Source organism: Panthera tigris, chromosome D2 (assembly GCF_018350195.1).
Source record: "Panthera tigris isolate Pti1 chromosome D2, P.tigris_Pti1_mat1.1, whole genome shotgun sequence".
Taxonomy (NCBI): domain Eukaryota; kingdom Metazoa; phylum Chordata; class Mammalia; order Carnivora; family Felidae; genus Panthera; species Panthera tigris.
In genome coordinates, this window is record NC_056670.1 from 75,983,374 (window position 1) to 76,046,564 (window position 63,191).

At 45.0% G+C, this 63,191-nt stretch overlaps 1 long non-coding RNA gene across 2 annotated transcripts; it reads right to left on the reverse strand.

The window, feature by feature from the left end:
* Positions 1 to 34,733: 34,733 nt before the first annotated feature.
* On the reverse strand, positions 34,734 to 57,489 carry LOC122231908. Of its 2 annotated transcripts, none has more exons than XR_006209198.1 (3): positions 57,147 to 57,489; positions 56,751 to 56,894; positions 34,734 to 34,834 (listed from the first exon to the last, which is right to left on the reverse strand). It is a non-coding gene; the product is annotated as an uncharacterized LOC122231908 (long non-coding RNA). The 2 variants fall into 2 exon arrangements; XR_006209199.1 differs by lacking the exon at positions 34,734 to 34,834 and adding an exon at positions 40,084 to 40,170.
* Positions 57,490 to 63,191: the final 5,702 nt, after the last annotated feature.

Sequence of the window (63,191 nt, forward strand, 5' to 3'; positions counted from 1 at the left end):
GGCAATTATATGCATCTGACTCACAAACATTAGTGAAACTGCACAGGAAGAAGAAATTTACTTCCAAAGAGGGAAAAACCTATTAAGTTGGTGTCAGAGGGCAGCATTATTCTTTTAAAAGGACGTATTTGGAACATGATTCATTCTTGGCAGTCCCATTACAAAGGGCAGTACGTATTTCCAACTGGAACCTGTTTTTTACCCGGCCGGCTGTATTTTCCACTGGGACAAACTCCCCATGTGCTGGATGATGCATTATTGGCATACATGGTGAGTGTTCAAAGGGTGTTTAGGTGTCTCTATGCAACTTCCGGTTAGGGTACCAAAACCCAGACAGGGGAAGTTATCAGCAGCGGTATTATTAAAATGTAAGGAAAACAGAAGTTTCTATCCCCCCAGATCAAAAGCACGTGTGGAGAAAACATTTGGGGGATGTCAGTACGGTCACAGATCCCTGAAAGTCATCCCTCCTCCACCCCGCCCCTTGTGACACATACGTCCACACATATGCAAACATATACAGTGTGGGCCCCCGGCAGTCATGGTCCTACAGTGACAGCCTGCTCTCCCAGCCATAGGTGGTGGCAGCAGATGTGGACCCCTGACTCAAACTGGACCATTCTGATCCTCTTTCTCTGGAAAGCCAATGAGAAAGGAGAGCTGGGCGATACGGACAACAGAGGTCCACAAGGAAAGACCACAGACTCAGGCTGGACGGGCTCCTACCTCCTCTCTCCTCTTCCTAAACTTCACTTGGCCTTTTCTTTGACCTAAGGTGCTACGACCTTAGTGTCTTCCAATAAATTCCACTCTGGGCTTAAGCTAATTTGAAGTGGACATCTGATATTTGCAACCCAAAGAATCTCAACAAAACTGTAAGAGAGCCCCAGGCAAATGGTAACACGTTCTCCTTATGCTTTTTCTCCGTGCCCATGATGTATTAAGTTAAACTAAGCACGGATTGATCCCAGGAAAGCAATTGAAAAACTAAATGATAATTTACGTAAGCAACTATCATAAACTGAAACGCTTCTAAAAAAGTGATTTCTTGGAAAGTTTGATAGCCTTTAAATATCAGGTATGAGAAAATATACTCTATGCTTTTAAGTGATGTGTGTGTGTGTGCATGTGTGTATTCAAACCATTAAGCCAAACAAAAGTTTGTATGGACCCAACACAAAAAATATGGAATAGCAGAGTGGTTACTATAAAGCAATTCATAATACATACAGTTATATGGGGCAAATGCATGCAGAAAAAGAAAGTTTATTTTGGAGAATCTATTCAGACTTATGCTCTGAAGCCAACGTAAATATGAAAAACATTCTAAACACTTCTATCATCTTTGGCAAAAATAAGGAGGAAGGAGAGAGGCCTTTAATACACTTAACGTTTCTTTGCCTGTCAGGCAGGCAGGAAGCAGCAGGAGCCATGGAAAATAAAAATTCACGCACGGCTTTGAAGTGAACGTGATCCGCATTGTTTAAAGAGGCATGGACTTATCAACAGCTCCTTAGCTGCCATGTCAATAGGCAGGTCTTTTGTGAAAATATAAAGTGTGTCCTTATCTCCTCCAAGATGTGATCGCTGTATTGTACGTGCCCGTGCAGAAAACAGCAGGAAAATTCTAGGGGCTCCTTCAATTATAAAATTGACATCTGGGAGTTATTTTTTCAATTTTCAAATTTTTAGCTTAACAAGTATTTTGTGCTCGCTAGAAACATTTGAACTTATAACAGAAAAGAATCACAAAAACTCTTCTATCGATAATCTGGATGAATGTTCTTCCATGCTTTCCTTTTAAAAAAAATTTTTTAATGTTTATTTATTTTTGAGACAGAGAGAGACAGAACATGAACGGGGGAGGGTCAGAGAGAGGGAGACACAGAATCTGAAACAGGCTCCAGGCTCCGAGCTGTCAGCACGGAGCCCGACGTGGGGCTTGAACTCACGGACCGTGAGATCATGACCTGAGCCGAAGTCGGCCGCTTAACCGACTGAGCCACCCAGGCGCCCCCCATGCTTTCCTTTTTAAAAAAATTTTTTTAATGTTTATTTACTTTTGAGAGAGAGAGTGAGAGAGAGAGAGAGAGAGAGAGAGCACATGAGCAGGGGAAGGGCAGAGAGAGAGGGAGACACAGAATCCAAAGTAGGCTCCAGGCTCCAAGCTGTCAGCACAGAGCCCAACGCGGGGCTCGAACTCACGAACCATGAGATCATGACCTGAGCCAAAGTCGGATGCTCAACCGACTGAGCCACCCAGGCGCCCCTCCATGCTTTTCTACATATCCATATACACAAATTTAAATATTTGACAAAAATGAGGTTATACTGTAGGGCCACTTACTTTATTTCACTAAACAATATATTGTCAGTATTTTATCATTGTTAAGAAATAATTCTCTGTGAGCCTTTCATGTTTCTGCATTTCTTGCGAGCAGAGGAACTTTCTGGCACTTTGCCCTACACTCTCTGTTCAAGGATATGTATGTAGCAAACAATCTTGGAGGATAAAGATAGTGTCTCCCTTTGGAACAAAGGGCAGGAATGCTGATTGTCAATTAAAAGAGATTTGGGTTCCCTAAGCTCAGAATTGCCCTCTTAAAATGCAACCAACCCATTGTTGATGGCAATGCAGGTGTCGTCGCCTGGACCTCTTTGGGTCACTTTGGGAATTGGAGCTTGGGGTATTGGCAGGAAAAAAAAAATCCTGATATTCTGGTTACTGCTATTGCTGTGAGTAATAAAGCCCTTGGTCTCTGACCCAAGAGTCTTAAATTTTCTGCCAGCATCCATGAAACTGTGGCTGACCTGCTCACTTACAAGGGGGTAGAACCCCAGAGTCTTCATGGTTCTTGACAGTCCTGTCGCTAACCATTGCTCAAGGTCATTATTTTTGGTAGTTGTATTTTAGTGCATGTACCATGGTGTCTTTATCCATTTCCCTGTTGTTGGATTCTTAAGCTTTTCCCACTGTCTTGCCCTTGAATCTAATGCTTCTACACAACATATTTTTATATCCATCCTTATATATAACTATATTTTGGATGCAAATCCTGCAAATTTTTACTTTTGAGGAAATGCAGATACAATGACACTTGAGATTCTCTGAGCATTTGATAATTGGCTTCTCTTGACTGCTCACCTCTTACTGGTCCTAAAGGTCAGGCTCACAAGAGAAGGACAGGTGAACCAACAGAGGACAGGATGGGCCCAGGTGTCAAAGTCTAGTCATTCTGGGATTTGCTATAAAAATAAGAGCAGGCAAAGGCTCATAAATCCAGAAGGAAGATGTTGTGACTCAAGAGCCTAAAAAATAAGTTCCCACCCTAGAATTTGATTCTAGTGATAGAATTCTCACCTCTATCATGCACACAAGCCAAGGCAAGCCCACGGCCTGGCCATGTTGGGTGGTAAATATACAATGAGCCACTCTTTGGTTTAGTCAGTTCATTATTGTCACAGATAGTGAAAAGAGAAATAAGCTGAAGGTCCCAGCTCCCCATGATCCTTGTCCCAAATACCCAATGGACAGCACAGAAGCAAAAGTGGTCAAATGACCAATACGGTGTGGGACACCATGTTGTAGATTGCAACTAAATAGTTTATGTTTTGTACCTCTAATTGGAGAGACGGGAAGGAGGGCAGAAATCTCCATACATCATCAGAACCCTGGGGCCACGAGGAACTGCCTCATGACAGCCCCCCAGAAACTGGGGGAGGCAAATAGAAGATGGCCTCATAGCAGCTTCTACAAGCCCCCTAGCCTCTTGTGTTCTGGAAGAAGCACCAGTGTTCTGCCCATACTCAGATGAGGTTAGGTCTAGCCCTGGGCTGCGTGGGTACATGCAGGGTCGCCAGAGCACTTACCTTTCTGTCCTCTCCTCTCGCGATGGATTCTACCCTTTGCTCATACACCAACACCTGCCATTATACATTCTTGGCTCAACCCTCATGCTCCTGCAGCCCTTCCTCAGTTGAAGGGGAACCTTTAACTATTATAAGACATCGCTCCATCTTATATCCACCTATGTAAGTCCCGACTACCTGTTAAAGCGTGGAGCTTTAACCTATTTAATAATTGCAGCAACTTGAATGTTCAGCAGGGTGTGGGGGTGGGGTAGCAGGGAGTAATATTAGACCCATTTTACAGAAAAGGAGGGTCGTTAGGGAGCGTTCTTAGGGTCCTCCAGCTTATAAGTGGTAAAGTGATCCTTCACAGAACGTAACACAAAGCCCCGCATGTAGCAAGCTGTCACGAAACGTTTGGAAATTCACACTAACTGGATGGTAGCAAGAAGGCATTGGGATGGACTGAGTCCATGATCCTGGAGAGTCAGAGCTAAGGTGGATGCCAGAACAAGTGAAGGTCAAAGGAAAGCAGGAAAGGGAGCATGATGTAGAGTCGGGGACCCTCAGCCAGTTTGGGTCTTGAATGGCAGAGCCCAGGCTGGTGAAGCTGAGACTGATGTGTGAACTCAGAGTTCATGTGTGAGGAGGGAGGATCTGGGATTGTAGGAACATCAGTAGGTCTAAGGGTTCACACATAATGCCCCCACCTCTGCCCTTTCAGGGAGGACCCCAGGCACATCGTTAGTCAGTGCTTGAAGTTATGTTCATGCCATCCTGGCAGCCTGGCCGGGACCTCCCACTCATTTTCTTCTCTAACCAGCCCGTGGGTCCATCCACTGGTCCCTGAAGCCACTGTGAGACCAGGAGGCAGACACGGGGTGACTGAGTTGAGGGCCATTGTCTCTTTGAAGTCTCAAGTTTATCTCTGCAAACACATCAGATCTTTTGGAAGAATGAAATGGCATCCGTAGTAGACTTTGAAATGATAGCCGTCATTTTACTTGGAGTTCCTCTCCTGCAGAGGGCAGCGACATTTCTCTGACTGTTGAGAGTGACGGGAGGCCCGTGGCTTCCCCCCAGCAGCATAATGGGTTGGTAGGAGTTGGGAGGAGGACAGCAAGGTGGAAATAAACTTCCCGGGTTTGCTGCTATGATGACCCTCTTCTCCTCCTACCCAGCAGCCGTGCTGAAGTACGCCCCAACTGGTTGTCTTCCACATCAAAAATTGTGCTGTTGCGGGGACAATGTGACACGGGGGGTCAACCCACAGGGGCTTTGGAGTTGGGCAGCGTGGTGAGGAGGCTCTGCTCTGCTCCACAGCAGCGGCTTTTGTAACCTTGGGCAAGTGACTTCACCTCTCGGAGCCTCTGTGTCCACATGGACAGGGGTGATAAAGGGCCCTGCCTCGTGGGATGATGGGATGGATTTAAGGCAACAGTGTACATAAAGAGGTTATTAGTGTGTGGCACGTAGCAGGAAATCATCATGGTCGCTCTTACTGCTGTTATTGAAGCTGGGGTCCCACATACACCCCACCAGTAGCATTGAATTTCAAATGAGTAGCTGGCTGTTCTGCAGTGGAGACAGCTGTTATTAAAGGGACAGGCTTCTCCCTTGGGGATCCCTGCTGGTACCCACATCTCCTCCCACCTTAAGAGGGCAATTGCCGTGATGGAGATTTTGTGCCCCAGCATCACGTTTAAAGATAGGCAAGAGCTCTTGATCTCTAACAATAAACTTTAAATTTTTTTTAAATGTTTATTTATTTTTGAAAGAGAGAGAGAGAGAGAGAGAGAGAGAGAGAGAGACAGAGCACGAGCGGGGGAGGGGCAGAGAAAGAGGGAGACCCAGAATCTGAAGCAGGCTCCAAGCTCTGAGCTGTCAGCACAGAGCCCGACGCAGGGCTCGAACTCACAGACCGCGAGATCATGACCCGAGCCGAAGTCGGACCCTCAACCGACTGAGCCACCCGGGCGCCTCTCTAGCAATAAACTTTAAAGATAAATGAGCTGAAGCTATGGACCCAGAAATGAGAACTCTGTGTTTTCAACTGTAACCTGCCCAAGGATGGTGTCCACACCCCTGGATCTAAGCCCTTAAGTGTAAACAGGGATGACTGGCTCTTGGTTAATGACCCTGGAGAGACCTTCCGAATGAAAACATTTTATAAAGTCTCTGCACAAAGCTAGTTGCTTTCGCCTGATCCTGAGGAGCTCTGCGCCCCTGTGTGGGCTGTGCCACAGGCATCATATTGATTTTGGTCCCCTCCACCTCCTTACAAACACTCAAAAACTGTAAGATTAATTGAACTGCTAAGACGAATGGAGTTATATATACCAGCTCATTTTCCGGTGGTCAGCATGACCTTTTGTGAAAGTGTCTGTTCAGCATTTGAAAGCGCGTGTTTTCTCACATCTCCCAGTGAAATACATATGAGGAAGTAGGGCTTTACAATGATTTTCTTTTGTGCTGACAAGCTGAGAAGTGTGAGGTGTTGATTTGCCCTGGAGTCGGAAAAAGCACAACCAATTTTGAAGTCTGAGAATATCAAAATTGACTCATAACAGCAAATAATCATGCCGATGTAATTCCATTTAACTGGTTACTCAGCTCTTTTTGAAAGGTGTTGATTAGCTCGTTAGTGATTCTCAAAGGGATCGGTTTTACTCAGCAAGTGAACAATTAGACCTTGGAGTATTTCAAACGATTATAGGCTGATGAGCAGGACGGCGAAGGTTCTCAAATGCATCTAAGAACTCAATTGACGGAGACAAAGATTTTCCAATTACCATGAATGGTTATTTTTCCAATGCAAGACAGTCATTATAGGTGCGCCTGGGTGGCTCGGTTGGTTAAGCGTCCTGCTTCGGCTCCGGTCACAGTCTCATGGTTCATGAGTTCCAGCCCCACGTTGGGCTCTGTGCTGACAGCTCAGAGCCTGGAACCTGCTTCGGATTCTGTATCTCCCTCTCTCTCTCTGCCCCTCTCCTGCTCATGCCCTGTCTCTCTCAAAGATAAAATAAACATTAAAAATTTTTTTTTAAAATAATGCATAAAGACAGTCAATGTATAAATACATTGTCTGTGTATATTACTTTTATAATTTATATAGTACGGAGGGGTTAAAAGAAGGAAATGACCCATTTTAAGGAATAACCACTGTTAATATCTTGCTTTAACCTTTGCAAAGGTTTATGGAGTATAATCTGGGGGGTGGGGGTAAGAGCACGGGGACCCCGCATCACAGGAGATGGACTGTCTTTCCACATCAGTGCGAACCTCTACGATTTATTGCATTTGAAAACTGTTACACACACAAAAAAGTGGAAATGAAAAAGGAAACGTCTGAAATCAATGGTAAGAATCATCGGGCTTGTAAGTGCACTATACTTGAGACAAAGATGGAAAGCAATATATATTTGATTTTGAAGAGTGTGTACAAAATGCTCTAAAAGACACGTCTAGGTAGAAACGTCACAGATTATCTCCCAGAGAATGAAGACCTCTTCCAAAACCTATTGTTTAGTTTGAACTTTCACCCATTTGGCTGATGTCCAAGAGGAAGGTCCTGCTTGCAGGCATCTCCTGACAGCTTTTGCAGGAGACCTGAGCCAAGTGCAGGGGACGAGGCCCTGATGCCGAGATTCGTTAGCACTGAATACCTAGTAACCCCCAAAGCTCTCCTCCCCCAACCACCAAAGGACTGTACCCTGAGGACTGATAGACCAGGCACACAGTGGAGGGGGGAACTGGTGTGAGATCTGGAGAAGAGACACAGACTAAGAGTTTGAGAAGGGACCCCTTGAAGCCAGTCACATGCTCTCAGACGGAAACAGCTTTTTGCCTTCATTCTGGGGTGAGGACACAGGGGAAAAAGGTTTGAGGAACGTTGCTCTACAGAAAGGAGGCAGAAATACCTGTTGTGTGTCTAGTATGCCTAGCACATATTAAGTGTCCATTGACTGTTGAATGAATTGGATGAATTCATTCATTATCCAATTCATTATTGGATGAACAAATGGACCCCTTTTGTCCAGTGAAGGAAGAGGAAGAGCACCATGTATTGGTCTGCTTGTTGTATCGTTACAAAGCTTCCCTGGCTGTTCTGTCTTTTACCTACTGTCATTTAGAGGAAAGGGGACGAAGGGAACTAACATCTGGAGGTTGGTTATGCAGGGATAATGTGAATGGCACCTCAGCATGGCACAGTGCACACCTGTGCAGCTGGACATGATGGTCCTGGCTATTGAGTGTTTCCTGTCCTTGTAGTACTCATTAGACAACATCACATAGTATTGATGTCTTCTTTTAAAGTTTATTCATTTGTTATTTCTGAGAGAAAAAGAGCGCACACGCGCGCACAAGCAGGAGAGGGGCAGAGAGAGAGAGAGGGAGACACAGAATCTGAGGCAGGCCCCAGGCTCTGAGCTGTCAGCACAGAGCCTGACGTGGGGCTTGAACTCACAAACCGTGAGATCACAGCATCATATAATATTAAACCATCCTCAAACCCTGTGAGGTGAGAATCATCCCCATTTTGCAACTAAAGAAACACTAACTCTACAAGTTGAATGTCTAAAGATGGCCCAACCAGGAAGGAAGTGGGGGTAGGGGTGGGGGGCTGGAATGGGAACTCAAGTCTGTGTCTGAATCTGCTCAACTTCCTGCTAAGCTCTTTCAATCCTCCCGGAGCATTTGGAGTTGAATCCATTTAAACACCACTGACCATCGCAAAATCACAAAACGTATGCAATACACAAAAGCCCTACGTCTCCTCACTGAGAAATGCTCTGTGAGCCTGACTTTGGCCTCCAGAGCCACACTTCCCCAAAGTTTGGGAAGAATCCTGGCTCTAGTAGGAGCCTGAGTTCTTTGATCTCGAATTTGTGCACCGAACCTCATGCCCTCATTTGAATTTGCTTCCTTGGTTAGCCCCAGAATCTTCTCCTCCCCTTTTCCTCCTTGCTGGCTTTTTTCTATCTTTGTGTGAAAGGCTGTGTCCTCCACAGAGACGGCTGAAATTCGAAAACCGAGCTGGCAGAGCTTCAAAAGAGGAAAGGAAAGGAAATCCCATGGCATCTAAGAGCAAAATACTAGTGAGATTGTCTCAGGACAACAGGTGCAGAACCGGGGGGGGCCCAGCAGAGACAGGCTGCCAGCCCCACCCTTCCCTCTGGCACAAAGACGTGCTCAGGACAGTGAAGGATGCTCATGGGTGCCATGTGTGAGGTCCAGGCCTGGGGTGGGGGCAGGGAGCACCTTCCTGCGGCCACCAGGCCTTGGAAATCTGAGGCGGGAGACTCATACCCAGAGGGCTTGAGGGGCGTGGCATTACTTCTTCACCTCCTTCAGGGACTCCTCTGCTCCCTTTGGTGGGACCCCCCTTGAGGTGTGGTCCTCGGTTGGCTGCTGCTCTGTGTGATGGCTTTAACCCCGGAACCCTCTCCAGCAGGGCATTCGCACTGTGTTTCATCCCCCCGGTGCCAGATTGCCACGGATGGTGTTTCTGGCGTCTTGATAAGGAGGTCTTGTTCTTTGCTGCCTTCCTGGTCTTCTGCCCTAACAGCAGCTTTTTCCCGGCTGAGGAACATTCTTGCCTCGTTCACAGGGAGAAGACTTATAGCACAGGGCTGGAGGCCAGGCATGGAATGGGAGACAGAACAGTCAGGGGGCAGGAGGCCCTGGGTGGGGTTGGGGAGCCCCTGGGAGTCCAAGATGCTTTAGCTGCAAAGGAGAAGGAGGAAGAGGAGGAGGAGGGGAAGGAGGAGGGAGAGGAAGAGCAGGAGGAAGGGGAGGAGGAGGAGGGGGAGGCGGAGGGGGAGGGGGAGTTGTTTCCCTTCTTGAGAACAACAAGAAAATCACAGTGATCATAATAATGGTGGTACTGGTAATTGCTACAGGTTGTTGACATTGACAGTGCTTGCAATGCACCAGGCGCTGCTCCTAACATGTTACAAATATGAACTCACACGGTCCTTGCGGCAGCCTTTGAGGCAGGTACAACACTCTCCCCATTACACTGTTGAGGAAACTGAGGCACACAGAAGATCACAAATCTTAACCCAGTTCTCTCCTTTCCTTTTTCGAGAAAGGGGTGAGTTATTTATTGAAAAATAAACAAAAAGGCAACTGAATGTTTTAACATCTCTTCCCCAACCCCCATCAGGAAAGCCCTGTGCCATGTTGCTGAGTGTCTGAAAGGCATTTACACGAGTGACCCAGGGAAGAAAAGGGCCTTTGAGTTCACCTTCAGGGAGACCCTCGAGAGAAGAGCCAGAGATTGTGCTTGACTAAGAGAAGGGGCTGCCTTCCCAGGGGTCCCTGCTCCTGTTGGAAACATGGGTCCCCCCCTTCCACCCTGCCCCCCCAGCGGCTGATGGCTGCCTGTGGTTCAGGCACCCTGGGAAGGGGGCATCGAGGTCATCCTGTGGACGCAGCTGTTGCAAAAACAGGCAACAAGGGGAAATCTCAAGAGAGAACTAAGCAAGAATGGTCTCTTCTCAGTCAGACGCCAGTGTGATGGGAAAAGTGTCTTGTGTGCAGGGTGCTGTTGGCTCCCTCTGCTGCTGTCTCATGTGGCCCCTCCTCTGCCATTCTTCTTCAAGTTCAAAACCCGAGTGCTCTTCCTGATTTTCCTCTCTGCATCCCCTACTGGTGTCCTAGGGACTGCGGTGGGCAGGGGGGAAGGGTTGGGGGGGGGCGTGTAAAGAGAAAGACAGAAAGGCAGAAAGAGGACTTGAGGTGCTGATGGGCGACTTTGAAGGCCACTCATGGGACCTTGTAACACATCAGCCTGACAACGGGGCAACCTGAAGGATTGTAACAAGGAGAGAGTGAGCAGATTTGTACTAATATTCTAGTCAGGAAATAAGTCCTTGATTCAAGGCAAGTGCTGGGGCACTGAGGTGGCTCAGTTGGTTAAGCATCTGACTTTGGCTCAGGTCATAATCTTACGGTTCATGAGTTTGAGCCCCGTGTCAGGCTCTGTGCTGACAGCTCAGAGCCTGGAGCCTGCTTCGGATTCTGTGTCTCCCTCTCTCTCTGCCCCTCCCCTACTCATTCTCTCTCTCTCTCTCTCTCTCTCTCTCTCTCTCTCTCTCTCTGTCAAAAATAAATAAACATTAAAAAAAATTTAAGCCAAGTGCCAATGAGAATACCCTTGTTCTGAGGTCAAGTTGGGCCAGGGTGGGAGGGAGCAGCAGAGACCCAAAAGTTACCCACTGAGGCCAAGGTTCCAAATGAAATGCCTCCAGGGACCAGGCTGTCACACACATGAGTAAAGCAGCTGGTGGGGTTGGTGGCAATATGGGGGCATCATGCTCTGGAGGGGCCGCCCCGGGAAAGGCTGTTATGACATTGGTGCTCAGGGTATCTTCTGTGACCTTCCAGACAGCAAGTCAGCAGAGGAACAGAGATCCAAGACGGAGTAAAAGGACTGGAGGAGGGAGTGGGTGACAGAAACCCAGATGCAGTGGGTGTCAACTACTCTTCAAGTCTGGCCCAATTTCTTAGAATTCTGAGCTCCATATTTCATCCCCGTGAGTGTCATTAATTTCCGTGGATACTTTCAATTAGTTCACAGCCTCTTCCTTCCCACCGTTCAAGGCTATTACCAGGAAGCAAAAAAGGAGCTGCTCCTTTGGGATTTTGTTTTAAGTAGGCTTCACAATGGCTGTAAAGCCCAACATGGGGCTTGAACTCACGGTCCCGAGATCAAGACCTGAGCTGAGATCAAGAGTCAGACACTTAACCAACTGAGTCGCTTAGATGTCCTGGGGCCTTTTAAAGTTTTCTGCAAGGAGGCAAAATCAGTAGAACTGCTGAGTGTATTCCAAGCCCCTCAGCCTGGAGTCTGGCCACAAAAATGTGCCCCACCTAGATCTCTGGCAGGTGTAGGGGATGAGGCTCCCATCCTGTGGTGTGAAGTCCTTCACAGACTTGCATAGGTGGGGGACCTGTGAGGCCTCCTGTATTGCTGTATGGGTGGCTGAGAACTGCAAAGAAAGATCGTCTTTCCTTCTGATGGCCCAGTTGCTGGCCCCGAATCTGGCTTCAAGTGTGTTGAAGATACACTTTATATGCCTCAGGCTGTTTCCAGCCAATGAGTATGTTGGGGACACTGAGGCAGGTCCCTTCCTGCACGATGCAGGTGTCCTGTAACACATGGCTTCAGCTGGGGAACTCCTACCTTCTTGTCGAAACTCTCTAGAAACTGCCGTCTTTAGACTAAAGACTCTGCCACCCACTTTTCTTGCTTGCCCCTCTGATTCCTAAGTGTCAGACCTACCTTGGGACCTGCCAACTCTCCCAGCACCCCCCACCCTTCACACGTGTGTCCCTAATAAACCTCTTGCACTGCTCGTCCCATCTTGCAGCTGCTTTTGGTGGAACTGAGCTGACATGGTTCAGTGGAAGTAGAGGGCTAGCCATTAGATGTTGGGGTAATGTTTCAAGAGGCACTAGGAGAATAATAGATTCAGAGTCACAGTCACAAACCGTGGACCAAGTCCCTTAGTAGCTTTACAATGGAGATGAGAACAATAATACTAATAGGTACCAATAATACAGCTGCAGTGTCATAAGCATCAAATGAAATTGTCCAGATCTATTTGTAAATTATAAAAAACAGGGGGCTCCTGGGTGGCTCATCCCTTAAGTATCCGACTCTTGATTTTGCTCAGATCATGATGTTATGGTCGTGGGATTGAGCCCCCCGATGGGCTCTGCACTGAGCATGGAGCCTGCTTGGGATCCCCTCTCTCTCTCTCTTTCTAAATAAATAAGTAAATAAATAAACTGTATGAATGCATTTATTGATAATGATACATAATAATGAAGGCAATAACGCTTTGTTGTCAGAAACCCTGAACTGTTTTTACTCACAACCCTTCTGACACCAAATGAGTGGGGTCCCCCCCCCACCTCAACCAATTCTCCAACTCTCCAGCCACCTACAATCAAATTAATGACCCACAGTTTAAGGGTCTGGTCCCACAAGACTGCCCCACCTTACCCATGGGTTGCAAATTTCAGGCCTTCTGTACTTCTGACTGACTGGCTCTAAACCCATTATTCTTACAGCGCCCTCCTAGCATCAATAAATTGCTAGAACGGCTCATAGGAGTAAGGAAAACAGTTTGCTTACTATGGCTGGTTTAGTATAAGGGATACCACTCAGGAACTGCCAAACGAAGGAGATGCATAGACCAAAGCATGGTGGGGCGTGGAGCATCCAAGCCCGCTCTGGGTGAGCCACCCTCCCAGAACTGTGATGTGTTTACCAACCTGGAAGCTCTCTCCAAATCCCAGTATTTAGTGGGTTTCACGGAAGTTCCATTGTGTAGGCATGGCTGATTAAATCATTGGCCATGGCGATTAACTGGGTCTCCAGCCCCTCTCTGTAATTAGGGGGTATATGGGTCTACAAGCTCCCACCCTCTACTCACTTGGTGGGTTCCTCTGGCAAGCAGCCCCCACCCTGAAACTTTCTAGGGGCCCCACCAAGAGTCCTTCACTAGCTTAAACTCAGGTGTGGTTGAAAGGGGCTCGTTGTGAATAACAAAAGACACTCCTCTCACTCCTAACACTCTCGGCAAGGGATAGAGACCAAACATATTCTTGTTATCATGGAAACCAAAACACACTTTGTTACCAGAAACCAGGTGGAACTAACACGGGAGCTGTGCGAATGGGTCCCATGCGTGAATTCCTTCCCTGCTGTTGTAAGATAAAATGGGGGACCTGCCATCAATTCAAGAGTTGAAGGAGAGAGCTTAGGGTATGGTACTGGCGGGTGTGCGGTAGATTTCCAGTAGGTGTGTTCTCCTTGAAACCTCAATCTATGCTTCTCTCTCTCTAATCCTCCCGCACCGACGGTTGACGGATTGCATCACCTGGTCAAGGAGGAACCACTTGGTAGCTTCTCACACTTTTAATACTGCCCAAGAGTCCTGACCAGACCCCTCTGCTCATCCCGTGGCTTCCTATTTTCTCTCAGGCCATGTCTCTTCACTAATCTATGTTCAGGGAAAATCACACGTGGCCAAGTTGGAAAAGATTTACTCTTGGAGAGCAGTTCCTCTGATCAACAACGTCCATGGGGAACTTCCCTAAGATCTGGGAGTAGACTGATAAGTGAAAGTCCTGCGGAGGTGAACAGTTTTGTCAAGACTTCTGGGGGAACGTGTGGCTTGTGGAGGTGAAGTTGGGCAAATCAGCTAATGCTCACCAGCTCCTTTTGGCCCCAGTGGACATTCTGGATCAGCCTCTAGAGTCTTTAGCCAGAATCTTCAAGCCTCTACACACACCCCATCAGCCCAGTGCTAGCCCATCTCCTTTACATCCCCCTGTATCAGCCTTCACCCAGGGTTAACCAACAGCCCAGTGGCCCAGTTGAGCCTTACTTATAAAGCAATTGCTAGCCATATATGTTCTCCTACTATCATCACAACCCCTTCTTATTCATCGCTAATAACATTTACTTACTACCACCGCCACCCCCCCAAATGTATTTACCAACCACCTACTACGTTCCTGGCATTGGGAATACAAGGATAGAGGAGTGAATGAAATCAGCTCATTGGCCCAGCTTCCACAGACCTGTTGACTGGTTCTGGAAAGAAAACTGGACGCATGAGAACAGAAAGACAGCTGGATGCTATTTTAGGGGAAGTTCGTACAAAGAACTATGAGGTTGTACAGCAGTGAGAACCGTCCAAATACAGGAAGTGACACCCGGAGGAAAGGCGAAGCGATTTGCTTAAGGTCCTGTATTAGTTTTCCAGGGCAGCAGTAACAAATGAGCACACACCAGGTGGCTGAAGCCAACAGAACTTTATTCCCTCACAGTTGAGGAGGCCAGAAGTCTGAAGTCAAGGTGTCGGTAGGGCCATACTGCCTGTGGAGGCTCCAAGGGAGATTCCTTCCTCACCTCTTCCTGGCTTTGGGGGTCTCCACCACCCAAACCCTGCCTCCATTATCAGCTGGCCTTCTTCCTGGTGCACGTCCCTCTCTCTAAAGCTCCCTCTCCTGATAAGAACACCAGTCACTGGATTTGGAGCCCCCCCAATCTAGTACGACTTCATTTTAACTTGATTGTATCTGTAAAGACCTCATGTCCAAAAGGTCATATTCACAGGCACCGGAGGATAAGACACGAACGTGTTCAACCCACAACAGGGCACGTGGTCAACTAACAGACCCACGGCTACCATGAAAGATTCATGACTCAACCGACAAAATCAAAAAAGGACCACCGCCAACAATGTGACTTTTAAAATAAATATCAATCAATTCCCCACCGCCGCTTTTAAGGGACACCGTGGCTCTTCTAGTTTGACATCTAGTTGGAGTAAAACTTGACATGACCGTGCACTTGTAACACGGTTATACTTCGTTAACAACACGTAAGGCACTGGGTGTGGCGTATTATCTGCAACACGGATTTACAGTTGGCTGACTACCCTCCCAGAGTCCAAAAGATAGTGCAGACACATTGTTTCCCCGTCTTTCACGGAGACTGCAAACCGGCTACGTGCCCGGGTGTGACCTTCCTTCACAGGCTGCATCCCCTGCGTCACACCGCGGTCACCCGAGGGCTGTGCTCACTCTGGAGCTCCCAGCTGCACCCCAGAAGCGGATGTCAGGCCCAAGACCTGAGACTTACTCAAGGTTCCCTCTGCAGAGGACGTGGGCGGACGCTTAGGGGAAGGAAGGCCTTGGCTCCTTCTGATTTTCAAAGCTAAAGCTTTTAGAGGGCAAACACACCTCTGTGCTTAGCCCTAATGTGCTTTCCTGCCACCTGCCCCACCCTCACCACCCAAAAGTTTCCCATCTTTTCATCAGTCTCGCCAGAGACTCCCAGAAGCTCTGCCAGGGGTGATGTGGGTACCTGGAAAAGGGGCAGAGACCAAAGCAAGCCCATCTTGCCTCGTGTATAAAGTTCTAAGCGTTGGGAGATAATGAACTGTAGTCACGGGATTTACTTAGACGTTCCCCCGTCTGAGAAAGAGAGAGAGAGGGAGAGAGAGCGCGTGAGTGAGCTTCACACCCCTCCGAGTGTTCTCTGAACGACGCAGAAGGAGGCGGGAAAAAGATGTTCGGGTTTAATTCCTGCATTATAATGAACGCAGCTGTCCTGCATGTGTCGTTATTTTCCCATTATCTTAATGCCTTGCTTAATGAAGATTTTGAGAGGCCTGCTCCTGCAGCGAGGAGAGCTGAGCAGCTAGACTCTCTCCTCCCCAGTGCGGACACAGACTCAGCTTCCCTGCAGACCCTTCTCTTCCCCACGCCCGGCTCAGCGGTGCCGTCCAGGGGGCCTGCTCCTGGGAGCAGGAGGCCACTCCCGTCGCACCCCTGTGGCTCCTCCCCACGTGGCGTCTCGCTTGCAGCGGGATTGCCGAGGCAGCCCGTTTGGGGGGCACCCTCGGTGCGCACGGTGGCTGCTTGTGGACACCACGGGCATAAGGATGGGGACGGCGCGTGCATGACACGGCACACGGGGGCCACACTTCCCTCTGTGTGACAGGACATGCAGTGGTTAGACGCGTGCTTGTTTTCAGACTCCATCCTTTCCTGCATAGAAATAGCCTCGTCGGAATTACCAGCTTGGCTCTTTCTGCCCTTACCCCCGCTGCCTGATTTCTGAGAGCAGAGAGGGCAAAATCCATGCAAAGCCTCCTGAGAAGAGAGCCCAGACGGGTAGCTCCACGGGGGACGGAAAGATGTAACTGGGTCAAATGGGTCATGGTGGGAGGCAAGCAGGGACAGTTGCAGGAACAGACCCAGATGGACGGTGTCGAGGGCGCTGTGGCTTAGGAGAGTGAGAAAGCTCTGAACACCAGGGTGGGCAGAGAAGAAAACAAAGAGAAGTCACAGTTGTTGTGGGCTTTACCCTTGGAGCCCAGTGAGTGGCTGAGAGAGAGCTAACTGAAATTAAACCCCCCCACGAGGACTGTAGGTCTTCAGATGTGGAAATTCCAATGAACGGGACCACATGGGTCCCAGTTTTATGAGCCCAATATCTCGTGTGTTGACGGCTCCGGGCTCATCTACTCTCCTGGCACCGAAACTCATTAGAAGGGGTGAGAACATAAAATTCTAGGCTTTCAGAGGATGAAGGCACATTAGAGATGATCCAGTCTAACATCCCACTTAATTCAGGGAACATTCACTGTCCCCTCGCCTAGCTTCTGCTGGAAGGGGCCCAATAATGCAAACCTCAGGTCCAGTTTAGAGCCAGCCGCCTTATCCCAAAGCTCAAGACTCGTGTCAGAAGGTGTCGCTTCCAGACATTTGCGACCATTGAACCCTTGCTCCCAGAGTCTCAGGTCCCCCACCTGGAGAAAGGTTACCTCAGTACCTCTCTCAGGTCTGTAAAGGGCCTAAATGGCACGATGGATGTGGACACACTCCAGAGAGACGCTGCAGATTCTGAGTATAGCCTTGTGACCCAGCGCTCTTGAGTGGTGGGGCTGTACGTTGACCAAATACCTAGTCGGTTTTGGGGGCCGGGGGGTAGGGAAGAAGAGCGGTGTGGAAACACAAATAAAATAAGTGATCTGACAGAGCTCTGGCTTGAAAGTAAGTTCTTCTGACATGCTAATACACACTATCTTTCATTGATTTGGAGAAAGCATTTTCAAAAGCCTACCTACCAGGTGGAGAGAAGCTTAGACGTCCAACACTATTAAAATCAAAGTCATTCTTGAGGTGGCTCAATTGGTTAAGCATCTGACTCTTGATTTTCAGTTCAGGTCATGATCTCACAGTTCATGAGTTCGAGCCCTGCATTGGGTTCTGCACTGACCATGTGGAGCCTGATTGGGATTCTCTCTTCCTCTCTCTCTGCCCGTCCCCCACTCATGCATGTGCGCTCTCTCTCTCTCTCTCTCAATAAACATTAAACAAATAAAGAAAAGAAAAGGCATTCCATTTCTAGTGCTTTTAGTAGCTAATCTAGATATCCTTGTATTAGTTTGGTATCTAAGTAAGAATCTGTCCTAGGAATTGGGAGTTAGAAAACCTACCAGGAAAAATAGGAAAAAAAAAAAAAAAAGAGAAAAGATTGTAAGAAAAGCATTGCAAAATAATTACTTAAGCCCGGAGGAATTAGAGATGAGGTTAGTTTTCTTCTCTCTGCATATCAAAATTTCCTACAATCAAGTTCCAATATCTTAATAGTAACCAATAATTGTGTTGTGACGACAGTCAGGACAATTTAACTACTAGCTTTGTGTGGGCTCTTATGTCAATTATTTCACTTTCCCCTGCCTCAGATTCTCATCTTCACGGCAAAACAGTTCAAATAGGTGCCATGCAGGGCCTTTCCCAGAACAACCCTATTATTCTGGGAGGTGAAAATTTCACTTACATGCAATAGATTGTCACCCATTCAAAAAAGCTTTCGCCTCCACAGCCAGACGATTTTGCACAGAAAAATCACACATTTCATTAACAACTGTATGCATCTTGTCTCAGAAATAATAAACAAAAGAGTGATAGACAGATGTTTTGAGTCCCTGGCAATTTTTTGACTGATAGAAGAGCTAGCAAATTGTGCCCGGCCATGGGAAGATGGGTGTTATTACATGGCACATTTCCGCCTGGCTACAAGGAGAAAATTGCTTCTCTCGGATGAGTTAGCCTCCTTGGAGTCCACCCCCTTTCTGGTGTGTAAGGCTCACTGCCACTCATTGGACACACATCCCGAGTCCTTATTTGTTCCAAGGTAGCTGCCATGGCCCGAGCCTGCACGAATAGTCCAGCAGCCGTGTTGTAAACTGAGATATAGTTTCCTTGTACCGAAGTGCCTCTGTAATTTGCATAGTTCATCAATGTCAAACCACGTCTCGTATGCAAAAAATTTTAAAAAATAAATTCATGAGCGGCAGGTGTTACTGCATCTAATTTTAAAATATAATTTACATAAAATAGAACATTCACTACACACTTGAAGAATTTGAAGAAAATCTATATTAATCCTTAGAGTGTCGGATGTTTGTTGGGTGATGTGATAGGAATATGGAATTTGGAGCCAGACGGACCACCTTGCTGGCTCTGAAGCTAAGTATTTTTCCCCTTTGAGTTTCAGTCAGTTCATCTGTAAGATGGGCAGGAAGTAGCTTTCTTTCTCTTCCCTTGGATGGCCTTAGGTATTTTTAATGGGGAAGTAAGCCCTATAAAATCTTAGAAATATTTTCTATATTTTACATATCTCTGTACTCTCTTTCAAGCATTTTCTGGTACATGTCACCACTGTGGTGACTAATTTGCTGTAGTATTTCAATGAATAGCAGATCCCAGGTCCTAATCCCCTGATTCAATAAAGGGATAAAGGCATTTATATTCTACCACAGTTATTTATGCTGTGAAAACGAAGCTAATCCTTATATGCATATGTAGCCCACATTTGACACAGGTTTTTCACACGTGCACATACAGGACTGTGCTGGAGGGTTTAATACATCCTGTCTCGAGGGGGTGGGGAGAAGGAAATACACACATTTTCAAAAATGGTTTAGAGTCAATGGCGGGGGCGGGTAATAAAAACATTTGTGCTGGCACTCACCTCCTCACGAATGACAGTGTCTGTCACCAGTGTTCCTTGTTACCTCTCCAATAGCCACCCCCTCCCCCCGATATCTGCCTACTGGTGGAGCCTGCATCAATGATAGATAGAAGCTGAAAACTACAGAAACTTACTTCTCAGCCATTCATGTTCTACTGGCCACCATGGGACCTAGTGTGGTCCAGAGACCTCAGAGGAAATATGCTGAAGGTCTCCTTGGAAAGATCTCTCTTCCTGAGATACAGCATAAAGCCTCACTCTTGCTTTGGGGCTTTTGGACTCGTAAAAGAGCAGAGGCACCAAGTCAGTATCCAGATATCACTGAGTTGTTGAGCCAACCCCAGTAGGTAGGGGGACTTTTTCATATGCGGGGGATAATGGCCCATACTGGCTAAACTACTTCTAGTCTGCACCCAGGTGCTCTGCTTCTTGAAGTCAGAAGCATCCCGTAAGCACGCCCCACTACTCCTGCTCTGAGACTCCCTGCTTCTCCCCCTTGTCCTGGCGTGATCTCTGGCCCACACAATATACTGCCAAGAAAAATGATAAAAAGTTGACCTTTTCTCAATCTCTCCAGATGCCAAGCTCCCACATGAATTGCCAAGGTACAAGAGGGTCCCAAATCAAATCCCCTTAGGAGGCCACTAAGGAGAGGGGCAGTGGAAGAGTGTCCTGACCAAGTCTGTAAGTCTTTGGGGCAGAGCAAGGGGGAAAGGCAGGCATGGATGGGCTGGTGACACTCTAAAGCTCCTAGGAAGCTATGCCCAGTTCCTTCAAGGGTCTGCAGGGCACTGGAACTGCCCCTGGACCCTCAGCAGGAACGATGACAAGAGCTGTGAGCTGCAGCCCCTTTGACTACAGAGGTGGCCTCTACGCTGTCCCGTTGTCTGAGCCCTGAGTGATAATCAGCAGCTACTATTCATGGTGGCTGTTGAGAGATGATGCAAGTGGCTGCAGGGAGCCCTCCCTGCAGCGGGGACAAAGCAGCTGCTCTGCAGGCTTTGCGTCAACGAATGATGCTCTAAGGGCCCCACTGAGGCTCCATGGAGGACCAAGCCAGAAGACCAGCTGGGGGACCCTGTGGCTGGGGTTGCCAGCTGGGGGACCCTGTGGCTCAAATGTCCGTTTGATTTCTCAAATGTCCATTGCTCTCTCATGATCCGTCCTGACATCTGCACAGTAGAGAAGGAATTTCTTTCCCTGTTTTGTTCACCCCTTCGCTATGGAGAGAAGATGGCTTTCTCTCACTGGGAGATGAAGAGAGAGTAAAGGCCCCAGATCTGGAGCTTACCCAACTATAAAGGACCAAGATCCAATCCAGGCTGCAGATGCTGTGGGAGCTAAGATGTTTCCCCCTGCCTTGATCAGCAGGTGCCCACAGGTCGGGTAAATCGCCCAGTGGCTACTTTTGCCAAGAAGTGAGATTCTTCTGGCCGTGAGTATCGGAGCAGGATGCATAATTTGTACACACCGGCAATCATGTTTTCTGAAGGGCTTGGTACGGCTTTCGGGCGTTTAATAAATGACCGCTTCTCCAATTCTTTGTGCTTAAGTGTATCCACACAGCACACAATGAAGTGGAAATTTGGCAAAAGAGATCAAGTTGATCACAAGTCAGTTGCTGTCAATAACTTGTCTACCCATGTTGCTAATATCAAACCACAGCTAAGTTTCCACAGAGCAGTGCCCATGTAAGCATCACAGTATTAAGGATAACAGCCAACATCATCGAATGTGCCAGACACTGCTCATAGGCATCATTCATCGTCACCTCCCTATATAGTAGACACCTACTATCTGTGTGGCTTCCATTCAAGGTGGTGGCGACAAAGCCAGGACTCAAACATGATCTGCCTGACTCCAGGGCCTGGGTTTGAGGCCACAGTGCTGTCCTGTCACCAGTGAACCACCGTTGGGAATCCCCACCTTCCCCTACCCATCCCTGTACAGCTTTCTCCTGAAAGATCACCAGCAACGGTGCAGTATCACAGCATCCTCCAGGCATGGCTCTTCCCCAAGGCCAAGCACACACACTGCTGTTCATGCTACTCTCCTGCCTCTGTAGTGTCAATCCGACTGGAATTGTTTGCTGAGGAAAATGGGGCATTCCTAATTAAATACCCCAACAACATTTTACTCTGTGTGTGTGTGTGTGTGTGTGTGTGTGTGTGTGTCTTCAGTGATGTTATAGCATAAAGTGAGTTACAGAATGTAAATAAGAAGAAAGGGCATATCACTATTCTTATGGACAAAGCAATTATTTATGGCCATCCTATTACTGGGGAGATTTATGCTTTAAAGTATCAGCTATAGCTTTTAATTCAATAAAGCCATGTATATTAGGTTTATATCACAAAGCTTTTTTTTTTTTTTCCTGACACCAATCCTCGTGGCTGGCCATAAATTACAGCAGAATTGGGTTCTGGTTAATAGAATACTTCAAACCAAGTCCAGGAAAAAAAAATAATTAAATGTGAGGGTAAAATAATTAATGATGAATATTTTCCACAAGTAAAACGAAATACCCAGAGACCTAACATGCACCATTTTGGTCTTGGTTAGTGCTGACTTTTCAAGTCAGGAGAACATGAGACAGTTTCCAATCACCCTGGACTCAAACTTACGTTTCCAGGCTTCATAGACTCTTAACTACTTTTAAGAGGAGCTGTGTGTGTGTGTGTGTGTGTGTGTGTGTGTGTGTGAAGCTAGAGTGGATGCTCCAGGCTATCAGTGGGGAGAAAATTTTAAGATGATTTTAATTTGCTTTCATGTACTACCTCAAAGAACAGAGCCGTGTATATTAAATATTTTGAAGATCCAAGTACTTCCAAAAAAAAAAAAAACAGGAAAAAAGCTCTAAAGGGGCCTGCAAGCACAAACCTTAGTAACTCAATACTTTGACTAGAAGTTTCTATCCCTTCTGCATTTGAACACCACAGAAGCCAATATTTTATTATAAATTTTCCTAGGTTGTCAGCAATATAAATGTAGAGAAAGCCTGTTAAAAACATACACGTGCAGCCTAAAGTCTTTTTTTTTAAGTATCTTTATTTTGCCTTTCCTCTTGGTTGAATATCATCAATATGATTTCATTTTATTTAATTTCAGACAAAAGATATGAAAAATCCATTTACCAAGTGAGGGAATGATCTGTTCTAAATCGTTGGTAATTATAAAGACCACACATATTTTATTCCTTGACACTTGGCTATAAATTTGTTTTTTAGCCCATCCATTAGGGAGAAATATTGGCTGCATACATTAGCGGTTATGTTCAACAAATGATTCATATTTAAAAACCCATTTCCACTTCTCAGAGCAACCTTGGAAGTGATGGTTCTATTTATGCCGAAAGCTGTTGATGGCTTGTACCTCCTACGGATGCTTTAGATGGCCTCACTGGGCTGAACTGGCCCATGGAACCATATGTGATACGTGCTTAAAGGACTCCATGCTTTTCCCTTTAAGAACAATAAAAGCCACTGGAATGTTCCTCTGCTCTGTATTAGCAGAAGGAACTCAACTTCTACGGGCTGATTGTGTGCTCCCAAAACTCCTATGTTGAAACTCTAACACCCAGCACCTCATCGCATTACTGGATTTGAAGACAGCGTCCTTAAAGAGGCAATTCAGTTAAAATGAGGTTGTTAGAGTGGGCCCCCATCCAATCTGACTGGGGTTTTTATAAGAAGAAGATATTAGGACACGGATGTGCACACACGAAGGAGAAGGACCATGTGAGGACATGGTGAGAAGGTGGCCATCTACAAGCCCAGAATGGCCTCAGGAGGAACCCAACCTAGCAACATCCTGATCTTGAACTTCCAGCCTTCAGAAACACAGGAAAATAAATATCCATGACTTCAATCATCCAAACTGTGGCCACCCTAGCAAACTCAGATGTCAGTCTATTATCCGTTGAGTACAGATAGATCTAAAGTTGATGATTCTGAAAACATGGTAAGCCTTGAAGGACAATGTCAGTTATGCCCCCATCCCAGTATTGGAGTTCCATCCTCTGTGAGTAGTGTTCTTACCATGAGAACTTTCCTTAATATTTCGAGAGATGACATGTGACCCTGGTAATTATAGCAACCGATCAGGCCTTTGATTAATAGTGAAAGCAACAATCATCACCAGTATTTACTGGGAGTGTATCATGTCCCAGGTTCAGCACTGCATACTTTGTGTGCATTATCTGATCACCATCGCCACACTTGTGCTAGGCAGATCTTACTATTATTCCAGGTTTACAGATAAGGAGTCTATCTTGCCTTTGGTTACATAACCAGGAAGCCAGGCTTGTCCCCAGGCAACTCATCTCAGGAACTTGTACTTTTAACTTCTAACCACCGATAATGTCAGTGCCTTAAAATGTAAGGGTCTAAAAACGAAGTGACACCCCAATTTTTCCTCCAAATGAGTGACTAAGATGATGGAAGAGAAGTCCATTCTCTTCTGAGAAGGTTCTGCTCTCTCCTCTCCACTCTGCCTTCTTCAGGAAGCCTTCCAGGACCACCCCACCTCTAAGGGCTCAGTTGTGCTTCTTTACTCCTCCACTGCTTACTGATGAAACACTTCATTTTGTATTTGGTATCACCTGTCTGACATTATTGATGATATTCTCATGAGCATTTGTCATATTTTACCAACTTCTGTTTAAGACATGAGGTGTTACATTGCAGTATTCCATGGTTTTCCCTTCTTCATACACAACAGTGTAGGGCAACAAGCTAGTTTGAAAATGACCACAAGGGCTCACCTGGGGTTGCTTAAACAAGGAGCCAGGGCCCAGGGAGTCCCTGTTTCTCCAGTGGTGGGAAGAGAGATCAGAAATTTGCAAAGAGCTGGCACATAAACCCAGACTGTTTGGGACCCAACCAGTGGGTTTGTGTCCCTCATTGGCAAGGCTGCTCTCACACTTGCTCTATACAGAGGAACCCACCTTGCATGTCAGTTGGGCAAATCAATCTTCCTTCATAGGCCAACTAAATTGGCTGCCTACAATTTTGCACTGAGAAACTTCTAGGTCTAATCTAGGATCCGTGGAAAAGAGTCTCCCAAATCAAGGGAAAGCACTTTTTGAGAATAAGCGTGTTTCGACCCTCACCTCAGACTGAATCAGAAAATCTAGGGGGATGGGATTGGAATCACTATGTTTTAAAAGCTTCTCAAGTGAGTCTAACATACACACGGGAACAGGTGGGAAAACAGGAGGGAACCATTGCCCCCCCCCCTCCTTTCCCCAAAAGGTAACATGGGGGGTGAGTTGGCTGGGCTCTGTAAGGCACTGGCCACGCAGTGGGTTGTCAATAATGTTGTCCCCATCCCGCTTCTTTGTATAGCCCCCTAGGACTCTGCTAGAAGTAAGCAGGGCTCAGTAAATGCTGCTGGTTGATGGATGTGTCAGCCCAAGTAAGAGGGAAGACCTTTGCCATGAGGCGCCAGTGGAGGTCCCTGAGGAGTACAGTAACCAACATGTCCCGGTTTTAAAACTGAAAGTCCCATGTCCCCTGAACCCTGGGGAAACCAAGATAGTTGGTCACACTCCTGGAGGAACAGGTAAAATGTCTGTAGCATCTGTACCTCCTACCTGCACTGAGTTCAAAACTGGCAGCCCTTGAACTTCTCCCAGCAGACAGTCAGAGCTGAAAGGGGGCTGACTATCATCCACCCTCCTGAGTTACAGCTCACTGTGATCTTGAGCACCTACCCAAGGGCAAGACGAGCCATGCTGCTAACATTGGAAGGAGTTAGATATGCCAGCGCTGCTGTGGTGGGTTATAAGCCCAGGGGAAAACCTGGCACTGAGTCTTAAATATTAAATTTAACTTGCACAATAGACTGCAAAGCCACCGCCTGATTATATGCGTGTTTCCTATATGGCCATGAGGTTTGGTTTTGCTGTGTTTGGGGAAATGAGCTGTTGTTGGGGTCGCCCAAACTTCTGACTTGGGAACATGCCTCTAAATGTTGGTTTGCAGACATGGTCAGCTATCTTCTACCATGGGCAAGAATTTCAGAAGAGAATTTGACCAGCTATAAAAGACGTTTCTAGGACAACAGGGGAAATTTGAACATAGACGGACTATTAGATGATACTCATTTTGTTGGGTGCAGTCATGGTGACGTATAGGAAAATGTCCTAGAAATGTACTGAAATATTAAGAGTAATATATCATAGTGTCTGTGATTCGCTCTACAATAATTTGTCAAAAAAGTAAGCATAAAGACGAAAATATTCAAAGCCCTGTCAACTGGAGCATTGCATGGAGAAGAGCAACTCCCCACATCTACATGGTGAAATATGATTCTGAAAGTTTGTAATGCTAATCTCGGATCAGGAAGAAATGGTTGAAACTTGGCCTGTCATTTACTATTAAAGGATAGGAAAGTATCTGATTTTAATTTCCCAAATCTTTCCTCCAAAAGGTGGTCTAAGCAGTGAAGTTTTTACAACGTTTTGAAGCCCTAAGATACATAACGCCTGACTTACTGCACAGAGTATGTTTCAGGCTTGGGCGCTGGCGGGGAACTGGGACCCCAGCGCCGTCATTCACTAGCTGTGACTTTCAGCAGGACACAGAACCACACGGGGATTCGGGCTTCCCCGCTGTGAAATGGGGTTGATAATGTCTTCCTCACAAAGCTGTGAAGCAGGGCACATGCAGTGCTATGGAGAGGGAGGGACCTTGCCCGGGACATATTAGATAAGCAAGAAATGGCATAGCCTGCTATACGAGGAAGGAAGTTTGATATTTTTCCCCTCAGTGTACAGAGAATCCAAACAAAGAGCCCCCCCCCCCCAGTGATACCTGAGTACCAATGTTAGTACTAACCTCCCATGTGGAATAGATGTATTGACACACCGAATTAATAGCTGTGGAAACCCAAAGCTGACCTGGGAACCGTGTGTCATAGGAAATAGCTGTGTGACATTCACCCTATAAAAATGATTTTTAAAGGAAAATCAATATAAGCAAGTTTCCATTTTTATTTAGCCGAAACCATATTTATATACAAAGGAAATTAAACCTAATGTGAGTTGGGATTCATATTTCTCCCATTTCTAATCTTCAACCTAATAAAAATGACTCCATTTATTAAATGGATACTATAGGCCAAGCATCACTAGATGTAATTAATTTTCATCTTCGGCACAACCTAATGAAGTCGGTATTATTATCAACTTATCCCCCATTTAGCACAAGTGATGGGTATAAGAGGTTTCGTCTCAGGCCCGGGGGTAGTAGAGGGAAAGGAAACACAGCCTTTGCCCAGAAGCGTTGCCAGCTTGCGATGACCTCACTTGGTCCCCCTCCTGGCCCCGCTGCCTACAAGCCAAGTGTCTTCCTGGGAACATGAGAGTAATGATAGGAACAAGCCCAGTGGATCTGAGGATTAAATGAGCTAATTACATGAATATGTGCAAAGCATCTAGAATAGTTTTTGGAACATGGCCAATGTTCCGTGACATAAGGTTAGCTTATTTAACAAGTTCAACCCGGCCACCTGACCTTTGCACTGCCTCATGGTACATAAACTTAGCTGGTGGCCCTTCCCACTGCTCACCAGATGTCACTATCAAGAGAGGGCTGGAGGGGCGCCTGAGTGGCTCAGTCGGTTAAGCGTCTGAAATAGGCTCGGGTCATGATCTCACTGCTTGGGAGTTCGAGCCCCGCGTCAGGCTCTGTGCTGACAGCTCGGAGCCTGGAGCCTGCTTCACATTCTGGGTCTCCCTCTCTCTCTGCCCCTCCTCCTCTCTCTCTCTCTCTCTCTCTCTCTCTCTCTCTCTCTCTCAAACATAAAAAATATTTAAAAAAAAAAACATTAAAAGAGAGAGAGAGGCCTGGAGATGGGCTTCAGGTCCCCAAGACCATCTCTGAGCCCCACACACCCTCTGGCTGGCTCCATCACGGGCTCTCTCTGCCCACCACGGTGGTCAAGACCCCCCGGGCCCCTCTGGTTGCACCTTAGAAGGGCTGTCTATGTGCTGACTATTAGGCTGTCAAATCCCTGAAGCTCTCCAAGGCAGGCTTTCAAAAAATCTGCTGTGGGGATTAAGAGTGTTTCGTGATGTGGAGATCAGACTTTATCACACATGAAGAGGGAATTTCCGTGGCTGAGAATATCTTGGGAGTAGAAGTTGGTCAGAAACTCCTGAGGATAAACCGGGTTTGAAATATTACATTGCAGGAGCGTAAACAGCCTTCCTCTCCTCCATACGTTCCAGCCGTACCGTGATGGATGGGCGCTGGCTGGCTTAGGGTTGGTGCGCTTTGAAAAACCTTTTTGTATCTACGCACAGCACAAGGGTTTCAGGCTGGGTTTGGATACAGGGTATGAGGGCCGTTGTGCGTTGCAGTGTCACGAAGCACAGAAGAAACGAGTCAAAGAAACAAAAAGAGAATGACTCCTAAAGTAAAAAGGGGAGTTTCTTCTAACTATAGACATAAGTTCATTCATTCATCCATCCCTTCAGTCATTCATTCATTCATTCATCCACTTGCTCATCTGCTTATTCAACAAACGTTCATGGGCTTCTACAGTGTTCCAGGCTCTGAGCGCGAGGATGGATAGATGATCGAGACTGAGTCCCTGCACTCGGGTAGGGTAGTGGTGGTACAGATCCGGGATCATGCTTGACATGGAGGTGGCTGGGTGCCACCTCCATGTCCTGGACCTGCTTTCAGCCCTGGGTGACTGGAACTGGGGCCTAACACCATCTCACCCACAGGGCTGGTAGTTTTATGCCCCTTGGAACTGGCGAGGCCATTTGGGATCTTCCTGAGCGTGGAGACTGTTCCCCCGCCTACACCCCGACTCCTGATGCTCTGCAGTGCTCCTCCTCGCTGAAAAATACTCTGAGAAATTGCGAGACAGGCCACTCCTAGCAATTCACTCTGTTTCTCATTCGTATTCTCTCTCTCCTCCTCTTCTCCCTCGAAAGAATGAATTCTATGTCCCACAGGCACGCATAATTAAAGAAAGAAAATTAAATCTAATGTATCCTCCGCCCATCACGTTCATGTTTATTTACTCTGTGCTCCTTGCCTGCTATTAATACTCTTATTGACTATAGCTTATACCATGAAGGGGGTAGAAAGATTAGTTGCAGTTGATAAGGAAAAATAAGTACTCTTTTATGTAGCTTGCTGTGCAATCAGGTGATAAGCATTCATTGCGCACCTGCTATGTTCCTTGACTCGGTACTTTAAAGGACACAGATCAGAGCTAGGCATATGCTCTTACCCTGCTAGCCACGGCCTGGCCAGCAGCCCCCAGCCAGGGATAAACGAGCACACAACCTGAACATTCCCCCCCTCCCCCATCTTGCGCTCACCTTATTCACACTTTCTGTCCTGAATCAGATCCCTTGACCCATCTCACCCTTCACCCTCTCATCAGCGCCTGATCCAAAGCAGGACATTGCGACAGAGCTATGTCGACCTAGCTGTTAGTGATCCGTCAGAGTGTAAAATTAGTATTAGGCACAGCACATGTTTCCTATCTTTATTTCTTCTCTACTTCCCCTTCCTCATCCCCTTTCGTCAGGGGGACGTTTTATTCTTTTTTTTTTTTTTCCTTCCTGTATTATCTAAATTTTTGCAGCCTGCTCTTTTATTTAGTGGTGTTTTCTAAAAATCTATTAGAATGGAATTAGTCTCTGTGGACAGGTGCTCTACTTTGGAAAAGTCGTCATGAAGTGGGTGAATGCTATCAAATATAATTCACGTGTACTCCTGGGTACTGGGGGAACGACTGGACATGTATTTGAGGCTTCCCTCCCATTTGGAGAGGAGCATAAGGGCTCCCGTTGGCGAGATGGAAGGTCAGGTGGTGCGCTGGGACGGGGTGAGGGCAGAACCGGCTGGTCCTGTGTGGCCACAGGGACAGGTCAGCACAGCTTTTACAGTAGAGCCCCTTCTCTGCGGCTTAGCGCTCCGGGTTCTGTTCCCTGGGCTCAAACTCCATCTGGGAGTGGATGATCGTCCTTCTGAGAAACCATCAGAAAGTCAGCAGTAGCCTCACACTATGTCGTTCACCTCACTGCATCTCACGACATGGGCATTGTACTGGCTCACGTCATCACAAGAAAGGGGAGTGCAGTACAGCAGCAAGACATTGAGAGAGAGAGAGAGGGAGAGGGAGAGAGAGAGAGAGAGAGAGAGACCACATTCACATAACTTTTGCTAGAGTATGTAGTTACAATTGTCCTAGTTTATTACGAGTGTCAATATTGTACTGTGTGTAACTTACAAATGAAACTTTATCATAGGTGTGTACATATAGGAAAAAACATAGTATACCTAAGGTTCAGTAGTAACTGCGGGTTCAGGCATCCACTTGGGGGTCAGAGAACGGATCCTCCAGGGGTAAGGGGGACTAGGGGATGTTAGACATTCCGAATTTGTAGCAACGGCAGACATTTCTGGCACTTACTGAGGTGTGGCCTTGACCAAGTCCCTTGACTTGTCAGAGCCTTTGTTAAGCTCTCCTCTGTAAAATGGGCATGCCAACACGTGCTGAATTAAGGAGACCTCGGAAAAGGATGAACACCGAGATCTTTCGATCCTTAATGAGAAGAGCCTGAAAAGAAATTGGGTTGAACTTGGCTCAGTCTCGCCTCACCTGGGTTAACAAGTGTCCCACCTGCGGTATCATTTGAGGCTGCGTAACTTAAAAAATAAAGCATGCATAGTTGAGGGACATTGTATGGATCTCTTGGGGAGGCCAGAGGATTGGTCCACGTGCCTGCAGGTGGGGTTGGGCTTCTAGGAAATGAAAACTCGGGAGAAGGGCGTTAGACACAGCCGACAGAGGGAAGTAAAAATCAACTTTTCATCTCCATCAATCCGGGGACCATCTGGGAGCTTCCAGATGGTTGGGGGCCTTGGAATGCCCTTGTCCTAGTGTTGGAGTGGGGTTGGGGGGCTGGGGAAAGAATATTTCCCTGAGTGACTGTCCCTGGAGTGGTCGCTCTCTGCTTCTGTTCGTCATCCTGCTGATTTCCCATATTGTCTAGGCCCCACTGGAAGGGTTGCATCCTGGAAGCTCTCCTGGGCTCTGGCGGCCCCTTAGATGACTTGATCTGCAGGCGGTGGCCTCACACATACTTTCCCCTGATGTTGGAGGAGGGGCCTCCTGGACATGGGCAGTGACCGATCGTATCCGTCCCTCAGGAGCCAGGACATCAAGGGAGCAGCTCTTGATCCTTCTCCAGGCTGTCCATCCTGTCATCTGTCCCCAGGGCACCCCCTCCCCCACTCAGTCCTCAGTGGTGCAGGAGGTCGGCCACCCAGAGGGTGGCTGGGGAACGACATCAGTGTCCGCTTCTCCAAGCAGTCACAGTCTCGCCCAGGGTCTTCCTTACGGTGAGTCTACTCGGGGGGAGCAGAGAGAAGGGAGGGGCAGTTAGACCTTCTGCCTCCCACAGCCCCTCTCTTCTGGGAACCCTTGGAGAGAAGGGACACCTTCTTGTCCTGAAAAGCCACCTCCTTGTCACCTACAGGGAAACCAACTGTCCATAACTGGCTAATTTTGCTTGTTTGTTGTTATTTATTTATTTTTACTGAGATAAAGTTCACATTCCATAAAATCCATGATTTTAAAGTACAGTTTTCATTGTGCAGCCATTATTACTGTCTAGTTGGAAGACATTGTGATCACCCCCAAAGGGAGTCTGGTGCCCGTTAGCTGTCATTGCCCATCCCCCACCCCAGCCCCTGGCAAACACTAATCTGCCTTTGTCTCTGTGGGTTTGCCTATTCTGGAGATTTCCTGTAAACTTAATCATACAATGTGTGGCCTTTTGAGATGGCTTCTTTCACTTGCCACAATGTTTTCAAGGTTCATCCCTATCGTAGCGTGTATCCAGACTTCGTTCCTTTTTGGGGCTGAATAATAGTCCACTGTATGAATAAACTACATTTTACCTGCCATTCAATCAGTTGGAGACCATTTGGGGTGCTTGGTTGGTTTCTGAACTTGGATTGTGGGTCATTTGGGGTCCTTTCCAAGATAGGAAAAATACCTTTGACTCTCTTACCACCGTCCTAAAGAACTTTGGCAAAATATTGAAGATTATGTAAGAAATAAGTCTTTCAAAAACACTTCCAGGCTTCAAACTGACCCCGACACGCACTGTGGAAAGCAAGTGTAAATCTTAGGCACGAAGCAAGGGAAGTGCAGATAACACTGAATGCAGAGTGTAATCATCTCTATAATAATGACTATTATTTGGGTATTCATATTTTTCTGACTCTGTAGAGGAAAATATTAATTCAGTATGGCAATTTGAAAGATTAGGCTGGACACATTGGTGATGGATAGAGTCATTTAACAGCTAACGATTGTTTAATTTCAAGGCACCTATTGTTGAGAGTGAAATACTTTCTTTGTTCTCCGTTCTGTGTCACGTATCTCAGCTCTCATGAGAAGTGCTTCAGTGAGCATCATCAAACCGCTGTTGGCAGACGTTCTGAGATGCTGCAGGACAGGACAATGGTGTTTGTTCAAAGTCAGCAGCAAACAGTTATAATCTCATTTCATTCAAATGGTGTTATTATTGCAAGATGTAACATCAACAATCCAAACTGTCTCTGACAGTCTCATATTTCTCTGGTTTAAGGAACAGCTGTCAACAGGATCTGGGGGAGCTGAACAACAGAAAAATTATGGGGAAATGATATTTTTAACCAATCACTTGCCTGAAGACGTGAAAGCTAATATTTGGGTTTTAGTTACCCCGCCATAATGCCACTCAGAAACTCTTCCTTCATCATTAGACATCTAGTAATTTTCATGTTTTTTTTTCTTCTTAGGCTATGACAAAAAAAAAATGTCTAAAGGGGCACCCGGGTGGCTCTGTTGGTGAAGCATCTGATATCGGCTCAGGTCACGATCTCACAGTTCGTGAGTTCGAGCCCTGCGTCGGGCTCTGTGCTGACAGCTCAGAGCCTGGAGCCTGCTTTGGATTCTGTGTCTCCCTCTCTCTCTGCCCCTCCCCTGCTCACGCTCTGTCTCTCTCTCAAAAATAAATATTAAAAAAACATTTTAAATGCCTAAAAAAGGTGCACTTTAAATATAAAGACCTGGGTAGACTGAAAGAAAAAGGATGGAAAATATATAAAAGGCAAAACATAAGAAAGCTGGGGTGGCTACATTAATACCAGTCAAAATAAATTTCAAGGAAAGAACCATGAGCAGAGCTGAAGAGGAGCATTTTATGGTGATAAAGGGTCAATTCATCAGGATACGTGACAAGACAGGATGTATTTGGTCTTCAAGATCAAAACCAAATAGTTAGAGAAATTCAAAATCCCCAAAGAAAAAAATAACAGTGTTAAAGAGAGAAATAGAGACAGCTGAAGATGTGAACACTCCCTCTCTTAGTAAGTAACAGAAAACAGGCAAGAAAAAATCAGCAAGGATACGGAAGATTTGAGTAACACTGTGCACAAACTTAATGGGGATTTACTGAACAAGGTGCAGGAGGACACGTTCCCTTTTTAAGAACACGTGGCAGATTAAGAGACCACATGCTAGGCCATAAAGTATGTCTCAATGAATGTCCAAATATTGAAATCTTTAAAGGTGTGTTTCTGAATCACAGCAATGTTAAATTTGGTATTAGTAATGTTAAGATATCTGGAAAGACTCTGAATGTTTGAAAATGAAACAGCTGAATGTACAGGTCTAAGGTGAAATCGAAGCAACAAGAAAACAGGTGCACTGAAAAATTATGATGAAAACACACACATCAAAAATTCAAAGATTCCACTAAAGCATTGACTTGAGAGAAATGTATAGCTTTAAATCTCAGATCATTGATCTGAAATCTTTCTTCTTTTTGAAGTTTCCACGTGATGAAACTAGGAAAATGTGGGTGAATTAAACCAAAACTACATAGAAAAGAAGAAATAAGGATAAGAACAGAAATAGGGGTGCCTTGCTGGCTCAGCTGGTAGAGCATTCAACTGTTGATCTCAGGGTCGTGAGTTTGAACCTCACATTGGGCATGGAGCCTCCTTGCAAAAGCAGAAATAGAAGAAATGGAAAATGGCTAAATAATGGAATTAACAAGGACAATAGTCGATTATTTAAAGAAATGGCTTAACATTAATACAGAAAATGATATCAAATGATACGTCCTTCTCATTTCTTCACGGAGTAAAGTATCTCAATGTGTTAAAGCCTAAACTTATACACTAGGTCAATTAGACCATCGGGATTAACTTTGCAGAAGAATTCTTCAGGCTAGCAGAACGTGGATCACGGAAGATCGTTATTTCATCGACAAGCTCAAGGGCAGGAACAATGAAAGTTAAAATCATTAGCCACTGCACATTAAAGCGTGGAGAGAAATGGGAATAACATTACTGAGACGAAAATTAATACGCCCATCATATTTGCAAGCAGAACTGCACACAGCCTTCAGACCCATTTTTTGCCCAAAGTGGGCATCTCTGTGCACGCTCCAGCTCCTTTGTTTCCATACGATGCAGGTCCTTTGCCTTCCATAGTCAGGATTCTATTGACATTCTTCACTATGCAGAGCTCCTTGAGAATAGCAATTGTGAGAAAGGAACTCTCAAATTAGGTTTCTGCTTCCTCTGCCCTTCCAGACAGAACAGAGTCTACGGAGAATGGCTTTCCCCGAAGTATAGCAGAGCCCCATTGTAACATCGTTAGACAACCTAGCACATGCTCGAAGGCCATAATGAGAAGGGAAAACAAAGGCCTGATCAAGGTCCTACCACTCATAATTCCCACTTGCCTCTATCTCCGCTGCCAGTGAGGAAAGGCATCTGATTAACTCACCCTGGGATATGGAGGTGCCTTCGTGGAGTCTGTACCTTTTTAAAACAATACCTGGAGAAATCAGTTGCAGTAGGAATGCGTAATGGAGAGATTTCAGGCACCAGAGCGGCTGGGTTGGGAGAGATTTGGGGGCTATGGGAAGAATTTTCCGCCTCTGCTCAAATCCTTACCTTCCCCTCCAGATCTTCTTCCGTGTTCAGTGAGTCTATTGAATGCCCGCTATCTCACCGGCAGGTGGGCTCATGCTTGCCCTGACTGGAAGCTTTGATATCATTAGCTCCCTGGTCGACAGTTTGTTTTTCCATCATTTCCACCAAAGCCATTGATTCTGACCCCAGAGAGACCTGGGATGCTAGTTACCAGCCCGATCGTGTCCACTATCACATTTCACGTCTTTTGGCAGAATTTATGACACGGCGTTGTTCAAACAGAGAGTGCTAAAAAAAAAAAAAAAAAAAAAAAAAAAAAAAAAAAAAAAAAAAAAACACCTCCAGAGGGAAAAAGCTTCTCTGCAGCCATGGAGTCCTAAAGTTGTCATCCAGGGAAGAGACTCTGTCACAGGTCGGAAAATGATGTCCAAGGGGGCACCTGGAAGGAATGAAGGCTTGAATGAGTCAGATGGTTGTGCAAGCACTCTACCGCGGATGCTGCGGAAGTGGTTTGATGAGGCTTCGCTTTCTCCTAGAATTAATTACAACTTTAAAGGCTGGCAGCCTGATTTTATACTGCAACTTTCTTCAATTAAATCTGCGTGTTTTTCGTCTTGCCTCATGTCATCTCACTAATCGGTTTCAGCATCTCCTTGTGGCCGTTGCTTCCAGTACTACACGGTCTAAAAAAAAGAAGCTGTCCTACTAGAAGAAAATGAAACATTCAAATGGATCCTCTCTCATAGTACTTTCTTGTTTTCTGGCGGGGCGGCGGCGGGGGGATGGATGCCAGAAGAGAGGGGAAAAGAGTTAGTCAGCAAAATCTGGTGATGCCAAGTTGGAATTAAATTTCAGCAGTGTACTGGAGAGCATTATCAAGCCAGGGTGCTTTGGGGGCTCTGGGATGGTTCTTTTTCAGCCAGTGTATGTGAGCATCCGCCGTGCACCAGACTCTGTCTCAGGCACTTCAACACCTAAGCAGGATCAGCCGAGGATCCACGAGAGCGGCCCCCAGCTTCCCAAAGATGGCAGAACCATTATTCCCACTCAGATCTCTACTTCCAGTGGCTTGTCTCCAGACAGTTAAAACCTTGGCAACGGCAATTGAACAATTATTTCCTGATGTTCCTTCTATAAATGCTGGTAGCTACTGTGTCTACAACCTTCTGTTTTGAAAATAATGGTACAGGGAAAGGCATCAGGGGCAACATAAAGTAAAACTCTTCTCTTATTAAATATCATTAAAAGACTCTTTGCGTAAAGAACAGGGATTTTTTTTTATACTCAGTTGGCTCTAAAGACCTAGTTGGCAGGGAAGAAACCATCAAGAAGATGATTTCTTATCGTCTGTTGGTACAAGAGGGGCTTGCAAGGTCACTGTGTGCAAATGAACGTGGTCAAAGAAGGCTACTAAAACAAAGAGATTTGAAAAGGCTGTTTCTTCAGTGCAAGACTTCAATCCAGACTGTTTGTCAAAGAGATTTGAAAAGGCTGTGTCCACTGGTTGTCAATCTGGATTCTGGGAGCCATAGAGGTTCAAGCGGATGCCTCCAGGCCTCTAGAAAGAGCTGTGCAGGGTGATCCATGGGATGGACAGGCTTTAAAAGTCCTGTTCTTCACCCCAATTTTAACCATAGGGGCCTTCCTCTCACTTACCTTCCAGATCGGTGTTCCCTGGGAAATTCTGTGTATAGTTAGGGCTCTCTAACTGCAACAGGAATTGAAAATTACTAGCCTATCTCCTGTCCCAGCAGGCTAGAGAGACTCACTGATGAAGTATGCTCTTTGGAACAAAAATAGTTTGAAATAGCAAATATTTTGATGAATGACTAAGTAAGACCTGGGTTGTGGTCAACACTGTCGTGTTGGTGTCTCTTGTTTTGGCATCTGGCGCCCCTTCTCACTCCTGCGGGGTTGTACAGAGGGAAAGCACTCCAGCAAGAGGAGAAGGGTGCTCTGTCCTTGCCTGCGGTTCCTCACTCTCTTCCAGCCAGCTTCATGTGCCTGGGAAGCTGAGCCAGCATAACAGAGCCCCAGGATACTTTCAGACACTTAAGTCCACATTTCCATGCAGGTCTGCATAACGCAAGGGAAGCTTAGCTTACTTAAAAATAGACATGCCTATGGTTGGGTAACACACTGCTTTTATTGCTGCCATAAACCGGGATTCAGCGAATGGAGCCCCTGACCATTATTTTTCTTGCTCATTCTTTTTCTTAATCCATGAAACAGCAAAAGATGGTTTCAGGGAAAAGTTAATACGAATATGCATCTAATGGGTATTGTGAAATGTTTGTTTTATGGTGATGGATGAAGCCATTTTGAAGCAGATCCTAAATAGCCACGATTCCTGGGTATCCATCAGGACGGAGTCATGCATAGAATCGGCAAGCGAAGCAGCCCACCTCTCCAGCAGTGACAAGAGCCCCCACAGAAATTAGAAACAAAGCTGCCATTTGCTGACTATTTAGCATAAGTCAGGGTTTCTGTAAACGGTTATCTCTGACTTTTATGTCATTTTACAGATAGAATGGGCCTCAGTGGAGTTAATGTTCAAGCCACGGAGCTTTCTCAACCAGATCTGTCCGGCCTGTTCTCTTCCCGCTTCCCACACTTCGACCGTGATTGCATACACCCAGTGATGGGGAGGGTACAGCTGAGTGCTGGACAGCGCTGAGAAGTAAGTTGAACTCTTTTGTCCTCCCTTTCCTATTTATGCCTTTTTATCCAGAGCCCTACCTCCTTTTTCCCCATCATAAACGATTATTGCTTTTCAAATGATACAAAGGAAAATAGGTAGAATGATCAAATGTGCAGAGGAATCAGGCTGATGTGTATCAAACACCTTTATTATGTAGCCGAAGATGTTGACCCTGATTTGTTTTCTCAGTCCCCACTTCCAAGACCTGTAAAAGGAATGTTACTAGATGAAAACATGTTCTGTAGTTTAGATGGATGAAACTCTAGTATGTATTGACTTTGGTAAGACGTCCAGTTAAGAATACCTTTAATTGCCTGGTCCCAGGGGTTATGTTTGAATTAACTAGATTTTGGCTTCTCTCTCTTCTGGGACAAGTTCTCAATCGACTTCTACTGATGTTACAAGAATCGATAGAAAAATGTGCTTCTAAGTAATTAATAATGCTTCCTGGGTTTAGAGGATTCAATGGTTTAAGAGAATAAAATATTTTTGTTGCTTGTATCATTAACAGCATCGGTTCTCAACTAAGAATGACTTTGCCCTGGGAGTATCTCGTGATGCCTGGAGACATCTTTGGTTGTCACAACTGAGGAGATGGGGTGCTATTGGCAACTAGTAGGTAGAGGCCAGGAGTGTTGCTAAACATCCTTCAGTGCTCGGAAGAGCCCCTCCACAAAGAAAGATCTCAGTGTATAAATAGTGCTGAGATTGAGAAACCCCAATTTACAACAATTCCAAAAGAATACAAATAATAAGGGCTATTGATTTCACAATACAGATAATAATTTATAATAATAATATTGGTGCCCTCCATAATATCCAGAACCAATTGGAATGAATTATAATGGGGCATAATTTAAAGACCACAACTTTAGGTGAGTTATCAATATTCAATAGAAGCATCCCTCACCTTCCTTTTTCTGTAGAGATTGTTGAACAACAACCAATCATACCATGTTTCTGGGATACAATATAGCTTAATTCTCAGATTTTTTGAAGACAAATGGGAAAACAAATTCAGGGGCAACATGGAATATGTGGTGTTGGCTTTCATGTGACAATGACAGCAGGAGACTCAACCTGAAGACAAATGAAGAAGCCACCTACTACTAATGAGTTTGGGGCAGATCATTTAAGCCTCGTGCTTTGATGTCTCCAATCTTAAAATGAAAATAGAGGAAAACCATCTGAGACATTAGGGTGGTTATATCAAATAAAACATGCCAGTCCCCCATTCAGTATAAAAGGCTACCCTACAGAAGGTTTTACCAGGGAGATTCATTGTTGTAAGTGAAAACAGACACTTCAAACAGCCACAAGCAATTGCCTAATAATATTTAAATTCTTAATAACAAGCCCTGAAATTGTTGTACCCCAGTTGATTCAATCCATGATTTAGCCATTCTTTTCTAATCAAACACAATTATGTGAATTAAATGCTCTTCATAATATCCTGAAATTAGATTACGGCATTGCACCTGGAGCTTTCTCGATTACCAACAGAATAGCATCTCTTTAGGAAGCAGAAATGGTTGAGTGCGCTCTGAAATGAGACTAGAAAGAATGAAAAGAGATATGAGGAAAAGAGAAAATGTATGAAACAATCTTTCAATTAAGTAAAACCGAATAGAAGAGACATGTAGATCAAAATCTGGGGTGGAGAACACTCTTCCCTTAGGGTTTTCGGACGTTAGACAACTCTTTTGTGTTTCAAAAGGACACTTTAGTGACTTTACTAAAAAGAAGGCTATGTTGAATAATTAGAGTAGATGCCGAAAGACAAACAATTTTTAAAAAATAAAAGGCAAGCACAATGTTCCGCAGAAGATCTTTGATTAAATAATCAGATTTATTTTTCTGAGTTACATGGAAGCAAGGTTAACTAGAACTGTGTCTTTCTGTAAAATTAAGTGGCAAAAAAATGTTTTTCCTACATATGAATATGGAAACTGAGGCTCAGTAAGGTTACACTGACTGTGAATGGCGGGATGTGAATTCAGACCCAGGTGTGCATGGCTCCAAATCCCTCTCTTTTTCCACTGTACGTCTTACAACTGCATAAGACAGTCTCTCAAGTCGGTCTCACCCCTTCCTTGCCCTCTGCCTGCACAAGCTCTCTTTTCACAGTTCACCCTTTCTCCTTCCACCCCTGGGTCCTGAATGAGCATACAAGACCTCAACACCTATCTCTTTTCTCTTTCTTTTGCCTCCTTTTTCCCCACTTACTCCATCCTAATAAGCACCAAAGATCCACAGACCAGAAGAAGAGGCTCTTCCTGGGAGCCCAGACTTCAAGTCCAAGTGGCTCATTCACAGCTGCCTGATTCTGTGTCAGCCCAGGGATTCCCTCTCAACCAGAAATTTCTGCCTTTTCATGCTTTCCAACTAGCCGAATACCTGAGCCTTTCTGACCTCTCTGTCCACCCTGCGTCTGCCTCCTCCTGCTCCTCTGGCTTTTGGGAAAGACCTTGAGCCCAGTGCCCCGGTTCTCCATCCACCCAGGTAGGTGCGAGGAGAATGTTAATTCCCCATTAGATCTACAAAGCTCACACCAGCACTCACATCCTCAACGCAGCACTCATGATCCTAAAATCCCTTCATTAGCTTTTTTTATTATGGTAAAATAGATATTCCATATAATTTACCACTTTAAGTATCTTTAGTGGCAGAAAGTACATTCACGCTGTTGTTGTTCAACCATCACCACCAACCATCTACAGAATAGTTTTATCATCCAAACTGCAGCCCTGTCCCTGTTAAATAATTCCCCATTCTCCCCTCCTCCCAACCCCTTATAGCTTCTGTTCCACTTCCTGTCTCTATGAATTTCATCCTTCTTTATAATTCCTATAGGTGGAAGCATACAATACTTTTTGGTGTGACTTATTTCACTTAGCATAATGTGTTCAAAATGTTGTCACCCGTGTGAGAATTTCATCCCTTACATTGTATGCACGTACCACATTTTGTTTATTCATTCACCTGTTGATGGACATTTGGACTGTCTCCACCTTTGAACATGGATGTACAGATATCCATTCGACTCTCTGCTTTCACTTCTTATGAGCATATACCTAGAAGTGGAATTGATTGATCGGATGGTAATTCTATATTTAATTTTTGAAGTACCACCATATTGTTTTCCATAGCAGCTGTACTATTTCACATTCCCACTAGCAATGCACAAGGGTTGTAACTTCTCTACATCTTAGTCAACATTTATTTTCTGGTTTTCTTTTTGTTTTTGTTTTTTAAGTTTATTTTGAGAGAGAGAGAGAGAGAGCAGGGGAGGGACAGAGAGAGAGAGAGAGAGAGAGAGAGAATCCCAAGCAGCGTGAAGTCCGATGTGGGGCTTGAACTCATGAACGATGAGATCGTGACCTGAGCTGAAACCAAGAGTTGGATACTTAACTGACAGAGCCACCCAGGTGCCCCTGTTTTTTTGTTTGTTTTTTGTAATAGCCATCCTGATGGGTTTGAAGCAGTACCTCATTTGATTTTAATTTGCATTTGAAATGCCCCCATTTTGGTACCATGTAGATCCAGTTTAGATTTCCATTTGATTAATAGACCTTACATTATTTATTCAGTCCTCTACTGTGGGATGGTTTCCACTTATATGCTATGAATCACAGAGTTGTGGTGAACACCCATGCACATATAACTTGTGTGCAAATGTGAATTTCTCTGGAGGAGAATGTACCAGGAGATGTCCAATTGCTCTCTGGTGTGGTCACTTCTACTGATTAGCACTCACGCCACCAATGGTGCAGAGTGTCTACTTCTCTACATCTTCACCAACACTCGGTATGAACAGGCTTATAAATTGTCCTAATGATGTGTGGGATAGTATTTCATTACAGTTTCATTTTGAAATTTGCATATTTTTGTGAGAGGTTGAGAATATTTTAATATATTTATTGACCATGAAGTTTTCTTCCTCTGGAAATTGCCTGTTCATATTATGTTCCCCATCTTTCTATTAGATTTGCCCTTTTCACTAGGAATTATATATATATTCTAGTCACTGATATTTTGTCAATTACATGCATTGTGAAATCTGCTTTTACCTCTTCATGTTTTTTCTTGCCTCTTGGCATGAGAATTTATCATTTTGATTAGACAACTTCATCGAACTTGTTATCTGCGACTTACACTTTTCCTATCATTAAAAAAAATCTGTCCCTACGCCACTATCTTAATGGTATTTGCCGATGCCTTTTTTTGAGAAGTTTTACAGTTTTGCTTTTCACAGCTGTGTCTTTTACACAATGGAAATTATTTTCGCATATGGTCAGAAATAATGACCTAATGTTATCTTCTTTCAAAATGAAGACATCTCATTATCCCAGAATCACTAGTTGTTTGGTCCATTCGTTCCATGCTGATTTTTCAGCCACCTCTGTCATGTACCAAGCTCACACACATATGTGGTTATGGTTTCAGGCTGCCTGAGGTGTACCATCAGCCTTTGTGTTCATCCGCATACCAGTGCTGCCCTGGCTTAGTTACCATGCCCGTATGGCTAAGCTTTGTTGCCTGCTAAGGCAAGTTTTGCTCCCCGTTCCAAATTTTTCCCTTACCACGCGTATGGCCACGTTTTCCAAATTGGTCTTAGTGTTTCTTCATCCTTGTCATATTGTGTGCAAAAACGTCATTAGGACTTTCATTAGACTATCATTAAAATAATAAAGTGATATGTCTTCTTTATGATGTCGGATCTTCCCATCTATAAACTAATATTGAGATCTCCTACATCTTATAGTAGAGTTTTTTGAATTATCATTCCAACCATTTTTTGCAAAGGTTTTATTTGTGAAAGTTTTTTATTTTTTTTATTTAAATCCAAGTTAGTTAACATACAGTGTAGTCTTGACTTCAGGAATAGAACCCAGTGATTCATCTCTTACATATGACACCCAATGCTCACCCTGAAAAGTGCCCTCCTTAATGCCCATCACCCATTTAACCCATCCCTCCACCTACCACCCCTCCAGCAACCCTCAGTCTGTTCTCTGTATTTAAGAGTCTCTTATGTTTTGTCCCCCTCCCTGTTTTTATATTATTTTTGCTTCCTTTCCTGTATGCTCATCTGTTGTGTTTTTCAAATTCCACATGAGTGAAACCATATGATATCTGTCTTTCTCTGACTGACTTATTTCGCTTAGCATAATACACTCTGTTCCATCCACATAGTTGCAAATGGCAAGATTTCATTCTTTGTCATTGCTGAGTAGTATTCCATTGTATGTATGTATGTATGTATGTATGTATATATATACATATATCACATCTTCTTTATCCAGTCATCAGTGGATGGACAATTGAACTCTTTCCGTACTTTGGCTATTGTTGATAGTGCTGCTATAAACATTGGGGTGCATGTGCCACTTCGAATCAGCGCTCCTGTATCCTTTGGATAAATACCTAGTAGTGCAATTGCTGGGTTGTAGAGTAGTTCTATTTTTAATTTGTTGAGGAACCTCCATACTGTTTTCCAGAGTGGCTGCACCCATTTGCATTCCCACCAACAGTGCAAAAGGGTTCCCCTTTCTCTGCATCCTCGCCGATATCTGTTGTTTCCTGAGTTGTTAATGTGAGCCATTCTGACAGGTGTGAAGTGATATCTCCTTGTGGTTCTGATTTGTTTTTCCCTGATGAGTGATGTTGAGCATCTTTTCATTGTGTCTATTAGCCATCTGGATGTGGCTCTTTTCTTTGGAAAAGTTACTATTCGTGTCTTCTGCCCATTTCTTCACTGCATTATTTGTTTTTTGGGTGTTGAGTTTGGTAAGATCTTTATAGATTTTGGATACTAACCTTTTATCCAATATATCATTTGCAAATATCTTCTCCCATTCCATCGGTTGCCTTTTAGTTTTGTTGATTGTTTCCTTCAGTGTGCAGAAGCTTTTTATCTGAATGAGATCCCAGTAGTTCATTTTTGCTTTTATTTTCCTTACATCCAGAGCCATGTCAAGTAAGAAGCTGCTGCAGCCTGGGTCAAAGAGATTGTGTTCTCCTGTAGGGTGTGATGGTTTCCTGTCTCACATTTAGGTCTTTCATCCATTTTGAATTTATTTTTGTGTATGGGTATAAGAAAGTGGTCCAGTTTCATTCTTCTGCATGTCACAGTCCAGACTTAAGAATGCTATGGATTTTTTCAGAGCAATTTTCTGTCCAACAACAATATAGAGTTGTCTTTTTTGTTCTAGTTACTTTTCTGTACATCCACTTAGAATGTGATGTCAACAGAAATTTTATCTGTGAATAATGGCAACTTTGCTTCTGCCTTTGTAGTCCTTATACATTTTATTTCTTTTCCTTTCCTTTTCCAGTTTTCCTTACTGCACTGACCTAAAACCTTTTATGCAATGTTGAGTAGAAGCAGTGCTTGAAGCAACACAGGTGTTATTCTTACTTCAAAGGGAATATATGAAATGCCCCACACTTTAGGTATATTTATGCCTATATTAGGCAGACTCTTTATCAGGTAATAACATTCTCTCCTATCCTAGTTTTCTACTTAAAAAAAAATGAATGTTGAACTTTTAATTTTATTCTTTCTTTTTTATTTGACATTTGAGAATTAGTGCAGTAACTTACTTGGGTGATAGATTCGAGTCAGCTCCTGGAACATAATGAAAGTTGGATGACCCATTCTTTTGAAGGTTGTTCTCAAATTTGTTGGTGTCAGCATCCTTTTGCACTCATAAAAAAGACTGAAGACTGCAAGGAGTGTTTGTTTTTGTGGGTTGTATATCAATATTTATCATGTTAGAAATGAAAACTAAGAAATTTTTAAAAAATGATTGATTCATTTTAAAACAACCATAAGCCCAATCCATGTTAAGATAAGTGATATAATTTTTTATGAAAAATACCATATTCTGGGGCGCCTGGGTGGCTCTGTCGGTTAAGCGGCTGACTTTGGCTCAGGTCATGATCTCACGGTCAGTGAGTTCAAGCCTCACATCAGGCTCTGTGCTGACAGCTCAGAGCCTGGAGCCTGCTTTGGATTCTGTGTCTCCCTCTCTCTCTGCCCCTCTCCTGCTCACACTCTGTCTCTCTCTCAAAAATAAATAAAGATTAAAAATAATTTTTTAATGCAAAGAAAAATACCATATTCTCCAAAACAAAATCAAGTGAAGTCTGTGTATCTACTCTACTTCCTAAACTCATCCCAGAGTATTTTCAAGTATTATTATACTATTCACCTGTTCTATAGAAATTTACATACAGCACCTCCTATCCTCTAAGGCTGAGATCAGAGACAACTTTTCTTCTTCCGGTTCTCTAATCATACTTCTACAAGGCATTGAGTACCCCAGTCTTTCCATCTATAAAATAGGTTTGTTGATCACCACAGACCAATCTAGATGATGTTTTCATTAAACCAGGGAGGCTGTCTTTTAGGACTGGGCTATTAGTAATATGGACAGTGGCATAAGTTTCTGGGTAATGGAGGAAAAATCCACTCTGGGCAAAGTATCTGGAACCTCTAAAAATCTTACTCTGTACCTAATAGTTGCTTGAGAATAGTGTTATCGATAGACTGAAAACAAGAAAATATGCTGCTTTAATCAACTGTGGCTCACCTAAACTATGATTTATCTCTGGTCTTATGAAAGGAGAATGTTTATTTAACAAGAGCAGTTGCCATAGTTTGTCAAAATCACATCTTTTTTTTCTTTCCTGAAATTATTTCTGTGCTCACAACATTTTTGCATCCCCTCGGTAGCGGTGTTTATGAAACGAGTTTATTTTTATTTCTCTGTTAGCTGGATCAGTAATCAGAAAACTTGCTTTGAGGGGATTATTTCAAGATCTTGTCTTTCCATTTCTTTATATCTTCTTCAGTTACCTTCATAAGCTTTCTATAGTTTTCGGCATACAGATCTTTTACATCTTTGGTTAGATTTATTCCTAGGTATTTTATGCTTCTTGGTGCAATTGTGAATGGGATCAGTTTCTTTATTTGTCTTTCTGTTGCTTCATTGTTAGTGTATAAGAATGCAACTGATTTCTGTACATTGATTTTGTATCCTGCAACTTTGCTGAATTCATGTATCAGTTCTAGCAGACTTTTGGTGGAGTCTATCGGATTTTCCATGTATAATATCATGTCATCTGCAAAAAGCGAAAGCTTGACTTCATCTTTGCCAATTTTGATGCCTTTGATTTCCTTTTGTTGTCTGATTGCTGATGCTAGAACTTCCAACACTATATTAAACAACAGCAGTGAGAGTGGGCATCCCTGTCGTGTTCCTGATCTCAGGGAAAAAGCTCTCAGTTTTTCCCCATTGAGGATGATGTTAGCTGTGGGCTTTTCATAAATGGCTTTTATGATCTTTAAGTATGTTCCTTCTATCCCGACTTTCTCAAGGGTTTTTATTAAGAAAGGGTGCTGGATTTTATCAAAGGCCTTTTCTGCATCGATTGACAGGATCATATGGTTCTTCTCTTTTTTTTTTATTAATGTGATGTATCACGTTGATTGATTTGCGAATGTTGAACCAACCCTGCATCCCAGGAATGAATCCCACTTGATCATGGTGAATAATTCTTTTTATATGCTGTTGAATTCGATTTGCTAGTATCTTATTGAGAATTTTTGCATCCATATTCATCAGGGATATTGGCCTGTAGTTCTCTTTTTTTGCTGGGTCTCTGTCTGGTTTAGGAACCAAAGTAATACTGGCTTCATAGAATGAGTCTGGAAGTTTTCCTTCCCTTTCTATTTCTTGGAATAGCTTGAGAAGGATAGGTATTATCTCTGCTTTAAACGTCTGGTAGAACTCCCCTGGGAAGCCATCTGGTCCTAGACTCTTATTTGTTGGGAGATTTTTGATAACCGATTCAATTTCTTCGCTGGTTATGGGTCTGTTCAAGCTTTCTATTTCCTCCTGATTGAGACATTCCCTGCTCATGGATTGGAAGAATAAATATTGTCAAAATGTCAATATTACCCAAAGCTATCTACACATTCAATGCAATCCCAATCAAAATTGCACCAGCATTCTTCTTGAAACTAGAACAAGCAATCCTAAAATTCATATGGAACCACAAGAGGCCCCGAATAGCCAAAGTAATTTTGAAGAAGAAGACCAAAGCAGGAGGCATCACAATCCCAGACTTTAGCCTCTACTACAAAGCTGTAATCATCAAGACAGCATGGTATTGGCACAAAAACAGACACATAGACCAATGGAATAGAATAGAAACCCCAGAACTAGACCCACAAACGTATGGCCAACTCATCTTTGACAAAGCAGGAAAGAACATCCAATGGAAAAAAGACAGTCTCTTTAACAAATGGTGCTGGGAGAACTGGACAGCAACATGCAGAAGATTGAAACTAGACCACTTTCTCACACCATTCACAAAAATAAACTCAAAATGGATAAAGGACCTGAATGTGAGACAGGAAACCATCAAAACCCTAGAGGAGAAAGCAGGAAAAGACCTCTCTGACCTCAGCCGTAGCAATCTCTTACTCGACACATCCCCAAAGGCAAGGGAATTAAAAGCAAAAATGAATTACTGGGACCCTATGAAGATAAAAAGCTTCTGCACAGCAAAGGACACAACCAACAAAACTAAAAGGCAACCAACGGAATGGGAAAAGATCTTTGCAAATGACATATCGGACAAAGGGCTAGTATCCAAAATCTATAAAGAGCTCACCAGACTCCACACCCGAAAAACAAAGAACCCAGTGAAGAAATGGGCAGAAAACATGAATAGACACTTCTCTAAAGAAGACATCCGGATGGCCAACAGGCACATGAAAAGATGCTCAACGTCGCTCCTCATCAGGGAAATACAAATCAAAACCACACTCAGATACCACCTCACGCCAGTCAGAGTGGCCAAAATGAACAAATCAGGAGACTATAGATGCTGGCGAGGATGTGGAGAAACGGGAACCCTCTTGCACTGTTGGTGGGAATGCAAATTGGTGCAGCCGCTCTGGAAAGCAGTGTGGAGGTTCCTCAGAAAATTAAAAATAGACCTACCCTATGACCCAGCAATAGCACTGCTAGGAATTTATCCAAGGGATACAGGAGTACTGATGGATAGGAGCACTTGTACCCCAATGTTTATAGCAGCACTCTCAACAATAGCCAAATTATGGAAAGAGCCTAAATGTCCATCAACTGATGAATGGATAAAGAAATTGTGGTTTATATACACAATGGAATACTACGTGGCAATGAGAAATAATGAAATATGGCCTTTTGTAGCAACGTGGATGGAACTGGAGAGTGTGATGCTAAGTGCAATAAGCCATACAGAGGACGACAGATACCATATGTTTTCACTCTTATGTGGATCCTGAGAAACTTAACAGAAACCCATGGGGGAGGGGAAGGAAAAAAAAAAGGAGGTTAGAGTGGGAGAGAGCCAAAGCATAAGAGACTGTTAAAAACTGAGAACAAACTGAGGGTTGATGGGGGGTGGGAGGGAGGGGGGGTGGGGGATGGGTATTGAGGAGGGCACCTTTTGGGATGAGCACTGGGTGTTGTATGGAAACCAATTTGACAATAAATTTCATATATTGGAAAAAAAAAAAAAGATCTTGTCAAATAACACAAGGATCCTGTGGGAGGCATTTGCATAAGCTTCCTGAAACCTAACTTGTAAACAGCAGCAACAGCTGATCACGGCAGAGGCAGGGGGACCCTTCTCTTTACAGCCACTCGAATGGGTTGTCTACGGGAAGTTCAGTTCTCCCTGCTTTCACTGAGATGTGTCCTGGTGGAGACTTGTACCCAGCCACTCTGCAAAACAGATGTGTCCTAAGCATGATTTAAATATGACCTTCTAGGGGCACCTGGGCAGCTCAGTCAGTTAAGCGTCCAACTTCGGCTCAGGTCATGATCTCGTGGTTCATAAGTTCAAGCCCCGCGTCGGGCTCTGTGCTGACAGCTCAGAGCCTGGAGCCTGCTTCAGATTCTGTGTCTCCCTCTCTCTCTGCCCCTCCCCTGCTCACGCTGTCTCTCTCTCTCTCTCTCTCTCAAAAATAAACTAACATTAAAAAATGTTTAAAAATAAAATAAATATAACCTTCTAAACACACTATAGTCATTATCTTCAATTTGTGAGAGAATTGAAGTTGTTCCCACTCTTCGGAAGTGAAAGCAACCTGAAAACATGGCAGCCGTTAGAACAGCTGGACGCTGAGCTTCCTGGGCACGATGGCTCTCTCTGAACAGCTGAGCATTTCCCGCCCTTAGAGAAGCGGGGCCTTAAGTGTACGCAACCCAGCATCTCAGCTGCCTCACCTTAGCCCTCCCTCACACCCTTCCTTTCCAAGAATGACTCCTCTCACCCGACTCTAGCCTCCATCTCCTCCTTTGCGGCCCACACTGGTCCCGAAGCCCACCCCTCTGGGCTCATCACCTTTCCATTTCCATCAACACTTGGTGAAGGCTTTGTGTCGAGTTATGTGACATTCATCCAATGAACCTAGGAGCACCCAAATTTGTCTGCCACTTAGTCAACCTTTCCTTGTGGTGTCCTGAGAAATACAGGCAGCAGAAAATAAGTACTGGACACTTTTTCTTACTATTTCAGCATCGTCCGCAACTAGGGTGACCAATTGTCACCAGGTTTGTCCCGGACTCAGGACGCTTCTGGGACGAGGAACGTTCAGCTTTGAAACCAGGAGAGTCTCCGACAAATTGAGGCAACTTGGTGACTGTTATCGATTCAGTTGCACCCCACCCCCCAAAAAATGTTGGAGCCCTAACTCCTAGTACCTGAGAAAGTGACTTTATTTGGAAACAGGGCCATTGCAACTGTACTTAGTTAATTAATAATCAGATGACATCATTCTGGAGTATGTTGAGCCCCGAATCCAATGTGACTGATGTCCTTATAAAAGGGGGAAATTTGGAGACAGGAATGCACACCAGAAGAGTACCATGTAAAGATGACAGCAGAGACCAGGGTGATTACAGCAGAAGCCAAGAACCTAAACATCACCAGCAATCCACCAGAAGCAAGAAGAAAGTTCTGGAAGATTCTCCCTCACAGGCCTCAGAAGGAACCGACACTGCCAGCATGTTGCTCGTTTACAAAAGTCTGGGCTCACAGAGAAATCATGCTAGATGGTTGCAGACAAGGGAAGGGGTGGGTGAAATTTAAGCAGTTGGGGGATGGTGAAGCCACAGAGGGAATGAAGTCACTTAGAGCTTCACCGGGCTCTACGAGGAGCTGGGGGCTTTTGAGGATTGCATGGGTAAGAGCAACCCAAGTCCTGTTCCCAGTGGAGCACTGGGATTGGGGCTGTGGGTGGGGCTTTGGCAGAACTTCCCATGGGATTGAGTCAGGAATGAGCCTCCCCACCCCAGCAAATGTCTACATGCGATGCCTGCCGAGGAAGCTACCAATTTCCAGGGCATCCCATTGCACTCTTTGAATAAGGAATATGAGCCAAAGACCAGAGGAGCGTTTGCTGAATGTTCTGGACTCTGCCGTATCTTCAAGGCCTGGGTACAACTCAGAGGAAGGGAAAAGGGGTTCCGATTCCATAACCAAGACTGAATTTCCTGCCACTTTGGCTGGGGGGAGCTCAGAGCCGATTAAAGTTGATTTAGAAAAATAAGAACACTGTGACATTTCTTATGTGCACAGATGTAGAGGAATATTCATATCCGACGCACATTCATGGTGCTTGTGATAGGATGTGCTTTCAATTTCTGCAAGCTGAGGCCCCGACTGGCTGATGTCCCAGGGCCCGTTCCTTCTCTCAGCTTCCTTGCCTCAGCTGAGCAGCGGGTCCTGTGGAGACAGACACTTCTCCCCATAAACCCCAAACAGAAGTCAGTTTAGAGGGACTCCTGCAGTGCTACAGCTGCGCTCTGAACTTGAAGGAGAGGGTAGCCTGCGATGAGGGAGAGGGGCGGGGGGTAAAAAGGAGACAAGAGTTGCCTGGAGAATGGGAGGCTAGAGGAAGAAGACTGATTTGCAAGCCCGCCCTCCAGAATCCTCCAGGGCCTCTCTAGCGCCCCTAGAGGCCACCTCAACTCCAAGGTTCGCATTTCCACCCCAGCTATTTCTGGCCTCCACTCACAGACCAGGGTGCCCATCAGATTGGATTACAGCCCACAGCTCACTGCACTGTCACATATGCCATCTGCAAACAGAAGGGAGTGTATTTCATTGGCGGGGGCGGGGGGGTGGAAGGAAGGACTTAGGGTCTGTGGCAAGGAAAAATGGAACGTGGTGAAGGAGAAAACTCTGTTACAAACTCTCCAAGGAGCCAGGATCATCCACCTTCCTCTCCTGGTTGTCTTTAATCTTTTATTTTTGGGGGCGAGCTCACGTCTTTTCATAAAGCCTCACCCCCAAGTTGTAGCTTCTGTACGTTTCACTAGTATGTTCCGTCTGCCAGGCCACCCTTCCGTCGTTAGTCTCCACACGGCCAGACGCCTTAGACCTCTCTACTGTCCGAGTATCTCCTAAAACCCATGAGCTTTAGCCAGGGATTTGATTTTGAGTTCAGAAGAGAAATCAAGAAAAACCATCCTAAGAACAAAACTAGTGATGGTGTTTTGGTGTCTCTGTTCATTTCTCCAGAGACGGGGCACTGTGGACGGGAGCCCCTCTCTCAGGCAGGGTGCCCAGCACACGGGTGAGTCGTGGTGGATTGTGAGATGGCTCACAGGCTACTACTGCTACTAACTAACGTCTCAGGATGCACGTCTTTCTAAGAGAATAGGGCGTATCCAAGGTTATTCGTATAATGAAATTACTTTCACTCACACTCTGATAAAGTCTTGTGAGTGCAAGAAAGGGGGGTAAAGTGCAGACGGCACACCCAGAAGATTTTGACCACCTTGGATTCTTCCATGGCTCAGGATGCACCTTTATTGGTATCCCGTTAACAATTATGGTGGCTTGACAGGGGTGAAGTCTAGTTATACCCATGGGGGTATATTAAGAATGTGACATCACATGACTCCTGTCTTATGACAGAAACAGTCCCTGGGCTTGAATGCCTTAGAAACACAGACCCTAGATCTACCAACCTGCTTTGCTCCCCAGAGGCACTAGCTTCTCCATGTCTCGGTTGACACTTCTTAACAATGAGGGGCGACCGGGTGGCTCAGTTGGTTAAGTGTCCGACTTCTGCTCAGGTCATGATTTTACAGTTCTTGAGTTCGAGCCCCCCATCGGGCTCTGTGCTGATAGCTCAGAGCCTGGAGCCTGCTTCAGATTCTGCGTCTCCCTCTCTCTCTGCCCCTCCCCCGCTTGCACCCTGTGTGTCTCTCTCTCTTTCAAAAAAAAAAAAAACATTAAAAATTTAAAAAAAAGAGAGAAAAAATGACCATGACACATGACCTCCCTCACGGGTTGCTTGCCAAGGTAAAATGAACTACAGGAGATCCTCAACTTGCCAAAGTTCCAATGATGAGCTCTTAGAAATAGCACGAAAACTATCTGTCGAGAAAGTCTTTTCAGCTCTGCCTGATACCAACAGATGGAGCTAGCTAGGTATCACTCGTGTGGAGGACAGAGGAACCCAGGAACAGCCTTTGGGAATCTAAGGTGTCCATATGGCTCTGGCAAGAAAAACGTGCCTTGAAGTTGGAAGGGTTTGAAGTCATTGCCAAGATTTACATGGCAGGCTTTCATCTTTACCACTGCACTAGCCTTGCCATGAGCACGTGTTTGCCAGTGAACTCAACCTGGGTTGTTCATCCAGGTTTAGGCTCGTTCTCGTGGAATCATGTCTCCGTTTGCAGTCAGCGTCTGGTTTGTACGATAAAATATCTGGTCTCCCTACCCAGTGGGACCCTTGAGAAGCCATTCATTTCAGAGTTGGCACCCAGGGGCTGGTACGAAGACCGTAATTTGCATCCCTGGCAAATAACACACTGCATCAAGAGGGAGAAAATGGTATGACTTTTTCCCATTTTGACTTAGAATCCAGTGGTAGCTTATATAGCACGGGGGTTCTCAGCCTCGGCACTGTTGATATTTGGGGCTGGATAATTCTTTGTTGTGGGCCTGTCCTGTGTGCCGTGAGATGTTTAGCAGCATCCCTGGCCTCTACCTGATAGATGTGATAGATGCTGGTAGACCTCCTCCTCTTCCCCGCCCCCGTTTGTGACAGCCAAATGTATCTCTGGACATTGTTGGATATCTTCTGGAAGGTAAAACCGACCCTCTTTGAGGAGCACCAAGGTAGTACGTCTTACAGTAAAATTTGATGTACAAATCTGAGTGGGTTTAGCCTCAGACAGTCATGGTACCTGAAATAGCACCCAAAGTCAGGAAATTTGAAGCCTTTCCCTTTGGGTCTGGAAGAATATACTGGTGGTCATGAGCTCCAGATTTAGAGTCAGACTGATTTGAATGTGGCTTTGCCACATACTAACTATGTAGCCTTATAAGTTATTCAACCTTTCTGAGCTTGTGTTCTCATGTGTATGTGGGTAAAAAATATCCCTCTCTCCCAAGGCAGTTACAAAGACTAGAAGGGACATGACATGTAAAGCATTTAATGCATTTGAGGCATTCAATAAACAGCAGTAATAGGGCATCAGTGATGATGAGCTATGCTATTGTTACTAGGCCTTGGACAGAGGCATGTGATGGTTGAATAGGCGGCTGTATTTGGAAGGCACTGAAGGCAAGTCAGGTTTCTTGGGAATGGACCCTTTAAAAGAAAAATACATAAGACTTTGCCTATAAATATTTGGAGGTGCCGTGTAGTTCTACTGGAAGCCTGCCTCTTTGGTACCTGATTTGATAATCAAAAAGGTACATGTTGATCATATTAAAAGATTCTTGAAACTCATGACATAGGGAGTTTCCAAAATAACACATAGCTTGACCTCTCTGACACAACCCCATCTCTCCCCAAATCTAACCTAAGCCCCAACCGGGGGGACATGGGTACTGCATAGCCCATGAGCCCAGGACTAGAATGTGTGAACCCTTGGTCAGACGTGATGGCCCATGCTCCAGCTGATGGTCCCTCTGTGTCAAAATCTTCTCCAGACAGTGATATGCTAAGAGAACATGAGCCGTTCCTGGTCCTGGAATGTTCCCTGAAACTCAGTCCTGGGCTTTGCCTCTACCCCTGACTGTGCTTATAAATCTTTACTTCACTCTTTCTGAACGTCAACATCCTCACCTGTAAGATAGAAACAAAAATAATGCCTACTTCTTATTGACTACAAATATTGAATAAACTAATTAGTGTGCTCAGCATAGTTCCAGGACACCGTAAAAGGCCCCACACATATTTATGTCTGACCACCTTTCAGACACTCGTGCAAATTAAATGAAGCCATGCTTGGCGGCTTGCCCACCACGTCCCAATAAGCTCACACACCCCCTTCCGCGCCTTCCCACTTCTGCCGTAATTTGGTCCTTCTTCCTCTGATAACCTCAGCGAGGACTTTGCTGGGGAGTGCAGGGTGCCTGCACTGAGCTTTCTAATGGTTTCCTCCATCAGCACAGGGGAGCCAGACCCTGTACTGTCTCCTTGCTGGGAACAGAAGACGCACGGCAGACGGAGACTCACCATGGCCCCAGCCTGCGTGCATGCGGGCACTGAGCACCAAGAAGTCACTCTGTGAGGGAGGTCTCAGTATTGGGAGCCCCTCTTCACTGATGGGAGATCCGACCTCACTCGGACACGAAGCAGGATGAAAAGAACATATTGTTTTAACAGCAGGGTCAACTTAGGCAGCAGGAACCACAGGACTGGCACCCAGGGCCCAGGATACTTTTTGGGGACCCATGAACAAGTTTTATTTCTCTTCAGATCAGATTTTTTTTTAATTAATAGAACCCAGCTGGAATTATATTTTTCTTATACCAATGCGGTCATAAATATAACCTTTTATATATATATATATATATATTTATGGTGGAAGTGGCCCAGGAAGATAAAGTGCATGGGGCCCACCAAAGTCATGATGTGACCCTGCCCAACAGCTATGCGGTGTGTGGGTCTTTGGAAGGGAACTGCTGTTGGGGCAAACAGGAAGATGCTCTTCGGGGAAGAACATGGGACCCTGAGGTCAGGTGCCTGAGGAACAAAATGGGAGGTAAGCTTTTCTTCAAGAGCAGCTGAATTAGTCTCTTTGGGCTCTGTGGGGAGGGGCAGGGGATGCCGAGGAGCCGAAGGCGGAGAGAGAGACAGGGAGAGGAGTGTGCGTAGGGAGAGTAGTCGGTGGGTGGCATGGGGCTGCCCCAAGTGAAAGGAAAACCTGAGGAGTCTCGGAGAATGGTGGTGGCCGTGGTGAGAGCAGGGAAGGTTGTTGTTCATTTTGGAGCTGTGTGTATCTTCCCTCCCTTATCTCCCCCAACTCAGCTTCTCAGTCAAGTCGATTCTACTGGTAAATTTTGTGCAAATGGAGTTTAAGCAGAAACAAAAGTCAAAGAGGAGGCAAGTTCTATGTCGATGCAAACGGTATGCAATCTGCACGCCCAGAAGCAGGAGCCTCGTCACAGGGGACCCTGAGCCCATCAGTGATTTCCCTTTTTGTGGGAAAGGCTTTGAATCGGGGGGATTCAATGACAATCTTGCATAGACCACAGGGGGTGGCAATGTCCCAGTCATCGTGGGAGCCCACAGGTCACAGCCGCTCCGTCGCCTTCCACCTCTTGGAAGGTGTCACTTCTGTTTTAAACCCGGGGCAGCCAGGGCCCCGATGCCGGCTGCAGAGTCTGGTGGGCACAGATCTCGGGGAGTGATGGCTAGTGAGTTTCTTTTCGGGACGACAGACACTTTCTGGAATTGGTGGCAATGGTTATGCAACCTTGCAATGATCTTTGAAAACAAAAGTGAAGTAAAAAACAAAAACAAGAGTGGGACGAATCCAGCACAGGCCTTGGGAGTGGTTGGATGCAGGGCCTCATAGATCATCTGGCCCATCTCTCTCCACCTGCAGTTCTGCCTGGCTTTGGGTGGCCCCAGCCTCCAGTTGCCTCCTGCGGCTCCCTGCTTACCTCCTCTCGGCTTTGGGGAGCACAGAGGGAAGTTCTCCTTTCTTAACATTGCATGGAAGTTTCCAGTTTGACTGTCCGTGGTCATCCCTGAACCGGACATTGTGGTCAGGGGCGTGGAATGTGCTGATTGGCCTAGACCCGTGTCCCTTGGTGGGGGGATGGGGCACAGGGAGTTAGCAAACCTCAAGCAAATCGTGCGCTCGAGAGTGGGGGGATGGGGAGGCGGCTCCCCAAGGATAAATGGAGTCCTGTGGCCAGAAGCAGGTGTGGGTATTGACTGGGCAAAAATAACAGAGGTTGAGTAACTGACTCTGTTTTTTTTTTTAAGTCTCTGTGCCTTAGTTTCCTCATCTGTAAAAATGAGAATAATGGTAATACCTGTCTACCCAGGTGGTTGTAAGGATTAAATGAGTTAATCATTTCTATCATTTCAACTTCTATATCATCTAATTATTTCAACTTCTACAATCAGGTTGTGTACTTCCTCAATAGACTGGGTCTTTCTTTAGTTATCAGCGATTTTTGAATGTGCTTTAGCAGTACTCAGTCTGGTCTTGTTTTTCTGCATAAAATAACTATAAACAGTTGGCAAATTTCTACCGAAGATTGCAGTAATAATAATAACAGCCCCAGGAATCGCAGTAAGATTAGTAGGGGAGAGCTCTAATCCTGGCCAGCCTTTCTCCTAAATCTCAATTCCAAACATTCTTCGTTTTCAAGCGGCCTGACAATCAGAATCCAGAACCACACCAAAGAGAATGTTCTAGATCAGGAATCTAAGCGCCTTGACAAAGAGAATGCACAGCCTGGCCATTCCTGCAGTTCCCTGGAGAGTCACGCAGTCTGTCTGAGAAAAGTGGCCCTTCGTGATTCTCAGTGATACCAGAGCCTCTCTCCCCCACTGGGTGCTCATGCCAGAGGGACGAGGCAGAGCTCCAGGGCTGTACGTGTCACATCGCATTAGTGCTTATTTCTGGAGACAAAAGGCTCCCTTAAACACTAGGAAAGCCTTCTTATACTTGGACAACCAGCTGAAAACATATAAATTGAATTCCACACTCACAGCACAAATCCATCTTTATAATACGGTCCCCGAAAGTACTTCAAATGACTTTGTGCGAAGAGTTTCTGAGATATGATTATAAGATATGATTGCTTTGGGGGAGGGGGAAAGAGGGAGGATAATTTCATTAGCTTTGTCAGCTTTGGCACAAGGTGACGTTATGAAGGGAATTAGCAACCCTGGAGACTATTAAGGGAATAAATAAATACTTTAATATAATTTGTAAGCCACTATAATAAGGCCCAGCATGGACAACCCACTACTGTCATTGTGATGTGCTTATGGTTGAAAGTCAAATATCTAAAAAAATAATAATAGTCCCAGGGCGCCTGGGTGGCTCAGTCGGTTGAGCATCCGACTTTGGCTCAGGTCATGATCTCGCAGTCTGTAAGTTCGAGCCCCGCGTGGGGCTCTGTGCTGCCAGCTCAGAGCCTGGAGCCTGCTTCAGATTCTGTGTCTCCCTCTCTGTCTCTGCCCCTCCCCCGGCCATGCTCTGTCTCTGTCTCTGTCTCTCTCTGTCTCTCTCTCTGAAAAAATATGTCCTGGTTGTTATCAAAGAGAAAAAAAATACATATAACTTTCCAAACTATGGTTTGTATAGGTGCTGCTGACCTCAAGGTCCAGGCAATGTGGTGGGCTTGGTTAGAGTCGTCTCAGGCCGATTCCATGGTCTAGGGCTGATGGTGGCTTCCAGATTCCTGGGCAAGGGATGAGGAAATCTGAGTTTTTATCTCCTGGACGAGCCTGCTGTCTTTCCTGGTGGGCAGGTAGGAAAGACAGGGGGCAATTACTCCTAATCTGTAAATATCCCCCAGAGATAAAGTAGGAATCTATCCCAGGGGTGGCAGAAAGGAGTCTGTTTTCGCCACATCGGGGCCGAGAAGATTCTCAGTCAGCTCCATCCATTCCCACACTTTGCACACAGCGGGGTCCACAGAGAGGGTCTCTAACCTGGTGTCTGCCAGCAAGCACTACCCCTTCCCCACTGGGAGACCTTAGGCAAGTTACCTTGTTTTACCGATCCTCACTTTCCGCATCTGTAAAATGGGGAGGCCTAGGCATGGGTGCTCTGAAGATCCAATGACACGAGGTACCTGAAGCACGGAGAACAGTGCATGCCTCCTGACAGTTGTCCCGCCGCCCTCTCCTGCCTTCTAACCTAGACGAAGGAGGGAATTCTCAATTCCTTTTTAAACAGCACCAACAATCTACCGCACACTGTTGCGGGTTTATGAGAAGCTGAGAAGTATGATTCTTTTGAGGAGAACCACACTCAATGCTTCTTGCCTCTGATTTTCTCTGTGACTTTTGAGAAGGCTCCTGGTTGGTCTGACCCCTGGTTACCCGGACGACTTCATCCTCACAGTGACTTCCAGCTCTGTTGTTGGAAGATTCCGATCCTCTTAGGTGGCTGGGGCCCTGTAGAGTGGCAGACCTTTCAGGGATTTTTGACGGAATGCCTTCTATTTCCAGAAATGCGTCCCAGGGGTGCCTGGACGGCTCAGTAGGTTGAATGTCCAACTCTCGGTTCCGGTGCAAGTCATGATCTCGTGGTCGTGGGATCGAGCCCCGTGTTGGGCTCGGCACTGAGCATGGAGCCCGCTTGATTCTCGTTCTCCCTCTCCCTCTGCCCTTTCCCTGCTTGCTCTCTTTATTTCAAAATAAATAAACTTTTTTTAAAAAATGTGCCCTCCTCTACATAGCTATACAGCATTTTTTGTTACTACGCAGCCTAGCTTCCCTGGGCCCGAAGTGGCTCTAACAGGCACCTGACCAAAGTGGGTGAATCAGTGTTCTTCTCCATGAGTTGTTCTGGAATTGGGGAACAGCAATGAGAAGCAATGAAATACAGCTCAAAATCTGTTGACAGCCATCTCGTCAGCCATTTGGTGGAAAACAGGCCACAATGAGAGAAAAAAGCCAACACACAGAGAGAAGCAGAGAACAAAGACCCAGGGAGAGTCCAGTCTAGTCAGTACCTGACTTTCTTATTCCAATGTCGTAGATGCCCCCTGCACGCCTCTCCTTCCTACCATTTGGATATTCCCTTCCTTGGATTCTTTCAGCCAAAGAATTCTCTTTTTGTCACTTACAACTAAAAACCCGCACTTGGAGCATTTTTTTTTTTATTTGATCCAAATACTCTTCATGCTTATTTGGGATGGCATGGTCATCTTTATTTTGTTTGATTTAATTATTGTAAGAACATCTAACATGAGATCTACCTTGTTAGAAAATCTTCACGCATGCAGTACAGTATTGTTAACTACGGGCACAGTGTTGTACAGAAGAACTTTTGAACTATTCATCTTGTACAACTAAAATGTATGCCCATTGACCGGCAGCTCCCCGTTTCCCCATACGGAGGCCCCAGCAACCACCATTTTATTCTTTGACTCCCTTGGTTTGACTACTTTAGATACTTCGTATAAGTGGACTCACAAAGGATTTGTCCTCCTGTGGATTTTATAGTTGCAGGATACAAAAGCAGCACATAAAAATTACTTCTGTTTCTCTATAGTAACAATGAACCACCTGAAAAGGAAATTAGGAAAATATTTCTGTTTAAAATAGCACCAAAAAGAACACAATACTCAGGAATGAATTTAACTGAAGACATGAAAGGTGTGTATACTGCAGACTACAAAACATTGCTGAAAGAAGTTAAAGACACAAACAAATGGAAAGGCATCCTCTGTTCACGGATGGGGAGAATTAATATCGTTGAAATGTCCATACCACTCAAAGTGATTTATAGACTCAGTGCAATCCCTTTTAAAACCCCTATGGCTTTTTTTTTTTTCAGAAATAGAAATTCTAAAATCCATATGAAACCACAAAAGACCCCGAAAAGCCAAATCTGTCTCGAGAAAGAAGAACAAAGTTGGAGGTATCACCTTTCCTGATTTCAAAGTATATTACAAATCTACAGTAAGTAAAAACAGTATGACGCTGGCATAAAGACAGACACATCTGCCAGTGGAACAGAACAAAGAGCCCAGAAATCAATCCCTGCATAAATGACCAACCGATCTTTGACGAGGGTGCTAAGCGTGCACAACGGGGAAAAGAGTCTCTTCAATAAATAGTTTCGGGAAAACTGGATATTCCCTTTTGCAAAGAATGAAACTGGACACTTATCCTACACCATACATAAAACTCAATTCAAAATTGGTTAAAGACTTGAGACAACAGGAAGGGGCTAAGATGGCAGAACAGCATGGAAGTTTTTTTGCGTCTCTCGTCCCTAAAATGCAGCCAGATCAACACCAAACCATCTTGCACACCAACATTCATTAAAGACTTAAACATAAGGCCTGAAACTATAAAATTCCTGGAAGAAAACGGGGTATAATCCTCATGACACTGGTCTTGTCAACGATCTCATGGATATGACACCAAAGCAAAAATAGTCTCACTCGGGACTACATTGAACTAAAAAGCTTCTGCACAGCAAAGGAAACAACCAACAGAGTGCAAAGTCTACCAACAGGATGGCAGGAAATATTTGTAAACCAACTATCTGGTAAGTGTTTAGTTCCCAAAATATGAGGAAGTCCTACAACTCAGTAACAACAACAAAAAAAAAACCCCTAATAACTCAATTTTTAAAATGGGCTAAGGACTTGAACAGACATTTCTCCAAACAGGACTTAGAAATGGCCAGCAAGTACATGAAAAGATGCTCAATGTCACTAATCATCAGGGAATTGCAAATCAAAACCACAGTGAGTTATCATTCTCACACTTGTTACGATGGCTATTCTCAAAAGAAAAAAAAGACAGCAAATATTGGTGAAAGTGTAGAGAATTAGAATCCTTGTACACTGTTGGGTGGCATGGTTTTTAGTATTTTATTAAACCTACTGTTACGTTACCCTTGGAATTCACTTTTGTTGCAATATGCGGTTACCCTCAGAAAAACTGGGAGTCCCTCAGGGGTACATAATCCTAACATCTCTGGGTGAAAAGACACCCTCTCTGTGCAGGTCTGAAAAAGAAGAATATTAGAGAGAAAGTTACCAACAGCCCAGCAGGCGGAGAGTCCCAACTGTCTGGAATTTCTCAGAATTTGCTGCTTTCAGTTATTGTCTGTAAGTGCAGGATTTATTACAAAGTGGACCTAACTTTGTAAGAAAAGAGTATGAATTTCTCCTTCAGCTAGTTTGAAAACATTTGGGCAGAGTTCAAAGTCAACAATGACTCTTGGCTCTGGAGTTCTGCATTCTAGCATGGGTGGGCAGGGTTTCCCTGGTTGCTCAGCTCTTAGATTAGATTAAGTTGAGTGTTTTGTGAAGCATCAAAGACCCAACGTTTCTCAAAAAATGCCAAGAAGACTCTTGTTTCCCAGGCAACAGCTGTTGCTGTCCTTTAGCTGGTTCCCCACAAATTAATCATGAATATAAATGAAAGTGTTTCTCAACGTAAGTGACTGCCACCCCGCTCTGCCTGTTGAGATAGCACTGGAAAAAGAAAAAAATAGAACAAGGTCTTAAAAAATATCAATGGTGCAACTCAAACCTAAGTGTCCACAGTATAGCCGAGTGGCTATAACACTGGTCAGGAGAGGGTCTGCCAAACCCAAATACTATAGAAGCACACACTGCCTTCACAGGAGCCGGATGCTTCCAGGTAGGAGGCAGTGTGCTTTCTGCATTTCATGCCATTCTAGCAGAGTGTGGACTGCTCATTGGCTCTTTTCAAAGAATGCTTTCAGGAGCTGCTTGTACCAGTATTTTATGCTATAGTTTAACTTTTGAAGTGTGTCTTCTTTCCAAGGTCAAACACATGTCAATTTGAGTGCATTAGGCTGCAGTAACAGAAAATCAACTCAAACTGGATTAAACTAGAGATCTATTGTTTACGTGAGAGGAAATCCAAAGATGGGTGGGCTTTGGGTGGGTTGACGTAATCAGGCTCATAATATAATTGAGACCCAGGCTCTCTCTGTGATTCTGCTCTGCTGTTTATAGTCAACTGCGTCCTAAAGCTGGCTTTCCTCCTCATGATAAGGCGGCTTCTAGCAACAACCAGGCTATGTTCTCCCTGTTCATATCCACAGGACAAAGAGAGAGCAGCTTCTGGAAGCCTTGCAGAGGAGCTCCTTTCAGAGGAGCAAAGAAGAATGTTACCAGAAATTTCCAGCAAAAAAATTATCGTATTTCATTAACCAGAAGCATATCACATGCTCCTTCCTAACTACCTCCTGGTGAAGAGGAAGGAACCCCACTTGGACCAATCAGGCACATGCCTAGACCCAAAGGTGGTAAAGGCAGTTTATCCTGACTTATTAGGATTATTTGGGAAGGGGTAGATAGCTGAATCAAGTCTGAGTGCTATTAGAAAAGAACACAGGAAAAATACATAGCTAGGCAGTCATATATTTAGCTAATGATAACCAGCCAGAAGTTCAAATAACTAATTTTCCTTTCTAGGTTGACATTTCAGTGCAAATATCTTTCTTTTTCAATTCTTCAAGTCCCACCTCTCTGTCTGTTGTGGATGGAATGTTTGTGCTTCTCCAAAATTCTTATATTGAAATCTTAACCTCCAGTGTGATGGTATTAGGGAGCGGAACCTTTGGGAGGTGCTTAGATCATGAGGGTGGAATGCCCTAGAAGACACATGGGAGAGTTTGCCCTTTCTCTCTCTTATTGCTTCTAAAGATTTTTTTTTCATACAGGTATCAGAAAGTATGCAGGATAATACAACAAGCACTCACATACCACCATTTAGAATTTTCTAAGTACTAGTTCAGATCTTTTCCTTTGATCAGAAAAATAAATGGTGATGGATAACATTGAGGCTTCCTTTCCCATTCCTTCTTCCCAGACCGAGTACGACTGTGAATTTGGTGAGTATAATTCCAGTCCATTGTTTGGGATCCATATAAAGAGTTGGGTTTTTTTTTTTTTAATCATTTTTTGAAGCCCACTTAAGTTTGTGTCTTGTTTCCTCAGCCAGGCTTTAAGGCCTTTGAGCAGTGGGAAAACAACATTTATTGAAAGCTTACAACATGCCCGACACCGTCCTAAATACTTCACATACATCATCCCCTTTAATCTTCATGGTAGCCCTATTCTTTGGGCACTATCATTATTTCATTTCTATAGATGAGGAATCAGAGGCGCAGATGGGCCCAAGGTCGTGTACCTAATCAGTGACTGAGGAAGCCCATGAGCATGCTCACTGTGTGGACTGCCTCCCCTCCCTTTTACTTCCTGCCTGTTGACACAGCTGTAACAAAATACCAGAGACCAGGTGGCTTATAAACAACAGAATTTATTCCTCCAGTTCTGGGTGGGAACTCTGAGGTCAGGGTGCCAGCTTGGTGAGGTGAGTTGAAGGCCTTCTTCTGAGTTGTAGATTTCTTGCTGTGTGTTCAACATGGCAGAGGGGGGGAGCTAGCTCTCTGAGGTCTTTTTTATAAGGTACAATCCCACTGATGAAGCGTCCACCCTCATGACCAGATCACCTCCCAAGGGACCCACCTACTACTAATACCATCACATTGGGGGTTAAGTTTCCAACATATGGATGAGGGGGGCACATAAGCAAACAGACCATAGCACTGCCCCTCACCTTGAGCCCTTGCACCAGTATCCTGTCATGCTAACCTCAGGCTGTAATGTTATCCCGGCTCATCCTCTCGGCCTCAGAGGTCTTGACACACTAGGTTGATTCTTTTTTCCTCAGACGGGGTGAACTAGAAAAGAAAATCTGAAGGGGATGCTTGTTACTTAGAACGTCCTTTGTGGAATCTTCCTCATCAACAAGGACCACACAGTGGGGATCCCATGCTAGGCTTTGAGGGTGAGGGGTCCTAGAGGCACTATAGGTCCTCCTGACTCCTGGCTCCACACCAGGCTGGCCGTCATTGGGTGCTTCTATCTACGTGTCAAAATGCGTGAGGCAGAAAATGGATTAATTTTAGGTATATCCCATGAGAGTAACATCAACTAACATGTCATTTTGATAATGTTGAAACCGTATTATAATTAATATATACAGTATGTATAATAAGTAGAACATCTAACACTTTTATGGAGCTTT